Here is a 71690-nt window from a genome sequence, read left to right as displayed (position 1 = left end):
GTTGAATTGACAACTCAGCTGCTAATACTTGAGAATATTCTTGGGCTCCCCTTGTGTCGAATCAATAAATTTGGGTTGAATACTCTACCCTCGAAAACTGTTGCGATCCCCTATACTTGTGGGTTATCAAGACTATTTTCTGGCGCCGTTGCCGGGGAGCATAGCTCTATTCTTTGAGTCACTTGGGATATATATCTGCTTATCATTACGAAGAACTTGAGAGATCCAAAAACCAAGATCTATCCCTCAACTACGAGGGGAGGTAAGGAACTGCCATCTAGCTTTGCACTTGATTCACCTTCTGTTTTGAGTAAGCTTGCAACACCTACACCTGCTTCTGCTATTCGTTCTGATATGTCGCATGTTATTGATGATGCCACTTCTGCTATGCATGATACTTATGATGAAACTGCTTCTATGCTTGATACTACTGTGCCACTTGGTAAATTTCTTGATGAACAACTTGCTAGAGCTAGAGAAATTGAAAATATTGAATCTGATGATACTGATGAAAGTGATGATGAAGAATCACTTGTTATTCCTAAGGGTTATATTTTTGATTAAGAAGCTTATTTAGCTATTTTAGCTTGCAAAAATAGGAATGAACTCAAAAGGCTATTAGCTAAATGGAGTAAGCAATCTCTAAATGCTAGAATGAAACCTGACCCTGCTTTTGCTACTTCACCTATCTTTGTTACTGATAAGGATTATGAATTCTCTGTTGATCCTGATATAATTACTTTGGTTGAATTTGATCCTTTTCATGGTTATGAATCTGAAACTTTGTGGCACATCTTACTAAACTGAATGATATAGTGATACGTCCATTTTGCATCATGCTTTTATATCGATATTTATTACAGGGCTGTTATTTCACATTATGTCACAATACTTATGGCTATTCTCTCTTATTTTAAAAGGTTTACATAAGGAGGGAGAATGCCGGCAGCTGGAAATCTGGGCTGGAAAAGGAGCAAATATTAGAGACCTATTCTGCACAACTCCAAAAGTCCTGAAACTCCTCGGAACATCTTATAATAAATAATGAAAAATCCTCGCCAAAGATGAAGACCAGGGGGCCCACACCCTACTCACGAGGGTGGGGGGTGCCCCCCTACCTCGTGGGCCCCTGGTGGCTCTCCGATGACCATCTTCTCCTATATGAAGTCTTTCGTCGAGAAAAAAATAGGAAGCAACCTTTCGGGACGAAACTCCGCCGCCACGAGGCAGAACCTTGGCGGATCCAATCTAGAGCTCCGGCAGAGCTGTTCTGCTGGGGAAACTTCCCTCCCGGAGGGGGAATTCATCGCCATCGTCATCACCAACGCTCCTCTCATCGGGAGAGGACAATCTCCATCAACATCTTCATCAGCACCATCTCATCTCAAAACCCTAGTTCATCTCTTGTATCCAATTCTTGTCTCCAAGTCCGGGATTGGTGCTAGTAGGTTGCTAGTAGTGTTAATTACTCCATGTAGTTGATGCTAGTTGGTTTAATTGATGGAAGATCATATGTTCAGATCCTTTATGCATATTAATACCCCTCTGATTATGAACATGTTTATGCTTTGTGAGTAGTTATGTTTGTTCCTGAGGACATGGGAGAAGTCTTGCTATTAGTAGTCATGTGAATTTGGTATTCGTTCGATATTTTGATGAGATGTATGTTGTCTCTCCTCTAGTGGTGTTATGTGAACGTCGACTACATAACACTTCACCATTATTTGGGCCTAGAGGAAGGCATTGGGAAGTAATAAGTAGATGATGGGTTGCTTCGTAAGGGGCTGATTTGGATCCATATGTTTCATGCTATGGTTAGGTTTACCTTAATACTTTTATTGTAGTTGCGGATGCTTGCAATAGAGGTTAATCATAAGTGGGATGCTTGTTCAAGTAAGAACAACACCCAAGCACCGGTCCACCCACATATCAAATTATCAAGGTACCGAACACGAATCATATGAACGTGATGAAAACTAGCTTGATGATATTCCCATGTGTCCTCGGGAGTGCTTTTCCTTATATAAGAGTTTGTCCAGGCTTGTCCTTTGCTACAAAAAGGATTGGGCCACCTTGCTGCACTTTATTTACTTTTGTTACTTGTTGCTCGTTACAAATTATCTTATCACAAAACTATCTGTTACCACTTATTTCAGTACTTGCAGAGAATACCTTGCTGAAAACCGTTTATCATTTCCTTCTGCTCCTCGTTGGGTTCGACACTCTTACTTATTGAAAGGACTATGATAGATCCCCTATACCTGTGGGTCATCAAGACTCTTTTCTGGCGCCGTTGCTGGGGAGTGAAGAGCCTTTGGTAGGTGGAATTTGGTATGGAAGAATTTATATAGTGTGCTGAAATTTACTGTCACTTGTTACTATGGAAAGTAATCCTCTGAGGGGCTTGTTCGGGGTATCTTCACCCCGACCAGTAGAGTAAAGAGTTGCTCCTCAACCTACTGAACCTATTGAAAATGAATATGAAAATGAAATTCCTTATGAGTATCCTTCGAGTATGATAGAAAAACTGCTAGCTAATCCTTTTACAGGAGATGGAACAAAGCATCCTGATGAACACCTAATATATGTGGATGAAGTTTGTGGATTATTTAAGCTTGCAGGTATACCCGATGATGTTGCTAAGAAGAAGGTCTTCCCTTTATCTTTGAAGGGAGACGCATTGATATGGTATAGGCTATGTGATGATACGAGATCATGGAACTATAGAAGATTGAAATTGGAATTTCATCAAAAGTATTACCCTATGCATCTTGTTCATCGTGATCGCAATTATATATATAATTTTTGGCCTCGCGAAGGAGAAAGCATCGCTCAAGATTGGGGGAGGCTTAAATCAATGTTATATTCATGCCCCAATCATGAGCTCTCAAGAGAAATGATTATTCAAAAAATTTATGCTCGGCTTTCTGAAAATAATTGCACCATGCTCGATACTTCTTGTGCTGGCTCTTTTATGATGAAGACTATTGGATTTAGATGGGATTTATTGGATAGAATTAAACGCAACTCTGAAGATTGGGACCTTGACAATGGTAATGAGTCAGGTATGACACCTAGTTTTGATTGTGTTGAATCTTTTATGGATACCGATATTTTCCGTAAGATTAGCACTAAATATAGACTTGATTCTGAGATAGTAGCTTCTTTCTGTGAATCTTTTGCTACTTATGTTGATCTCCCTAAGGAGAAGTGGTTTAAATATCATCCTCCCATAGAAGTAAAAGTAGCTGCACCTATTAAAGTTGAAGAAAAGACTATCACTTATAGTGATCCTATTGTTCCTACTTCTTATGTTGAGAAACCACATTTCCCTGTTAGAATAAAGGATCATGCTGAAGCTTCAACTGTGGTTCGTAAAAGCAATATTATAACATATACACCTCTTGAGCAAGTTAAGGTTGAACCTAATATTGCTATTGTTAAAGAGCTCTTGTCTGATAATATTGATGGGCATGTTATTCAGTTCTGTGGTGAAACTACTAGAATTGCTAAACCTTGTGCTAAAGATAAACATAGGCATGTGGTAGGCGTGCCTGTTATTTCTGTTAAAATAGCAGATCATTGTTATCATGGCTTATGTGATATGGGTGCTAATGCTAGTGTTATACCTTATGACTTGTATAAAGAAATCAAGCATGAAATTGCACCTGCTGAGTTAGAAGATATTGATGTCACAATTAAATTTGCTAATACAGATACTATTTCAGCAATGGGAATTGTTAGAGATGTTGAAGTCTTGTGCGGGAAAACTAAATATCCTGCTGATTTTCTTGTTCTTAGTTCCCCACAAGATAGCTTTTGTCCCATTATATTTGGTAGACCCTTCTTGAATACAGTTAATGCTAGGATAGACTGCGAAAAGAATTTTGTTACTATTGGCTTGGATGATATGAGTCATGATTTTAATTTCTCTAAATTTAGTAAACAACAACGTGAAGAAGAATTGCCTAGTAAGGATGAAATTATTGGTCTTGCTTCTATTGCCGTAACTCCTAGTGATCCTTTAGAACAATATTTGCTAGACCATGAGAATGATATGTTTATGAATGAAAGAAGGGAAATAGATGAAGTACTCTTTAAACAGGAACCTATGCTGAAACACAATTTGCCTGTTGAAATCCTAGGGGATCCTCCTCCACCTAAGGGTGATCCCATGTTTGAGCTTAAACCGTTGCCTGATAATCTTAAATATGCTTATCTTGATGAAAAGAAAATATATCATGTTATTATTAGTGCTAACCTTTCATAGCATGAAGAAGAAAGATTATTGAAAACTCTGAAGAAGCACTATGCTGCTATTGGATATACTCTTGATGATCTTAAGGGCATTAGTCCCACTCTATGTCAATATAAAATAAATTTGTAAGCAGATGCCAAACCAGTTCATGATCCTCAACGACGTCTGAATCCTAAAATTAAAGAAATGGTAAGAAAAGAAATACTAAAGCTTCTAGAGGCAGGTATAATTTATCCCGTTGTTGTTAGTTAGTGGGTAAGTCATGTTCATTGTGTCCCTAAGAAGGGAGGTATTACTGTTGTTCCTAATGATAAAGATGAATTGATTCCACAAAGAATTATTACAGGTTATAGGATGGTAATTGATTTCCGCCAATTAAATAAGACTACTAAGAAAGATCATTACCCCTTACCTTTATTGATCAAATGCTAGAAAGATTATGCAAATATACACATTACTGCTTTCTAGATGGTTATTCTGGTTTCTCTCAAATACCTGTGTCGGCTAAAGATCAATCAAAGACTACTTTTACATGCCCTTTTGGTACTTTTGCTTATAGACGTATGCCTTTTGGTTTATGTAATGCACCTGCTACCTTTCAAAGATGCATGATGGCTATATTCTCTGACTTTTGTGAAAAGATTTGTGAGGTTTTCATGGACGACTTTTTTGTCTATAGATCTTCTTTTGATGATTGCTTGAGCAATCTTGATCGATTTTTGCAGAGATGTGAAGAAACTAATCTTGTCTTGAATTGGGAAAAGTGCCACTTTATGGTTAATGAAGGTATTGTCTTGGGGCATAAAGTTTCTGAAAGAGGTATTGAAGTTGATAAAGCCAAGGTTGATGCTATTGAAAAGATGCCATGTCCCAAGGACATCAAAGGTATAAGAAGTTTCCTTGGTCACGCCGGATTTTATAGGAGGTTCATTAAGGACTTCTCAAAAATTTCTCGGCCTCTGACTAATTTATTGCAAAAAGATATACCATTTGTCTTTGATGATGATTGTGTAGAAGCATTTGAAATACTTAAGAAAGCATTAGTCTCTGCACCTATTGTTCAGCCACCTGATTGGAATTTACCCTTTGAAATTATGTGTGATGCTAGCGATTATGATGTAGGTGTTGTTCTAGGGCAAAGAGTTGATAAGAAATTAAATGTTATCCATTATGCTAGTAAGACTCTAGACAATGCTCAGAGAAATTATGCTACTACTGAAAAAGAACTTTTAGCATTCGTATTTGCTTGTGATAAGTTCGGACCTTATATTGTTGATTCTAAAGTAACTATCCACACTGATCATGCTGCTATTAAATATCTTATGGAGAAGAAAGATGCTAAACCTAGACTTATTAGATGGGTTCTCTTGCTACAAGAATTTGATTTGCATATTGTTGATAGAAAAGGAGCTGAGAACCCCGTTGCAGACAACTTATCTAGGTTAGAGAATGTTCTTGATGACCCACTACCTATTGATGATAGCTTTCCTGATGAACAATTAAATGTTGTAAGTACTTCTCCTAGTACTCCTTGGCATGCTAATTATGCTAATTACATAGTTGCTAAATTTATACCACCTAGCTTCACATACCAACAAAAGAAAAAGTTCTTCTATGATATGAGACATTACTTTTGGGATGCCCACATCTTTATAAAGAAGGAGTAGATGGTGTTATTAGACTTTGTGTACCTGAGCATGAACAGGAACAGATCCAACGCAAGTGCCACTCCGAAACTTATGGAGGACACCACGCGGGAGATAGAACTGCACATAAGGTATTGCAATCCGGTTTTTATTGGCCTACTCTCTTCAAAGATGCTCGTAAGTTTGTCCTATCTTGTAATGAATGTCAAAGAATTGGTAATATTAGTAGACGTCAAGAAATGCCTATGAATTATTCACTTGTTATTGAACCATTTGATGTTTGGGGCTTTGATTATACGGGACCTTTTCCTGCCTCTAATGGATATACACATATTTTAGTTGCTGTTGATTATGTTACTAAGTGGGTAGAAGCTATTCCAACTAGTAGTGACGTTCATAACACTTCTATTAAAATGCTTAAAGAAGTTATTTTTCCGAGGTTTGGAGTCCCTAGATATTTAATGACTGATGGTGGTTCACATTTTATTCATGGAGCTTTCCATAAAATGCTTGCTAAATATGACGCCAATCATAGAATTGCATCTCTGTATCACCCACAGTCTAGTGGTCAAGTAGAATTGAGTAATAGAGAACTCAAATTAATTTTGCAAAAGACTGTCAATAGGTCTAGAAAGAATTTGTCCAAGAAACTTGATGATGCATTATGGGCCTATAGAAATGCATATAAAAATCCTATGGGTATGTTTCCGTATAAAATGGTCTATGGAAAAGCATGTCACTTACCTCTCGAACTAGAACGCAAGGCTTATTGGGCTATTAAAGAGCTCAACTATGATTTCAAACTTGCCGGTGAAAAGAGGTTATTTGATATTAGCTCACTTGATGAATGGAGAACCCAAGCTTATGAAAATGCCAAGTTGTTTAAAGAAAAGGTTAAAAGATGGCATGACAAAAGGATACAAAAGCGTGAGTTTAATGTAGATGATTATGTATTGATATACAACTCTCGTTTAAGATTTTTTGCAGGAAAACTTATCTCTAAATGGGAAGGCCCCTATGTTATCGAGGAGGTCTATCGTTCCGGTGCCATAAAAATCAACAACTTCGAAGGCACAAATCCTAAGGTGGTAAACGGTCAAAGAATCAAACATTATATCTCAGGTAATCCCATAAATGTTGAAACCAATATTATTGAAACCGTAACCCCGGAGGAATACATAAGGGACACTTTCCAGAACGTTTCAGACTCCGAAAAGGAATAGGTATGTGGTAAGGTAAGTAAACCGACTCCAAAACAATTTTTAAGGCAATATTTCTCCATTTTGGAATATTTAGAAAAATAGAAAATTAAGTAGCAGTCCGGGAAGGACACAAGCGCCCCACGAGGGTGGAGGGTGCGCCCTACCCCCTGGGCGCGCCCCCTACCTTGTGAGCGCCTCGTGTGCCTTCCGGACTCTGTTTTCTTGCACGATATGTATTTTGGTCGGTAAAAATTCATTATATAATCTCTCGGGGGTTTTGACTCCCGTATCACGCAGAAATCTCCTGTTTTTGTTTCGAGCTATTTTTTTGATAGATCTAGATTATCATGACGTCCCCAAGTGCTTCCAAGGACAAGTTCTTCGAGAAGGTCATCAACCCTTACCTCGCAGAGGTGCTGCGACACCCTCAAACCATTGAGATGCGTGATGGGTTGCTGCACATCCGCGATGCTGAGGGACCAAAGGGAACTGGAAGCGTGGAGATAAGGCTCGAAGCAATGGAGCAGCAAATTTTCAAGTGCCAGGGGATGGTGGAGCGTGGAATCAACGCTAACCACACGATGCTCGCGGAGTTCACTAACAACTACAAGCCGGATGCCAAGAACACTGAGGAGGCCATCTTCAAGCTATATGAGAAGATCGAGCACCTCCAAGCCCAAATCTATGACCTGCAAAACCAAAACTGTGAGTATGAATATAGATTCAAAAGAATGAGTTTGGCTGCAGATTCGAGGATTTCGGAGACTCGATCATCCTTTTATGATGGCGAACCTATGCCTTGGAAGATGGATGACAAGCCTGCATCATCAACAACACCTCCACCTTCTTCACCAACCAAGGAGATATAATAACATGGGTATGGGCACTCCCCTTGGCAACTGCCAAGCTTGGGGGAGGTGCCCCGGTATCGTATCACCATCACTTTTATCTTTACCATTTTCCATAGTTCGATCCTATTAGTAGTATTTTGATCTAGTAGAATAAAGTTTATGGCATGATCTAGTTGTGAGTTTTGCTTTATTATCCTTCTATGTAATCGAGTCCTTGAGCTATATAATAAATATTAGTGTTGAGTCAAGGGCTTGCTTATTTTTGCCGTGATCCCAAATAAAAGAAAAGAAAAGAGAAAAAGAATAAGAAGAAACAAAAGTTCATATTGATCTTATTGATAGTAATGAATTCACATAGAAAGAGTGTGATGATTAAAAGTTGTTGGGAGTTGGCAGACATAGCTTTGGTCATCTCTTGTATCCAATTCTTGTCTCCAAGTCTCCATCAACATCTCCATCGGGAGAGGGCAATCTCCATCAACATCTTCATCGGGAGAGGGCAATCTCCATCAACATCTTCATCGGGAGAGGGCAATCTCCATCAACATCTTCATCAGCACCATCTCATCTCAAAACCATAGTTCATCTCTTGTATCCAATTCTTGTCTCCAAGTCCGGGATTGGTGCTAGTAGGTTGCTAGTAGTGTTAATTACTCCTTGTAGTTGATGCTAGTTGGTTTAATTGGTGGAAGATCATATGTTCAGATCCTTTATGCATATTAATACCCCTCTGATTATGAACATGTTTATGCTTTGTGAGTAGTTACGTTTGTTCCGGAGGACATGGGAGAAGTCTTGCTATTAGTAGTCATGTGAATTTGGTATTCGTTCGATATTTTGATGAGATGTATGTTGTCTCTCCTCTAGTGGTGTTATGTGAACGTCGACTACATAACACTTCACCATTATTTGGGCCTAGAGGAAGGCATTGGGAAGTAATAAGTAGATGATGGGTTGCTAGAGTGACAGAAGCTTAAACCCTAGTTTATGTGTTGCTTCGTAAAGGGCTGATTTGGATCCATATGTTTCATGCTATGGTTAGGTTTACCTTGATACTTTTGTTGTAGTTGCGGATGCTTGCAATAGAGGTTAATCATAAGTGGGATGCTTGTTCAAGTAAGAACAACAACCAAGCACCGGTCCACCCACATATCAAATTATCAAAGTATCGAACGCGAATCATATGAACGTGATTAAAACTAGCTTGACGATATTCCCATGTGTCCTCGGGAGCGCTTTTCCTTATATAAGTGTTTTTCTAGGCTTGTCCTTTGCTACAAAAAGTATTAGGCCACCTTGCTGCACTTTATTTACTTTTGTTACTTTTTGCTCATTACAAATTATCTTATCACAAAACTATCTGTTACCACTTATTTTAGTACTTGCATAGAATACCTTGCTAAAAACCGTTTATCATTTCCTTCTGCTCCTCGTTGGGTTCGACACTCTTACTTATCGGAAGGACTACGATAGGTCCCCTATACTTGTGGGTCATCATATAGCCACCCTGTTTACTAAAGATGAGAGAACTCGTTACTTTTATATCCTTAAAATATTTCCGTTCTCATTAAAAGGTGATGCTAAGATATGGTTTAATTCTCTTGATCCTGGTTGTGTGCGTAGTCCCCAGGATATAATTTATTACTTCTCTGCTAAATATTTCCCTGCTCATAAGAAACAAGCTGCTTTAAGGGATATATATAATTTTGTGCAAATTGAAGAAGAGAGTCTCCCACAAGCTTGGGGAAGGCTTCTCCAATTACTTAATGCTTTGCCTGATCATCCTCTTAAGAAAAATGAAACTTGATATCTTTTATAATGGACTAACTGATACCTCTAGAGGTTACCTGGATAGTTGTGCTGGTTCTGTTTTCAGGGAAAGAACACCGGATGAAGCTGAAATCCTATTGAATAATATATTGACAAATGAAAATAATTGGACACCTCCGGAGCCAATTCCTGAGCCTATTCCTAAACCAACTCCGAAGAAGAGGGGTATTCTATTTCTCAGTCCTGAATATATGCAAGAGGCAAACAAATCTATGAAAGAAAAAGGTATTAAAGCTGGAGATGTTAAGAATTTACCTCCTATTGAAGAAATACATGGTCTTAATTTACCGCCTGTTGAAGAAACATATGATCCAAATCCTTCTCCTATTGAAGAAACTCATGGTCTTGATAACTCGACACAGGTAGTAAAGGTAAATTCTCTCTATAGATATGATAAAGCTAAAATCCCATTTACTAAATTTTCTAGCCTATACTTAGATGAGTTTGATAAATTTATGGCTAAGCAAGAAGATTTTAATGCTTATTTTGGTAGACAATTGAAATACAATTCTAATATACTTGAACACTTGGGTGATTACATGGCTAATGTCAAAGGTGAACTTAAACTTATTAGTAAACATGCTTCTATGGTTACCACTCAAGTAGAACAAGTACTTAAAGCTCAAAATGATTTTCTCAATGAATTGAATAGTAAGGATAATGATAATGTTGTAAGAGTTATGACTAGAGGTGGTAAAATGACTTAGGAACCTTTGTATCCTAAAGGCCATCCTAAGAGAATTGAGCAAGATTCTCAGAGAAATAATATAGATGTACCTAGTTCTTCTGAAAGGAAGAAAAAGAAAAATGATAGGACTTTGCATGCTTCTAGTGATCCTATTGTTGAAACACCTGAGAATCCAAATGATATTTCTATTTCTAATGCTGAAACTCAATCTGGTAATGAACCTGAAACTAGTGATAATGTTAATGATAATGTTCATAATGATGCTGAACCTAGTAATGATAATGACATAGAAATTGATTCTGTTGTTGATCTTGATAACCCACAACCAAAGAACCAACATTATGATAAAAAAGACTTTGTTGCTAGGAAACATGGTAAAGAAAGAGAGCCTTGGGTTCAGAAACCCATGCCTTTTCCTCCCAAACCATCTAAGAAAAAGGATGATGAGGATTTTGAGCGCTTTGCTGAAATGATTAGACCTATCTTTTTGCATATGCGATTGACTGATATGCTTAAAACCAATCCTTATGCTAAGTACATGAAAGATATTATTATAAATAAAAGAAAGATACCGGAAGCTGAAATTTCCACCATGCTTGCTAATTATACTTTTAAGGGTGGAATACCAAAGAAACTTGGAGATCCCGGTGTACCAACTATACCATGCTCCATTAAAAGAAACTATGTTAAAACTGCTTTATGTGACCTTGGAGCCGGTGTTAGTGTTATGCCTCTATCTTTATATCGTAGACTTGATATGAATAAGTTGACACCTACTGAAATATCTTTGCAAATGGCTGATAAATCAATTGCTATACCTGTCGGTATTTGTGAGGATGTGCCTATTGTAGTTGCAAACGTTACTATTTTAACGGACTTTGTTATTCTTGATATTCCCGAGGACGATAGTATGTCTATTATTCTTGGAAGACCCTTTTTGAATACTGTAGGGGCTGTTATTGATTGCACTAAAGGCAATGTCACTTTTCATGTTAATGGTAACGAGCATACAGTACACTTTCCGAGGAAACAACCTCAAGTTCATAGTATCAACTCTATTGGAAAAATTCCATCGATTATATTTGGAGCTTTTGAATTTCCTCTTCCTACTGTCAAGAAGAAATATGATATTCCTATTATTGGGGATGTGCATATCCCCGTTGAGGTAACATAGTGTTATTCGAAATTTCTCCGGTTCCATGTTACTCGGAATGAGTTCGTTAACAAGAATTGATCAACCTTGTTAGTGGATTCCTTTTGATGACCATGAGATGGAAGAAACTAGAAAGCACAACCTTCTGTACCCCACTTTTACTTTCTATTATTTATATTAAATAAAATAAAAACAAATATTTTTCTGTCTATTATCTGATTATCCGTGCAATATAAAAATACCTCGAAAATAAAAGTTCTCCAAATGCCCTGAAATTTAAATATGATTGTTTCTAGAATATTTGAGAATATTTGGCACTAAGAACACAGCAGGGGGGTCAACCACCTGCCCACAAGGGTGGAGGGCACGCCCTACCCCCCTGGGCGCGTCCCCCTGCCTCGTGGGTACACGGTGGCCCTCCTCCACTTATCCTTTCACCCATACACTCCTTCTTCCTCCTCCAAACACGAATATCTAGCTCAAGCACGAGTTCTAGCTCACTTTGCTGTCATTTTCGATCTCCTTGCTCAAAGCACCTCTCACAAAACTGCTTGGGGAGATTGTTCCTTGGTATGTGACTCCTCCATTGGTCCAATTAGTTTTTGTTATAGTACTTTATTCATTGCAAATTTTTGCTGCTTACGTGACCCTGTTCTTGAGCTTGCATGTCAAATTTATATGGTCAAAAGTAGTTTTGATGCATGATATAGGCTCTAGGCACTTGTAGGAGTAGTTGCTATCAATATTATTGAGTTTGGTTTACTTTTACTTTGAAGTTACTAAAAAATTTCAGAATTTTTTCAGAGAAGAAATATGCTTAGGAAAATGTTCCAAGGTGGTTCTTCAAGGAAGCAAGGACCCAGGCTCGCAATGCGTGATGCTGATGACGAGCCACCTGGAGACGCTCCAGTGCGTCCTTGTAAATGGCCTTCTGAGAACTTTATAGATCGAGCGGGAATTAAGGAAGAATTCAACGCATATTTGCGTACGCTGATATTGTGAGCTTCGAGGAAGAGAAGTGCAGCCAGTATCACAACCTCACCAGTACCTTTGTGAGGAGGTTTGAATTTTCAACTTCAGGGAATTCTCCAACTGTCCTGTTTGATCTTTATGATAATTCTTACACTATGGACTTAGAGGATTTTACCACTGCTTGCAAACTTCCACAATGGGGTAGTATAAGGGATCCTCTCAAATTTGAATTTAGAGATTTTCTTGCTAGTATAACTGTGGGAGAATCTAGAGATATAACACAAGCCACCATATGGAGCATTCACTTTCCTGCTATACATTATTTTGCTCTCTTCATAGGTAGATGCATTAATGGTAAAGATGATGCATGTGACATGTGTGTCCCTGACCTCAGTATTCTTTGGAGTGCTGTGTTAGGAGACAAACCTTATAATTTGGGAGCCATTGTTGCACGTAGGTTGCATCTTAATAGATTTAATGGAGATTTCTTTGGTGGAATTTATGCAACCCGCATAGCTAATTTTCTTGGTATAGCCATACGCCAAGATGATATTGAATTACCTCCTGCTTACCTAGACTTTAATGCTATTGTTCACCACCAGTTTGTCGAGAGGAATGAATCACCTCTTCAGTATCGACTAATCTTTGACACACGTTGTGCTGTCCATATTACTCTCCCTGCTCCTGCCTTCTTTGATCATCAGGCAAAAGGAAGATATACTATTACCAAAGAGGAGGCAGATGAGTACGAGAGGAGAGCGGAGGCCGCTCGTCGCCACGCTGCAGCTCAACAGGCGATAGCCGCTGCATCTTAGTACGACCCCAACTATTATTATGGATATCCGCCTGGCCAGCTGTGGCCATAGACAAACTTAGGCAAAATCCTAAGCTTGGGGGAGTACATATTTCCCACCGACATTACATTTATGTTCACACACTCATTGCTAGATGTTGGTGCTCATACTTTTTCATTGTATCATCCATGCTAGTTTATTTCCCTTTTTATGCTTTCTTCTTGTGTGTTTAATTAACCTTAAGAAAAAACCAAAAAAATTAGTTGTAACTTTTAGTTAGTTTAATTTCCATGCTTGTAGTAGTAATTAAAAAGAAAACCCAAAAAGATTTCATGTTCTTCTTTTGCTTATTGGGAGCTTTCCCGTGTAAATAGTTTTATTTCTTTTCTTTTCTTTGAGGGTCGATAGGAGAAGACCATAATTAAATTGTTGAAGTGGCTCTTATATGCATTATTGTTGATCTGAGAAAATAGCCCATATTGCCTTGTCTTCTCCTGTTTATTGAATGCCTGCAGATTCCAGCTTAGTCCAATGCACGTGCACTATTATTATTATTCACATCATTCGATCGTGCAAGTGAAAGGCAATTATGATGATATATGATGGACTGGCTGAGATGAGAAAAGCTGGTATGAACTCGACCTCTTTTGTTTTTGTAAATATGATTAGTTCATCGTTCCTGATTCAGCCTATTATGAATAAACATGTTTGCAATGACAACTAGAGATCATAGTTTCTTGTGCCATGCTTGATTAGCTATGAGTTATAATGGTTTACCTTGCGTGCCAACATGCTATTGAGATAGTTATGATGTGGTATGATAGGGTGGTATCCTCCTCTGAATGATTTAAGTGACTTGACTTGGTGCATGTTCACGCATGTAGTTGAAACAAAATCAACATAGCCTTCATGATATTTATGTTCATGGAGGATTATATCCTACTCATGCTTGCATTCGGTGTCAATTAATTTTAATGCATGTTCATGACTGTTGTTGCTCTCTAGCTGGTCGCTTCCCAGTCTTTTGCTAGCCTTCACCTGTACTAAGCGGGAATACTGCTTGTGCATCCAATCCCTTAAACCCCAAAGTTATTCCACATGAGTCCACCATACCTACCTATATACTGTATCTACCTGCCGTTCCAAGTAAATTTGTATGTGCCAAACTCTAAACCTTCAAATAAATATCCTGTTTTGTATACTCGAATAGCTCATGTATCAACTAGGGCTGTCCGTATCTTCCATGTTAGACGGGTTATTCTCAAGAGGAGTGGACTCCGCTCCTCACTCACGAGATAAATGGCTGGTCACCGGGATGCCCAGTCCCATGCTTTATGCAAAATAAATAAAAATAATTGCAAACAAAACTCCCCTGGGACTCTTGTTAGTTGGAGGTACTCGTTGTTTTGAGCAAGCCATGGATTGATGCTTGTTGGTGGAAGGGGGAGTATAAACTTTACCATTCTGTTTGGGAACCGCCTATAATGTGTGTAGCATGGAAGATATCGCCATCTCTTAGTTGTTATGTTGATAATGAAAGTATACCGCTCAAAATATTATTCACCTCTATTTCAAAACCGAGCTCTGGCACCTATACAAATCCCTGGTTCCCTCTGCGAAGGGCCTATGTATTTACTTTTATGTTGAGTCATCATCCTCTTATTAAAAAGCACCAGTTGGAGAGCACCGCTGTCATTTGCATTCATTATTGTTAGTTTACATTGAGTATGACTTGACTGGATCTCTTTTACCATGAATTACAATGTCTAGTCAGTCCTTGGTCTTTAAAGGTGCTCTGCATTTATGTTTTGCGGTCTCAGAAAGGGCTAGCGAGATACCATCTTGTTATATCATATTATGATTGTTTTGAGAAAGTGTTGTCATCCGAGATTTATTATTATGGTTCGCTAGTTGATTATGCTATTGACATGAGTAAACTTGAGACCTATGCGTTATTGCGAATGTGGTTAGTTATAATCTTTGCTGAAAACTTGAATGCTGGCTTTACATATTTACAACAACAAGAGCAAACCGAGTTTGTAAAATTTTTTCTTTATCACTTTCAGTTTATCAACTGAATTGCTTGAGGACAAGCAAAGGTTTAAGATTGGGGGAGTTGATACGTCTTCGTCGTATCTACTTTTCCAAACACTTTTGCCCTTGTTTTGGACTCTAACTTGCATGATTTGAATGGAACTAACCCGTACTGGCGCTATTTTCAGCAGAATTACTATGGTGTTATTTATGTGCAGAAAGAAACGTTCTCAGAATGACCTGAAACTTCACAGAGCAATTTTTCAGAAAATATGAAAAATACCTGCAAAAGATGAAGGCCAGGGGGCCCACCACCTGTCCACGAGGGTGGGGGGCGCGCCCCCCTACCTCGTGGGCCCCCTGTTGCCTCTCCGACTCCAACTCCAACTCCATATATTGTGTTTCGGGGAGAAAAAAATCAGGAGAAGAAATCATTGCGTTTTACGATACGAAGCCGCCGCCAAGCCCTAAAACCTCTCGGGAGAGCTGGTCTGGAGTCCGTTCGGGGCTCCGGAGAGGGGAATCCGTCGCCATCGTCATCATCAACCATCCTCCATCACCAATTTCATGATGCTCACCGCCGTACGTGAGTAATTGCATCGTAGGCTTGCTGGACGGTGATGGGTTGGATGAGATCTATCATGTAATCGAGTTAGTTTTGTTAGGGTTTGATCCCTAGTATCCACTATGTTCTGAGATTGATGTTGCTATGACTTTGCTATGCTTAATGCTTGTCACTAGGGCCCGAGTGTCATGATTTCAGATCTGAACCTATTATGTTTTCATCAATATATGAGTGTTCTTGATCCTATCTTGCAAGTCTATAGTCACCTATTATGTGTTATGATCCGTTAACCCCAAAGTGACAATAATCGGGATACTTACCGATGATGACCGTAGTTTGAGGAGTTCATGTATTCACTATGTGTTAATGCTTTGTTCCGGTACTCTATTAAAAGGAGGCCTTAATATCCCTTAGTTTCCGTAAGGACCCCGCTGCCACGGGAGGGTAGGACCAAAGATGTTATGCAAGTTCTTTTCCACAAGCACGTATGACTATATTCGGAATACATGCCTACATTACATTGACGAACTGGAACTAGTTCTGTGTCACCCTAGGTTATGACTGTTACATGATGAACCGCATCCGACATAATTCTCCATCACCGATTCATTGCCTATGAGCTTTCCATATATTGTTCTCCGCTTATTTACTTTTCCGTTGCTATTGCTATTATCACTACAAAATACCAAAAACATTACTTTTAATATTGTTACCTTTTGTTACCGTTATCACTACTATCATATTACTTTGCTACTAAACACTTTGCTGCAGATATTAAGTTTCCAGGTGTGGTTGAATTGACAACTCAACTGCTAATACTTGAGAATATTCTTTGGCTCCCCTTGTGTCGAATCAATAAATTGTGGTTGAATACTCTACCCTCGAAAAATGTTGCGATCCCATATACTTGTGGGTTATCATCGAGCACTTTGTTCCACCTGCTGTTGAGCGTATTTTGTGCGGCCTTAAGCCTTTGCTTCTGCTTCTTCAGACTCCTCGATGTGGCAATAAGCCTTCTGCGGAGGTTCTCTTACTCCAAGTGCGTTTCCGGGATGATGTGTGCATCTTCGTCCGGACTGTTTTCCTCCCCAGAGGGGGTTTGATGAGGTTTATCCTCGGCGTCGCCGTGTTCGGATGTCGGATCCGTACTATGTTCGCCGTTTGTAGCTTCATCGTGCTCTGTCGCAGGGGCAATGTGGTTGCCGTTTCCTCTAGAGTCGACTGGAGTGTTATTTTCTCTTGCGCTGTTAGCGCTGTTTTTGCTATGGCGGGACTTAGAGTGGCACCACTGACATCGGCGCTTGGGTTGCTTCTTGGAGGGGCTATCCTCCACTGTCTCTTCGCCATTGCCTTCTTTGGGTGTATGCACCATGTATACGTCATGTGATGAAGTGGTTGTTCGGCGCCCTGTGGGCACTGGTTCCTGTTCGTCTCCTGCGTCTTCGTCCATGCCGTCGATGTCTTTGGAGTTAAAGTCGAGCATGTCGGTTAAGTCGTCGACAGTGGCTACTAAGTGGGTGGTCGGTGGGTAGCGAATTTCTTCGTCGTCCGCATCCCATTCTAGCCGGACATAGTTCGGCCAAGGTTCTCCTGACAAGGAGAGAGACCTTAATGAATTTAGCACATCGCCGAAAGGCGAGTGCTGAAAGATATCCGCGGAGGTGAACTCCATGATCGGCGCCTAGTCGGATTCGATAGGCACGGATGCAGGCGGCTCGGAGTCCGTGGCCGGAGACGAATCCAATGGTTCGGCGACACGGCTCTCGTAAGGGGTGAAGTCAGTATCCGGCTCCATCACCACCGAGAGTGTGGCCTCCATGGCGGGGTCTATCCCTCCGTCCTTGGATGGCGCAATTTGCTCCGGATTGAAGGCCGGAGTAGTTGTAGATGCGATCTCCCGAACACTATCCGACGGCAGAGTTACGTCATGCTCGTCGTGATTGTGCGGTGCACCTGACATGGGCTCGAATCCGTCGAAGATCGAGTCTCCGCGGATGTCGGCAGTGTAGTTTAAGTTTCCGAACCTGACCTGATGGCCAAGGGCGTAGCTCTCGATCTGCTCCAGATGGCCAAGTGAATTGGCCCACAGTGTGAAGCCGCCGAATATGAAGATCTGTCCGGGGAGGAAAACCTCACCCTGAACCGCATCGTTACCGATGATCGAAGGGGCCATCAAGCCTTATGGTGACGACACGGTGGAACTCTCAATGAAAGCACCAATATCGGTGTCAAAACCGGTGGATCTCGGGTAGGGGGTCCTGAACTGTGCGTCTAAGGTGGATGGTAACAAGAGGCAGGGGACACGATGTTTACCCAGGTTCGGGCCCTCTTGATGGAGGTAATACCCTACGTCCTGCTTGATGGTTCTTGATGATATGAGTATTACAAGAGTTGATCTACCACGAGATCGTAGAGGCTAAACCCTAGAAGCTAGCCTATGGTATGATTGTATGTTGTCCTATGGACTAAACCCTCCGGTTTATATAGACACCGGAAGGGGCTAGGGTTACACAGAGTCGGTTACAAGGGAGGAGATCTACATATCCGTATTGCCAAGCTTGCCTTCCACGAGAAGGAGAGTCCTATCCGGACACGAGACGAAGTCTTTAATCTTGTATCTTCATAGTCCAACAGTCCGGCCAAATGATATAGTCCGGTTGTCCGGAGACCCCCTAATCCAGGACTCCCTCACTCACCGTCCCACAAGGAGTACCAATGGATCATACACAACCCACGGGAGGGGCCGCGTTGCACGCACGAGGCCTTCCGATCTTGATCGGAGAGTTGGAATCGTTGAAGCCATGATGATACTAGGAACGCACACCACCTCTCCCCTTGCTACCAACATAACCATGAGAAGGCGCCACTATCGATGTCGTGTTGCTCGCCGCAGAGCTAAACGCGCAGCCTCTCCACCTAGGACCGCCACTTCCCAGGCCGACTCTTCGCCTCCACCAAGGCACAAGGCAGATAGGGTGGGGCAACACACATGTCGACCCATGCATGCAGAACCTTTGGCATGTGGTTTAGATCCTGACTTGATCCAACCCTTCACCGGCGAGACTGGACTAGAGCAAGAATCACCGACGTCCGCGGCGCTCTTGCCTATCCTCAGCCACCGGGGTAGCAGGCCTCCGCAGGCCAGATCCGACCAAGGGCACACCCCATGGCCCACCACCCCACCTCTAAAATCCCAACACAAGAACCCTCACCGTGGGTCACCTGAGTCCTACATAGTCGTACGCTCGTACCCATGTCGCTGCCCAGTTTGGGTCGATCCCATGGGAGCACCCCATGCGCCAAAGAGGCCAATACCACGAGGTCATCGGACCGACCGGACCTGACCACTCACATCGCAAGGGAGAGCCTCCGCTGTCGTGCCACTGCCGAAATGTCATAGACCGACGCTGAGGGAAGGGGGGCCGACGGCTGGCGACACGGGGGACGAAGAGTGTAGGACAACGGAATATTGCAAGGTCACTTCAACCTGTATGGTCGGATCCATTACAGGCTCTGGACCACAATGTATATGGCAGCAAGACAACAAGTTCGGATATAATTTCAAGACAAGTGGACAGTTAATGCATGAATGAACAATCACATACTCCTAGACGCCACACATACGTTAGGACAACACAGAGATAGTTTTGCAACAACAAAAAAAGATCAAGAGTGTGCACCAATTAAACACGGCACGGCCAACACGAGAAGTTATTTCTTTCCTTCTTGAGGACGCGCCCTGGCCTTCTTTGCGCGTTACGTTGTTCCGAATCAATATTTCCCTGGTGATCCGAATTTGCTGGATTCTTGTGACGGCGGCGGCGATGGACGATGTGGCGCCGGCTTCGAAGCGGAGGCGGCGCGGGCCAGGACCTCCGGTGACCAAGCAGGACGGTAACGATACAAGCCTCGACTTCATCAGCCGTCTCCCCGACGAGATCCTCGGCAGCATCCTCTCCCTCCTCCCCGACACCAAGGACGCCGGCCGGACAACCGTTCTGTCGTTGCGGTGGCGCCATCTCTGGCGCTCCGCGCCGCTCAACCTCGTCGCCAACCGCCGCCTCTCCGGACGGGAGCACGACCGCATCGCCATCGTCTCCGAGATCCTCGCCACGCACCATGGCCCGGCACGCCGCCTCTCCTTCCGCGCCATCCCCATGCGCTCCAATCGCTACGCCATGTTCGACGGCTGGTTCCGGTCCCCCGCCCTCGATGGGCTCGAGGAGCTCGACTTCTTCGGAGGGTTCAATCCACCGGTCCCGCTGCCTCCGTCCGCGCTCCGTTTCGCGACCACGCTGCGCGTCGTCAGCATCCACGCTTGTGATTTCCCCGACATTGATGATGTATGTTTCCCTCGGCTGAACCAGCTCAATCTCTCCAGCATCACCATCTCAGAGACGGCCCTCCGCCGCCTGCTCGCCAGCTGCACAGCGCTTGAGAACCTTGAGCTTCGAAGGATCAGAAAGCTCAGCAGCATCCGGATCGTCTCGCCAACTCTCCGCAGTATTGCTGTCTCGATTTGCAGTCAACTTGTTATTGAGGATGCACCTTGCCTTGAAAGATTGATTTCACTTGCTCCATTTGATGGCCCAATAACAATCAAGGTCATCATGGCACCGAAACTGAAGGTGCTGGGCTACCTGACTAGCCAAATCTCCGAGCTTGTGATTGGCAACATAATCGTTAAGGTAGAAGAAATCTCATTTTTCTTGAAACTTGTGTGATGCATTTGATCATTTCCTATTTGCATCGTCACCTGTTATTTATTGATGTGTATCTTCTGTTTTGTTTTTTCCCCAGAAAATGACCCCCATCAGTTTCACCACGTCGGTGCGCACGGTGAAGGTCTTGGTTCTAGAGTCTATGGGTCCCAATCTGGATGCAATTGTCGGATTCCTTAGATGCTTTCCCTGCCTGGAGAAGCTATACATCCATGTAAGATCTTTGTTGCTAAATGTTAACCACTTTAGCAAGACAAATTGCTTTAATTTTGATCAATCATACACCTCTCTAGATACCTAGTTTTGGACATACATAGAAATGTTAATCACTTTAGCAAGACAAATTGCTTTAATTTGTTTGGTTACTTTACTCCAAATTTGATGATGACAAATGTAGTTGTGAAAACTGCATCTAGGAGAACATTGAAATTAACCTGAACGTGCATTTTAAATTTAAAAGTTGTTCAACAATCCTTAGTTAACACAACATGCAACATATATAGATGTGGCTAGATGGTAGCTAACTGGAAATTACACTTTTAGGTCCTGCGAAAAATTACATTGTTTATGCGACCTAAGTGGTCAGTATAATTAAATTTCTTCTTTTTCAGTCACGTCTTAAGATGAATACGAAAAACCTGCGGCAATATGACCCACTCGTTGATCCTGTCGAGTGCCTTGACCTCCACCTGAGAGAAATTGTATTATACAACTACCAAGGCAAGAAACCAGATGTTGACTTTGCCAAGTTCTTCGTATTGAATGCAAGGGTGCTCAAGGTAATGAAATTCGGTGTCCTTGGTGCTAGCTGCAATGAGAAATGGATGGCCAGCCAGCATAGGCGGCTACAGCTGGATAATAGAGCCTCTTGTGATGCGCAATTTGATTTCAAAAGAAATTTTGTTATTCCCAGTTTTTCCTATGGCAAGCACCTACATTATATGTGGATGCCTGATCCCTTTGATAGCTCATTGTGTAAATGTTGTCAATCCGCTTGATGCATTTTCAAGAGATACTTTGTTTATGTTGTCAAATCTTCGTTCCAAACAAATGTTCAATGTCGTTTTATACAAAATGATTATATTTAAGTTCTTGTTTACACAACCTTTCTGTTTGCGAAATCCTTGCTGTGACCGTAGCATATGTTTGTTAGCTGAAACTGAAAGAGGATCCAGCTCCTTGTTGCCAGTTGCCGTGTTTGTTCAGCATACATAATATGCCCGTTACCAAAAACAAATAAGAGGTGGAGGTGTAGATTACTAGATTAACACATGTTACCCGCAAGAAAAGGCAGATTAGCACGTGTCACATGAATTTCTCCAGAGCTCATGGGATTATTTTGAAATCAAGAGGGAGCTTAATTTATCAGCGAGTATTCGTTTCAAGGCAACATGTACATGAACAGTCCTATTTATGGTTCACCAGCCGGATTGCTAAAATGTGGCCGATCGTGTTGTTTAGTTTTAATGTATAAATGCCGTACGAGGTGTATACGTTTATGCTATGTAGTCTTGCTTGACCTTCAGGGGAAAATCTAAGTAGCAAAAGAATACAACACATTGCCAGGCCTTTTAGTTCGGTCTCCAAAAATGGTGCTTTACCGTAGTTACAGTCTCTTGCAAAAACAGAGCCTTAAAAATGGACTAGTATACAGAAAGAAAGGCCTTTGACCTGTACTCCACGCTGGTTAATACTTGAAAAATGTTCTTATATTATGGGATGGAGGAAGTAGTTAATGTAAGACCATTTTGCAAGCTTTGTACACTGCATGAGATTGTGACATACGTTTTCACACTGAAATAATATGTTTTTGTTATCTCTATATTGGTAATTGGTATACTAAGATTCAGAAGTCTGCAGAACCAGGGGGATAGCAGGTTCCTGTGCCATTTTGGCATGCAGTTGGCACAGGAAACACAAGCTCCTGCCTCGACCAGTATAAGGAAAGGGGCAGGGGCAGGTTCAAGGGGCATTACTGGTGTCACTTTGTATGTCAAAGTGGAATGATCTATGAACCTCTCCGACCCCGCCGCCGCTCCGTCCGCCGGCGTCCCCCCGGCATCCGAGCTCCCCGCCACCTCTCCGGCCCCATGTGACGCTCCCTTCCCTTCCCCTTCCTCGCCCGCTCCGGCCCCGGCCCTCGCCCCCTGTGTGCACTCGGCTGATTTGGCCGACGAAGAGCCGCTCCCCTCTTCCCGGTCCGCCGTCCCCCGTCGCCCCGGCGTGCCCAGCCGGGCCGGTGACTTAGCCCCCCGGGTGAGTGGTTCGGTCGCCGGCTCGCGGCCGCCGCGGTCGCCGACACCGCCCTCGAGCTCGTCTCAGGCGGGTAGGTTGCAAGGCGCGGCCTTGCGTGCGGGAGGGGCACGCCGCCGCGGGCCTGGGGGGTCGTCGGGCGCTCAGATCGGGGTCGCGCCGGCTCGTCGTGGCGTCGCTCGGAGCTCTGTGATGGCCCGGCGTCGCCGGCCCCGCCGGCTGCTCGCCGCGTCGCGTCCCCCACCGCCCCGTTCGTCCGCGCGTCGCCTTTTCGGCCGTTCATCGCCTCTTTCGGATCTTCAGTGTTGTGCTTCCGTGCCTCCTCCACGCTCGTCATCTGCGTGTGCTCCCTGCGGCTGGGTCGTCGGCGACGGCGACGACGGCTAGCCCTGCGAATCGAGGGGAAACCCTATGAATCGCGGCTGCCCCTCGCCTGTGGAGCCGCTCCCCGCCTGCCTCGAGCCGCCTGGGCCGCGCGTCGGCTGTGGTGGGCCTGCTGGGCTGTGGCCCAACCCATCTGCGGCTTCCAGATCCTGGGCCCCTGCCCCGGTTGCTGGGCCGCCCTACAGATCATGTGCCATCTTTGTGCCCTAGGCCCAGATCTATCATGGCATCTATCTGGATCCCCTCCACCTCGGCTCATTCCTCCGCCGCCACCCTCGATCCCGCTCGCCTCTCCCTCACCCCTCATCCCGCCGTCGCCTCCGAAGGCCCCCTTGCCACGTCCGCTGCCCCCCTTCCCCCCCCCCCCCCCCCCCCGCCCTCCTCTCCCGTCTCGTCGCGCCCGCCCATGACGCGCGAGTAGGACGACGAGGCATCCCGCCCCAAACGCCGTGAGGTTGACCGGCGCGAGGCAACCTGCCCCTCCCCTGATGCCCTGCGCCGGGAGGAGGAGCTCCGGCGGGAGCTGCGCGCGCTCCGGGACGGCCGCCGTGATGAGCGCCGCTCTCTGGCCCGATGCGATTCCCGGGGCCAGTCCCGCTCCCCTCGGCAGGAGGCCTCGGGTGACTGGCGAGCGAGGAGGCGCTTGCCATCCCCTGCCCGGCGGCGCGGCCGCAACCCCTCCCCGGCGCGGGCCCCGCGTCCCCCGTCCCCCCGCTCCCAAGCGCCGCCTCCAGCTCCCGCTACGAAAAGATACGTGCCGCCCCACGCCACCGGGTCCTCGGCGCCTTCCGCGACTACCACTCCGGGCGGCGGCCCCTCTCGCGGCCGCCAAGGCCCTGCCAAGAAGAAGAAGCGTCGCGGTCAGGGCCGAGGCAACCCGGCCTCCCTGCCACCTTCGTTCCCGGGCTCCTCCGCCGTCCCGGACTCCGTTTCCAACTGAGGGAGTCCTGGATTAGGGGGTGTTCGGATAGCCGGACTATACCTTCAGCCGGACTCCTGGACTATGAAGATACAAGATTGAAGACTTCGTCCCGTGTCCGGGAGGGACTTTCCTTGGCGTGGAAGGCAAGCTTGGCGATACGGATATGTAGATCTCCTACCATTGTAACCGACTCTATGTAACCCTAACCCTATCCGGTGTCTATATAAACCGGAGGGTTTTAGTCCGTACGACAACATAGACAACAATAATCATACCATAGGCTAGCTTCTAGGGTTTAGCCTCCTCGATCTCGTGGTAGACCTACTCTTGTACTACCCATATTATCAATATTAATCAAGCAGGACGTAGGGTTTTACCTCCATTGAGAGGGCCCGAACCAGGGTAAAACTTCGTGTCCCTTGCCTCCTGTTACCATTCGGCCTAGACGCACAGTTCGGGACCCCCTACCCGAGATCCGCCTGTTTTGACACCGACATTGGTGCTTTCATTGAGAGTTCCTCTGTGTAGTCGCCGTCAGGCTCGATGGCTCCTACAATCATCAATAGCGATGCAGTCCAGGGTGAGACCTTCCTCCCCGGACAGATCTTCGTTTTCGGCGGCTTCACACTACGGGCCGATTCACTTGGCCGTCTGGAGCAGATTGTAAGCTACGCCCCTAGCCGTCAGGTCAGATTTGGAAGTTTAAACTACACGGCTAACGTCCGCGGGGACTTGATCTTCGACGGATTCGAGCCATTGCCGAGTGCGCCGCACTGTCCCGACGAGCATGATCTAGCTCTGCCGCCGAACAGTGCCCTGAAGGCCGCACCCGCATCAGCTTCGACCCTTAATTCGGAGCCAACTGCGCCGATCGAGGATCGGCGGTTGGGCGCCACGTCGGGGGCTGCGATCCCAATGGCGATTGAGCCGAACACCAGCCCTGTACTCTGCGAGACTCGTGACTCGAAGGAGCCGGACTCCTCTCCGGACTCCGAACCCTCCGCGCCCCTGTCGATCGAATCTAATTGGGCGCCGATCATGGAGTTTATTGCCGTAGACATCTTTCAGCACTCGCCTTTCGGCGATATCCTGAAGACACTGAAGTCTCTCTCTTTGTCAGGAGAGCCCTGGCCGGACTGCGGTCATCAAGGTTGGGGTACGGATGATGAAGAAATTCAAATCCCACCCACCACCCACTTTGTAGCCACTCTCGATGATTTAACCGACATGCTCGACTTCGACTCCGAAGACATCGACGGTATGGACGCCGATGAAGGAGATGATGAAGAACCAGTGCCTACTAGGCCCTGGAAAGCCACCTCGTCATATGAAATATACATGGTGGACACCCCAAAAGAGGGAGATGGTGATGGAACAGCGGAGGATGACCCCTCCAAGAAACAGCCTAAGCGCCGGCGTCAGCGGCGCCGCTCAAAATCCCGCCAAAACAAATACGGTGATTCCAGCACGGGAGACAATAATACTCCGGAAAGTGCCGAAGAAAACCCCCTCCAGCAAGATTTAGCACAGGAGGATGGAGAAACCAGCCCTCATGAGAGAGCGGCAGACAGAGAGGTCGAGGACGATAATTATATGCCTCCCTCCAAAGACGAGGCAAGCCTTGACGACGACGAATTCGTCGTGCCAGAGGATCCCGTCGAGCAAGAGCGTTTTCAACGTAGGCTTATGGCCACGGCAAGAAGCCTCAAGAAAAAACAGCAACAGCTTAGAGCTGATCAAGATTTGCTAGTCGACAGATGGACTAAAGTCCTTGCGGCCGAAGAGCATAAACTCGAATGCCCCTCCAAGAGCTACCCAAAGCGCAGGTTGCTACCCCGATTAGAGGAGGAAGCACTTGATGCGGCCGACCGGCCACCTCGTGGCCGTGACAGAGAGGCCTCTCGGCCCTCCACTCAAGCCGCACCCCGTACCAAGGCACGGGAATATGCGCCGGACTTACGAGACATGTTGGAGGACAAGGCAAGGCAAACAAGATCGATCTACGGATCGCGTGGGCGCCCCATGGCTCGAGACGTTAACCGTCATGCCGGCCACAAATTCGGCAGGGCCGAACACAGTAGACAAAGCTCATTGGAGCTACGTCATGATATAGCCCAGTACAGAGGCGCCGCACACCCACTATGCTTTACAGACGAAATAATGGATCATCAAATCCCCGAGGGTTTCAAACCCGTAAACATCAAATCATATGATGGCACAATAGATCCTGCGGTATGTATCGAGGATTATCTCCTTCATTTCCACATGGCTCACGGCGATGATTTCCACGCCATCAAATACCTCCAACTCAAGCTTAAAGGACCAGCTCGGCATTGGCTTAACAGCTTGCCAACAGGATCAATCAGTTGTTGGGAGGACCTGGAGGCCGCATTCCTCGATAATTTCCAGGGCACTTATGTGCGACCCCCAGACGCCGATGACCTAAGTCACGTAATTCAGCAGCCAGAGGAATCGGCCAGGCAATTCTGGACATGGTTCCTAACAAAGAAAAATCAAATAGTTGACTGTCCGGACGCTGAGGCCCTAGCAACCTTTAAGCACAATATCCATGACGAGTGGCTGGCCCGGCACCTTGGACAGGAAGAGCCAAAATCTATGGCAGCACTCATGACACTCATGACCTGCTTTTGCGCGGGAGAAGACAGCTGGCTTGCTCGTAGCAACAATATGACCAAGAACCCTGGTAATTCGGACACCAGGGACAGTAGTGGCAGGTCGTGTCGCAACAAGCAGAAGCGCCGCATTAACGGTGACAATACTGAGGATACGGCAGTTAATGCCGGATTCAGAGGCTCTAAATCCGGTCAGCGGAAAAAGCCATTCAAAAGGAATCCTAGGGGCCCGTCCAGTTTGGACCGAATACTCGACCGCTTGTGCCAGATACATGGCACCCCCGAAAAGCCAGCCAATCACAACAACAGGGATTGTTGGGTGTTCAAGCAGGCAGGCAAGTTAAACACCGAAAATGAAGACAAGGGGCTGCATAGCGATGACGACGAGGAGCCCCGGCCGCCGAACAACAGTGTACAAAAGGGTTTTCCCCCACAAGTGCGGACGGTGAACATGATATACGCAACCCACGTCCCCAAAAGGGAGCGGAAGCGCGCGTTAAGGGACGTATACGCGGTAGAGCCAGTCGCCCCAAAGTTTAACCCCTGGTCCTCCTGCCCGATCACCTTTGATCGAAGGGACCATCCCACTAGCATCCATCATGGCGGATTCGCCGCATTGGTTCTAGACCCAATCATTGACGGATTTCATCTCACTAGAGTCCTTACGGACGGCGGCAGCAGCTTGAACCTGCTTTACCAGGATACAGTGCGGAAAATGGGCATAGATCCCTTGAGGATTAAGCCCACCAAAACGACCTTCAAAGGCGTAATACCAAGTGTAGAGGCCAACTGTACAGGCTCAGTCACACTTGAAGTGGTCTTCGGATCTCCAGATAATTTCCGAAGCGAGGAGTTAATCTTTGACATAGTCCCGTTTCACAGTGGTTATCACGCACTACTCGAGCGAACCGCATTTGCTAAGTTCAATGCGGTACCGCACTACGCATACCTTAAGCTCAAGATGTCAGGCCCTCGAGGAGTAATTACGGTCAATGGAAACAACGAACGCCCCCTCCAAACGGAGGAGCACACGGCGGCCCTTGCAGCGGAAGTACAAAGCAGCCTCTCCAGGCAGTTCTCCAGTCCGGCCACTAAACGACCGGACACTGTCAAGCGCGCCCGGAGTAACCTACAACAAGACCGCCTGGCACGATTCGAGCAGGCGTAGCAATGCCGCACCAACCCCAACCCTCGCAAAAAGGCGACGCCAGTACTTTGCGTACATAACTACGCTCTAGAGATACCATGGGTACAGGGGGAGGGGCACCATCACGGCATGCCCAAAACATGGCTTAAACCGTACCAGGGGCTGCCGATTTTTCAATTTTCTCTTACTTTCAGGACTCCATCTTTCGGAAGGCCTGTTCGGTAGTTTAATTGCCGCACAAACGATGCAAGAACCAGGGAAGCAGACAAGCCACACCGCATTACGGAACTCCCAGGTGGTCTCTATCACGAGCAGTATACCTGTTCCACATACTATTCCGCAGCTTGCACCTAGAACGGACATGTTAACTAGTCCAACCTTCCACTTATCGCATTATTTGTATCGTTCTGCTTTGATCGCAGCCCCTATTTAATAAACAATGCATAGCTTTCGTCTATTTTTGCATTACCTTTTTTTCTTTCTTTTTCTTTATATATGTTCCTTAAACGACATGTTGCACCCGTACACGTTGGTACGGCCAAAATACGCCAGGGGCTTTAGTACCCCTCAATATGGTGTGAGAAGTCCAAACACTTTAACAAGTGCGACACCCCGAACTTATAGCATTATATGCATCGGCTCCGAATCATGTCTTGGGTCAATAGTTGGGTTTGCCCGGCTCCTATGTTTTGGTGCCTTACGTTCTACTATATCGGCTAAGGTAGCACTAGGAGAACCACTGCGATTGTGCCCCAGTTGAGCTGGGTCGAGCACCTCAGTGGAGAAAGCTAAAACTGACTGTCATGATGAAGCGAGAGCTGATCGTTGTTCGAGAGGTTTTTTCGAGTCCCTAAAGACTTATGCCGCTTAGGGCGAGGAGCCGGCTCTGTCCGGCCAAGGCGTGGATAGCGCCCCGAACTCGGTCTTCCGAATACCAGGGGCTTCGCTGAAATTTAAAATTATAGAATTTTATGGCTAAGTGAGAGTGTTCACGCATTATAGTCTGATTGCCTTGTTCGTTGGGCTGAGCGCCTCCCTCGAAGGACCCAAACAAGGGAAAAAGAGCGCTCAAGTTTATCCCCGAACACCCCAGCACTAGCGGCACGGGGGCAGAAGCCAACGACTCGCCATCTCTCAAAATTGATAAACAGCCGCACAGAAGGTAATATTTTAAATTCCAACAGCATTTCTTAGCGCATATAAACAAGTTTTCGGCGCACAGGACAAAATGAGCAAGTCTCACTCAAAAATTACATCCCTAGAACATTCATCCGCCACAAGGCAGGCACCCTTCAGAACATCCTTATAGTAATTCTCGGGCTTGCGATGCTCTTTCCCCGGCGGTGGCCCGTCCTTCACCAGCTTCTCAGCATCCAGCTTGCCCCAGTGCACCTTAGCACGGGCAAGGGCCCTACGGGCACCTTCAATGCAGACGGAGCGCTTGATGACTTCGAGCCTTGGACAGGCCTCCACCAACCGCCGCACCAGCCCGAAATAGCTCCTAGGCAGAGCCCCTCCAGGCCACAGCCAAACAATGAGGCCCTTCATGGCCTGTTCGGCCGCCTTGTGGAGCTCGACCAGTTGCTTCAGCTGGTCGCTCAGGGGCACGGGGTGTCCGGCCTCAGCATACTGAGACCAGAACACCTTCTCTGTCGAGCTGCCCTCCTCGGCTCGATAGAATGCGGCGGCATCGGACACACTCCGGGGAAGATCTGCGAACGCTCCTGGAGAGCTCCGGATTCGGGTAAGTAACAAGTAACTCACGTTTATGTGTTTGCTTTGCATAAAGAATGCCTTACCCGCCGCTATCTTCTTCACCTCATCCAACTCCTGGAGGGTCTTCTGGGATCCGGCCTTGGCAGACTTGGCATTTTCAATAGCCACCGCGAGCTCGGACGCTCGCGTCTTCGAGTCAAGCTCCAAACTCTCATGTTTTTCCATGAGAGCCTGGAGCTCCTGCCGAACCTTGCCAACCTCGGCCTCATACTTCTCCCGCTCGGTGCGCTCCGAGGCCGCCCTCTTCTCGGCCTCGACCAGCGCTCGCTTAAGGGTCGCCACTTCAGACATGGCCCCTAAAATAGCCACGATAATCCTGTCATTCTTTGCAATTGCACCTTTTTATATATATTTAAAAACAAGGTATTTCTCATCTTCATTGTCCTCGAGTTTCTTCTTGGCACGCCCGAGCTCTTGCTCGGACCGCTTGAGGTTCTGCTTTAGCGTGTCCACTTCCGCAGTCAGTGCGGCGGACGCAAGCAGGGAAGCCTGCATATGCATATTGACTCATTTTTGTTAGACTCTTGCGAATTCTATTTCATCCTCTATTCGGCTTTTCTTCCCGAACGCCAAACAGAGCATCAGGGGCTACTGTCTATGCGGTACTATTATTTACACATTCTTTACTTACCTTAAAGCCTGTCAAAAGGCTAGTACAAGCTTTAGTCAGTCCACTCTTGGCAGACTGAACCTTCTGGACCACCGCACTCATAATAGTGCAGTGCTCCTCATCGATGGAGGCACCTTGGAGCGCCTCCAACATATTGTCCGGCGCCTCCAGTTGGACGGGGGCCGCCGGCACGGTGGACTTGCTCCTCTTGGAAGGAGATCCCCCGCCGGACTCTGGGACCTTTGAAGGTTCCAGAGCGGTGTCCGGCCTAGAGCCGGACTTGGAGCCCTGGGGGGTTTCATCCCCTTTACTCCTGGAGTCTGGGAGGTCTCCTTGCGGCACCTCCAGGACCACCTCCTCCCGCCTTGGAACCTGTTGGGACAACACTTCGGTGCCGTCCGTAGGGCGGGGGGAGGAAGCCGTCAGAAGCGAGTTCACATCTGACGAGTCCAGTGAGCCGCTCGACGACGCGTCGAGCCGGTCCTTGGGTGGGCTGCATAAACATATTCGACGTAAGGGAAAGCTATGCAATAAACGAATACTATGAATTACTCTGATATCCGGATACTTATGAATTACCACCTCAAAGTTATTCTTTCTGATCGATCTATTCAAGAGTTCGTACTAGAATAACACCTTAAGACACAAATCAACCAAAACCCTAATGTCACCTAGATACTCCAATGTCACCTCAAGTATCCGTGGGTATGATTATACGATATGCATCACACAATCTCAGATTCATCTATTCAACCAACACAAAGAACTTCAAAGAGTGCCCCAAAGTTTCTACCGGAGAGTCAAGACGAAAACGTGTGCCAACCCCTATGCATAAGTTCACGAGGTCACGGAACTCGCAAGTTGATCACCAAAACGTACATCAAGTGGATCACGTGATATCCCATTGTCACCACAGATAAGCACATGCAAGACATACATCAAGCGTTCTCGAATCCTTAAAGACTCAATCCGATAAGATAACTTCAAAGGGAAAACTCAATTCATCACAAGAAAGTAGAGGGGAAGAAATATCATAAGACCTAACTATAATAGCAAAGCTCGCGATACATCAAGATCGTTCCGAATCAAGAACAAAAGAGAGAGAGAGAGAGAGAGAGAGAGAGAGAGATCAAACACATAGCTACTGGTACATACCCTCTGCCCCGAGGGTGAACTAGTCCTTCCTCGTCATGGAGAGCGCCGGGATGATGAAGATGGCCACCGGAGAGGGATTTCCCCCCTCCAGCAGGGTGCCGGAACGGGTCTAGATTGGTTTTCGATGACTACCGAGGCTTGCGGCGATGGAACTCCCGGTCTAGGTTATGTTCTGGAAGTTTGGGTATATATAAGAGGTGTTAGAGTCGGGAACAAGTCAGGGGGTCCCCGAGGCGGCCACGAGGTAGGGGGCGCGCCCAGGGGGGTAGGGTGTGTCCCCCACCCTCGTGGGTGCCTCGGGACTCTTCTGGCCCATCTCCGGTACTCTGTGGGTTTCTTCTGGTCCAAAAATAATCTCCGTGGAATTTCAGGTCAATTGGACTCCGTTTGGTTTTCCTTTTCCGCGATACTCAAAAACAAGGAAAAAAAACAAAAACTGGCACTGGGTTCTAGGTTAATAGGTTAGTCTCAAAAATCATATAAAATAGCGTATAAATGCATATAAAACATCCAAGGTTGATAATATAATATCATGGAACAATTAAAAATTATAAATACGTTGGAGACGTATCAATGACGGCGACATGACTTTGTCTTGCTCTGGTGCTTGTAGTCGTCGATAGGTGGCCCATAGATCTGAATGCATTTTTTGTTATTTATTGTGTTCCTTGTATCACCATGAAAAATGATGAATAGATCATAAGTTTTTCTTGCAAAAAAAATAAATTAATTTGGGACAAACACCGAAGGTACGCACATTCACTCAAGCGCAAATTTAAACATATTAAGAGTATGTTGCACAATTCAACATATTAAGCACTCTACTTCATGGGCCCACCGTATGTTCCTGTGCATCGCCGTATATGGTCAATACCATCATTTACTAGCGCTCAGAACTGGCCCTTCAATGCATTTATCACGGATCGCAAGACACGAGCCAATGGACCAGATTCCGAGAGCAGATGTGCTCGCGCGTCAAAACGCGGTTCTCTAGGATAGTAGACAACACAACCGTTGCCTAGGATGAGATGGGGTCGCCATAAGCTTTTAGGACAGTATTAAGTGGCTTGTGCACCGTTGCCGTGTTGCACCAAGTGATGAACCATACGCGCCACTAGTGGACGCCTAGAATAAGTACAACATTGATAAAAGAGCTCCTGGTGGTAAATTAAATAGAGTGCTTAATATGTTGAATTGTGCTCTTGCAACATACTCTTCGGTGTTTGTTCCAAATCAATTTAATATGTTGAATTGTGCTCTTGCAACATACTCTTCGGTGTTTGTCCCAAATTTAAACATACTCTTGCAACATATACGGCGATGCACAGGAACATACGGTGGGCCCACGAAGTAGCCGCATTGACGGGTCCGTCTGGTAGTTTTTCTGGGCCGCGGCACGGGACGTTTCGTTGTTTCCGAGCCGAGGCACAGATTTTGACGGCGAGCGGTAACTGACGATCTACGGCGGCGACGCAGGTTCCACGACGGCCATGGCGGATGATGGTATGGAGTTTCTGCTAGATCCTGTGGACAGGTATGACATTTCGGACCGTGTGGTTGCAGTTCGTTGTTATCAATTGCCATTTATCTAGGATTCAGTTCTTGTGCGTTGGAGGTGTTCGCAGGTTCCAGTCCGGGAGGTAACATCGGACAACATTGCGCGGCCGGATCCGGTCTTCACGCAGCTATCGAGGACGACGGTCATCTATCTTGAAGGAGATGGAAACGCATCCTCTGCCTGAGCAGAGTTGATTGGAGAACATCTGGGGATTTGGGTGTGCGGAAGAAGACCTCACCTACGCAGTCAACAGGAGTCTGGGATGAAGGGGAACCCTGAAGCACCAGGATGGACAACAGGTGGGCAATTTTGAGAACCTATGATCTCTGTATGTATGTCATTGTGATTGGTAGGTTAGAAAATTTGCTGTAATTAGAGTGCAGCCCCAACATTAAAATGTTATATAGAGAGCATTTTGCTGGCTGTGACTGTGAGTTGGACTGGAAAAGTGGCAGTCTGGTGTGTGTATGGTGTGCTGTTTTGGTGGAATTAGGCCATGTTACTGTTTGGGGTACTGAATTGAAACTCTTGGTGATTTGGATCCTTGAGGAAGGCACCTTGTGTGTGCTAGGCACCTTGGCTGGCTCACGGTGGATGAATGTAAAACTGAATTATATGTTAATTGGCAAGCTCCACCACTGCGGTGAAGGGCGCTGCTGCAGTCGATGGGCATGGCGTTCGCCTTGTTCATTCGTCATATGCAGAGATGAACAGAACTGCGATGAAGGTGCAGCATTGGAGTTGGGGAATGACAGCTCGCCAGGGTAGCGTGGAGGATTAACAAGGAAGGTGAACCCAGAAGTTCCGGGATGAAAAAAAAAGGTGTGTGATTTTGTAAATCTCTATTATCTGAATGATACACTCATTTTTGGGGACAGTTCATACTGAACATGAAATTTTTGAACTGGGTATTAATCCTAGGATGCTGAAAAAGTGTAAAAAGTTGGACTATTGAAATGGTTAGTTAATACTAAATCGTTGTGCACTGGAGGTGGTCTGTGTGTTAGTGACTCCCTGGTGCTTAAGTACAAGTTTCTGGGGTTGGAGATGGTTGATCGACCGGGGTAGATGTATATTTGTTCAGTGCTTTTTGGGGGTCTCAAGAAAGCTAATTTGGTTGTGAATTAACAGGGCTGGAGTAAGCTTGGCACCCCTTTGTAGGACTCCATGCCTAGGATCAGTGTTCTTGAGAACTTCATTTGAGCTTTTGCTGAGAATCCAACTGAAAATGTCATAAAACATGTGGTATTGATTAACTGAGTGAGGCCTACGACTTATAAAACTTATTTTCATGGGAAATGGATTTGGAATATGGTATGGCAATAGTAGACTAACGTTGAGACGAGAAAATGTATGCAAGAGATTGTGTGTGGCTGTGCCGTGAGTTTACGACTATACGATGAACTACCATTTAGCAGTGAGCCTGAGTACAGAATGCGAATAGTAATGAACTTGTCTTTTGCAGGGTAAACCAGGAGCGGAAACATCAGGTTGACGTCGCGAGTGTTCAGCGATGATCAGGTTCCAGAGGGCTGATGGCAATTATTGATTAATCACGCAGCACCTTGTGAACTATAATTACTCACTATTTGTGACTTGCGGGGAGAAGGTGCACTGGCCATCACACAAGCACATAAATATGTAAACCAGGGAAGGAGCTGACAGAGAACAGTATAAATATCAGAAAAGTGTACATCATCACTGGTAACTTCTTTGGGCCGGTGGAGAATATTCCATTAATGAACAGATCACTGTTTAATCTTTGTGGACGAATCAGTTAGAGTGGGCCAATGCCTACGTGTGTAAGACTATGGAAATGATTGTAGAATCGAAGGGAGTGATCCAAAGTTCCCACACTGTGTGCAAGTTGACAGCACACATACCATGTGCAAGCTAACTACGAGAGCAGAATTATGAAACTGGTCTAAACAAATGACAGTATCGCGCGTGACATGGGCATACAAAGAGATGATCCTGTCGGTAACATTGTACACTGAAAAAAGGGCTGGCCTGGGGCTTCAAGACCAACAGGTAGCCTATACCAACCAAGAGTTCATTACCGGAGGCTGGTGGTGGTTGAGGCTGCAACTAAAAGACCTAACGATGACAGTGTTACAGTTTCTATTTGTGCAAATGGTCTAGCAGGACTGTCAGCCCAGCTAAAAAACGAGGAATTAAACTTTCGAAGTCCAAGCACTAGCAGGGACAAAGCTCCATATGAAGCATTAAGCAGGCAAACAAGGTTCTGCAGCATTTGATGTGGGCAAGGGCACAACAAAACTACATGTCCAGACTGAGGTGATGTTCCGAAGCACCCTCGTACAGCAGGTAAGTGCAAGAATTGTGAGGGTGGCCTAGAAATAAATTTCCATGTCGTACATGCATACAACAGTTCAATTAGAGCATTTTCTTTTGTGTGTGTGTGATTTTGTTGAGCTCCACACTTGCTCCTCGTTAGTATAAACCAGAAGAATCATTTTTGGTTTCGTTGATGAGTAGATGTGTCATGCTTGATTGTAAAAACATGGTTTAAATGTACTTGTATGATTAGAAGTGGAGTTTAATGTTTCCGCATCAGACGTGTTGGCAGGGTTTTTTTTTACATCATAAAACCCTCTTTATTTGATAGTAAAGACAGCTGACATCGTATCTCGCAAAAAAAAAGACAGCTGACATCGTCGATCATAACAGGGATAGTCTCAGACGTGCTGGCAAGTTCACTTGCGGCGGGGAGGTTTTGAGCTGGCACTGTAGCACGCACGATTTAACAAGGTTTTTTTTGTTGAGAAAACACGATTTAACAGGGTATTTTTTCTGGCAGCAAAACACGATGTAACAGGTTTTTTTTTAGGAATATGATTTAACAGGTGCGCTGCTAGCGAGAATAATTTAGACATCTCTCTTTTATTTTATTTTTGAGCGAATATCTTAAACCTGCTCTGCTGTGTTCGCAAGGAGCACCGGCCATTCAGGGCCCACGAAGCTGGCTGGACCGTCAAGAGTTCTTCTGGACCGGAGGAACATAACGGTATCTACCCCGAAATAAATGCGCAGCTCGGGCTGAGATTTACACCCATACGTGCGAAAATACAGCCGAGAATACACATGACGACGGGGATCTCGAAGCGAACGGAGTGACTAGATAACGAGAGCATATGGGCTCGGGCTCGGAAACGAATTTTCCACTATCCTATGAGTTTCTGTTGGCACTCGGAAATAAGCTGCTCAGTTATATAGAAGTGAGATATTTTTTAACAAAGACACCTAAGGGCATTTTAGACCTGATTAATATCGAGAAAAACAAAAGCTAGGACAATGGATGGACAACTGAACATAAAACAACCACTAAAAAAATAAGTATACTTGTCTTCTTCTTTCTCCGATTATATGCCGCCCGCCGAAGATTAAAAATTGCACTTAATCAATGATAAAGTAAAGCGACACCTGCAAACACCCTTGCCATACCAGACTTTAAAGATTACAATAACCACTCGCTCCTTGAGACAAGATCTATAAATTGCTGAAGCAGCATCGGCTGGAGCATCACCCCACGCAGAACGGGCTTGCAATCCACCAAAATCAGTTCAACGGGTTGGAGAAACCAGACCAAGTCACATAACAACATGAAAGAAGACGTCGAAGTCGCCACACCAATAGCTCTCCTTGAAAGACATACAAACTGCTAAGATCTGAAAGGAACCAATAGATCTGGGGACACAAACTCTCACAAACCCTTCGTCGACGCCGAATCGGACGTCGTCGAGGTAGGAAGAGGCTGAAGAGACTTTATTCCAACACGTCATCACCGCCACCACCTCCTCGATGTTGCCGGAGAACAAAAACTTGAGAAAAATATAATACGAGGCGAGCAGAGTCCCCACTCCTCTTGTCGCCAACGTCGTCGCCAGACAGGAAAGAGGAGGGGCACCGAGGTGGCGGCTTGTATGGAAGCTGTGGTGGTGATGGCGGCGGCTAGGGTTTGGGAGGCAAAGTTACGATCGATCAAATGATGTGGACAGTATATAAGCAAGATTAGTTACAATTACCAATTCACCACATGAAATTTTTTACAACTAGCAACTAATTTTTCCTTCACAAAAAAAACACAAAATTTCGACGTTGAACCGGTGGAGTACGAGCAGAATACAAGTGTGACATGGACTGGACGTAAAACTTTCGATGCAGAAACGACGTTGGAACTAGATCGGCCTCGTCATGAAGTAGTGAAGAAAGAAAAGCACCCCGTCCTCACCACGACTGTCCTTTGCCCAAGCGAAGGAGCAAAGAGCGTGAGGTCCGACCGAGGCGCGAGCCGACTGTGGCCTGCACCACCGGAACCGGCTCCTCTACCGTGCCGCTGGGCACGGCAGAGTGCCGTGCCTTCTTACGCACCAGCGTGCACATTATCTTAACAAGCCCAGCCGTTCACCCGATGCATCACGCGGCTGCACAAGTCAACTAATTAACGATTTCCTTGATTCTAAAAAAAAAAATTCCGTCAACTAAAAAAACCAATTGATGATTTTCCGTTGCTAAAAAGCTAATTGACTATTTTTGAACCCCTAAAAAAATACTATTTCCCCTACAAAATACTAATTTACTATTATTGTCTCAAAAGACTAATTACCTATTAGTTAATATACATGAGCAACATGCGCAAAATGAAAACGAACTCATATTATAAAAATGGTTTTATTTGTATTTTTTGTCTTGATGATTTATTTAAATAATTCTTTTAGCCAATATGTTTGTATCGAAATAGGCCCTCATCCCACTTTATATATAAAGCAACATCCAAATAGAGTACATGGTCGAATGATACAAGATGGAGGGGCAGCTCCCATACAATGTCGAGCCACACACGCCACCATGAGGTCTCCAGGACAAGCGCGACGAGCCCAACACCACAGGTCCGGATCAGGGTGTCACCAATGCCGATGAGAAGAGCAAACGCCCGAGCCACCCGCCGATACACCTCTCCCCGCCCACACGACCGAGAGGGTACCCACCACCACCATCATGGAGCCCGGGGATGTAGAGAAGCACCGGCGCCCACGCGAGGAAGAAAGAGAGGCCCCACAACAGCAAGCAACGACCAGGCTTCGCCTGACTGCACCCCCTGGCGACGACAAGGGAGGAACATAGTGTTGTGCACGGCCGACGAACTTGTGACTGTGAGCGTGCGATCGGTGGACATGTTGTAGTTACACAAGTAGCATGAAAAAAAAGAATCCACCAAAATAAAAATATACCAATAAAACTGATAAAAAATAAATTAAGAAACCATTTTTTATGAAAATTAGTTGTAGAAATTTAGTACATGTATGGGCAAACATGTTAGCTAATATGAGTTCATTTTCATTTTTTAAATGTTGCTCGTGTATATTAATTAATTAATAGGTCCTCCCAAAAATATTAATTAATAGGTAATTAGTCTTTTGAGATAATAATAATAAATTAGTATTTTATAGGGGCAATAGTTTATTTAGGGGTTAGGAAATAGGTAGGAAAATAGTTATTTTTTCATTCTACCTGTGAAGCCGCGTGATGCATCAGTTTTTTTTTTCAGAAAAGCATGATGCATCAGCTGAACGTCTGGGCTAGTTAGGATAGACTTTCGGGCAGGAGGTAAGCCTTTCTTCTTTTTTTTTGCGTTCGGAGGTAAGCCTTTCTGGCCCATATCAATGTGCACGCTGGTGGTGCGTAAGAACTAAGAAGGCACGGCACTCTGCCGTGCCCAGCGGCACGGTAGAGGAGCCGGTTCCTGCACCACCGGTGTGTCGTCTGGTTCAACGCAAAGCCGCACCGCACCACACCCCGCGCCGCGGACGCACAGGAAAAAGGCAGCTCCCTTCCGCCGCTGGCACGCGCCCCAACCTCCACCCAGCCGCCCCTTCCCCGCCTGGCCGCCTACTGCGCATGTCGCCCGCGACTCCCACCGCCGCCGCGCCCATCCGCCAGCACCTCCCCTCCTCCTCCTCCTCGTCCGGCAACCCGCGCCCCAGCGCCTGCCTGCGCCTGCCCGCTCGCCCCCGCGCCGCCCCCTCGGCCTCCATGTCCGCCGAGGCGCGCCCGGCGCCGTCGCCCGTGCCCCCGCCGGCGCACCCCACCTACGACCTCAGCGCCGTCATCGCCCTCGCCCTCTCCGAGGACGCCGGCGACCGAGGTAACGTGCCCGCATCGCTCCACTCCTGTGCTAGCCTCCTGTTCGTCCCTTCCGAGTTCCAATTTGCCAATTGTGCTCAGCACGAGTGCTCATGTCCCGCATCGTTGAGCGAAAGCGTCTGCTCGAATTTTTCTTCATGTGTGCTGCCTCTTTGGGCTCGAATTGCCCGTTAGTGCTCCGTGATCGACAGCTTAAGCTAGCCCTGTAGTTCCAGGTGCTGACTCACTATCAGTTGAAATTGTGCAGTGACAGGGCTCTGATGTGCCCTTGCCGTTTTAAGAGTTAGTCCGAAACTGCAGTCGATCCGCTGACCCTAAGATTGGTTGATTGCGACAGGAGGCCACATTTTAGTTATCCAATTTGCTGCTGCAACCAGGATTCAGAGGTCAGGTGTCTAGCTAGCTAACTTGTTAGTTGTTACTGTTGGCTTGTTGTTGTACATGAGAAAAAAGGTCATTGATGATGGAAGAATGAGGACATTGAATGGATCAGATCAATTTGTATCCACTTATATGTGATGTTCACTCTCCAGCAAGCAGTACCAGACACTACGTTTCCTTGCTTTCATCCCAAGTCTGTGTTTTCAGCCAGTCGTGTCAGGTGCTTTCTTGGTAATCAACCTACTCGTGACCATTGGTTCTCGCTCAAACGGTGACCTATTAGCTAAAGAAGTGGAGATAACTGGATAAGCTCCAGTTGGGTCATTTCTTGACAAGTTGCTATGCAAGTTGGGTTTTGTTCTATTCTGATTCTGAAACTTTTTCCCGCTTTTGAATGGTCATACATGTGTCATCTTTCACTGTGATAATGTTCTAACTGTCTGTCAACACCTTTAGGGGATGTGTCATGTTTGGCTACGATACCAACCGATGTGAAAGCTGAAGCCACTTTTATTGGTAAGGAGGATGGTGTCATTGCAGGCATAAGCCTGGCTGAGATGATTTTTAACCAAGTTGATCCGTCGTTGAAGGTATGTCTATCACATCGGTTTCTCCATTTTCTGTTTTTGCAGATATGGTTATTGAGGTATCATATGTGATATTGACTATGGGTCTGTACCTGTTGTTCCTTCTTGGACATTTTCCAGGTTGAATGGTTTGAGGCTGATGGAAATTATGTGCATAAGGGATTGCAGTTTGGCAAAGTATATGGTAAAATGCCTTGAATTTGCCATATTCAGCAGCACTTAACAGTATGATGTTGTGTCAACTCCGTCTTAATATTCTCTCCCCCATTTTTATTCTTTATATTAAGGGTGTGCTCAGAGTATCATTGTTGCTGAGAGGGTTGTGCTAAATTTCATGCAAAGAATGAGTGGAATCGCTACAATGACGAAGGTGATAGGTGCTATTTTATTGTAGCTTATATATGGTATCCCTTCTCTGTCATAATTTGCTTCTATGTTGCTCATATGAGAATGTCGTTGTTCCTACTTCCATTCAGGCCATGGCTGATGCTGCTCGTCCTGCATGCATATTGGAAACAAGAAAAACTGCTCCAGGTTTACGCCTGGTTGACAAGTGGGCAGTAAGCATACCTTTTTCATGTGGCCATTCATCACTTTTAGTTCTTTGCCCTTCGTTGTGATGCAGTTTTGCTCATGCTCGATATACATGATATACATGTATGTAGGTACTAATTGGTGGTGGGAAGAATCACAGGCTTGGATTATTTGATATGGTTATGATAAAAGATAATCATATTTCTGTTGCCGGGGGCATTACAAATGCAATGACATCTGTTGATCAGTTCTTGGAGAAGGAAAATCTTGCAGTTCCTGTTGAGGTATTATGGTTGTGGTTGCATATGCCATCTAAATAAATTTTCCCTGTGACTTACCATGCATGTATTCACATTTGTATATCCTATGAATCAGGTTGAGACAAGGACACTCGAGGAAGTTAGAGATTTATTGAAGTATACTGATGAGAACAAGACTTCATTAACTCGTATAATGTTGGATAATATGGTCGTCCCTCTTCCGAATGGGGATCTAGATGTATCAATGCTCAAAGATGCAGTTCAGTTGATAAATGGAAGATTTGAGACCGAGGTATGAAGTTCAACTTTTGAGAGCAAAATTCCATCATGTTCCCCTGCAGTGGCGGAGCTTCAAATAAATTGTTGGGCGGGACAAAAAGAACACAAAAATATTCAAATTCTGGATCATTGGCATTAATCAGTATATCTTCTCTTCTTATTTGTTACAAGATCAAGTGAGAATATATAAACAAAAGAAGTTATGCCAAAATTTACTACTCCCTTCGATCCAAATTAATTGAAGTTTTACATCGTATAGAGGCCGCGTCAATTAATTCTGATCGGAGAGAGTATATGATATAATTTGCCAGGCATTACAATTTTGACTGGCCTTGCACATAGCTACCTATACTACCATCTGTAATCTGTAAACAAGTGAGTGAATTATTTATGCTAGCATATTGGCAATAAGTGAAATTTAGGGGAAGATAATTTGGGAATGATTCAAAGAAATTATATGTGCAGCTTGTAGTGATTCAGGGAAATTGGAGAGATTGAGTCTTGAGATAGGATAGGATCAAATTAAAGAAGTAGCTCATTTTGGGGTGTTGCCTTAGTTGCCTTAGTGACCACATGGACTCATGGGTTGGCCGACTCCGAATCGCCCTGCTGCTGTGTGCGGTGGGCCAGTGGACGACAGCTGATGTGTTGTCGCAGTCCCCATGGCCGGTGGGTGGCGGCCTGCGGTTGCTGCGTGATGGCGGGCGGTGGCTGCTGAGTCGTCGAGTGCTGCGTTTCCACGTGGTGTGAGGCGTGAGCTCCTGGGCCATGGGTTGCATCCTTTCCAGCGGTGTGGGTTGGGAGGTCTGAGCCTAGGTATCAATTTATTTTTTCCAAAGCTGGGTGGGCCACGGCCCAGGTCGGCCCTAACGTAGCTCCGCCAGTGTTCCTCTGTCCCTTTTTTTAGTAAAGGGTATCTTTTCAACGTGACTATCTTGGTATTGCTTTGTTGTCGCCTGCTAGTATGCCCTAATTCTGATAGACTCCTAGCTGTAGCAGATGAGTTACAAATAGGCTGTATATGACGCGAGTTGTGCTGGATGTTGAGCGTTTTCTTTTCCTTTTTCTCAACTGCAGGCATCTGGAAATGTGACGATGGATACGGTGAAGAAAATCGGAGAAACTGGAGTTACATACATTTCAAGGCATGAATACACCTTTCTTAATCTCTTAACGGACAGCTCCTTAATTCTCATTTTCGTGGTTCTGACTGTTTGTCGGTCCGTTGCAGTGGAGCGTTGACGCATTCCGTGAAGGCGCTCGACATATCTCTCAAGATAGACACCGAGCTGGCTCTTCAAGTTGGAAGGCGCACAAATCGTGCCTGACAACGCAAGCAGAGTCCCACCTGTGTAATAACTTGACCTCCCGTTCTCCTGTACTTGTACAACGCAGCTCTTTGCAGCGGACAAGATGTTCCTCTGCCTGGCGTGGCTGGCTTGTCGGTTCACATTCGACAGCAGGCTCGTCACCGCGCTGTGATTTTTCTAACTAATATAGCAAAGGATGTTCGGACCAACATCACAGTTACTACAGTGTACAATGCAACAACAATAATAATAAGCCTGAATGCCCAGCTTGGAAGCTGATACAACAAAAGGAGCTCTCAGTCGTTGCCAGACATTTAAACCGTTGACTAGGCAGGTGGAAATTGTTGCTAAATGGCGTTGAAGAAGTTGTATGTGACACTACAAAACACTTGTTTATCAGGAATGGGGAACAGAGCAAAAATGTCTCCCTGTTACCTTTACTAAACCACCCTCTGGGTAGCGAAATAACACCAGGGTCAAGTTTGTACTTTTTCATCTGTTAAGGTGGTGTTTTTAGGTTTTGCATGGAGGTGAATTGGTCGAGTTCTCCAAAAATATAAGTCTGCGGATGTGTTTTTACGGGTTTGCTAGTAAACTCTTAGTCCACAACGGAGTGCAGTCGATCTGACTAAATGCACCACTTTTTTCAAGCCTTGAAAACAAACAGTATGATTTTTCGACTACATGAACATACCTTTTATGACACGCCGAATGTCTTGGATGTCTACATGTAAACAAAATTGTAAAACAGTCGGAGAATTAGCATGAGTTTTTTGTTTCCTTGCAGAGTTGTGCGTGTGAGACGATGGTCAGTGTTTGGTTGAGAAGCCGCATCCGTGTGACGTGGCGTATTCTAAAGAGGGCGCAGTGCGTGGGGCCTACTACTCGGCTGTTTGGCCCATTCGCCTCTGCTGCAACGTCACTGACGGCGAGTTCATCGGATGGGCTGGAACCAAACCAAGGCGGCGTCGACAGACAGACGGCGTGTTTATTAGCTGCCCCGCCGTGTGCGGTGTGCCGTCGTCGGTCGCCAGGATCGCCGTCTTCACAGGGCAATATATATGTGGCAGGTCCGCTCCACCCCCTCCCGGTCCTCCTGCCTACGCTGCCACGGCAAAAAGAGAAAGAAAAAAAGGATTCGCAGATAATAATAAGCTGCAAAGGAGGAGGAGAATACGAATATTCCATTCGTCTGTTTTTGTTTTGCCTTTAACTAACTGAAGTGAAAGAAAATTCCAGCCGGAGCAAGGCTCCCTCGCTCCTGCATCGCCGAGAGCTCCTCCATCTTCCCCGTACCACGCACGCTATCCGCCAGGATGCTGCTAATATTCTCTCGTCACGTCCGCGATGCCCTGCGCCAGGGGTGCCAAAGTTGGAGCAAGTACTTGGGCGAAGCCCGGCTTCTGATTCCCCTCCTATCCTCGGAGGAACGCACCACCCAACCCACGAGGCCCCGAGGCTACTCCACGCAACACGGCACGCATCTACGGGGGCGCGGCTCGGCCGGCAAACTGCTACCCGCCCCACGCGCGCATGCATTGCACTGACTAGTGACTAGATGCTCTTGTTGCGTAGAGGGATCTCCGACGGGAAGCGATTGCTGCTCCTCTTCTCTTTTTAATTAATTATTAATGATTGATTCAGGTGGACAGGGGAGGCCCATTGTTTTAAAACATAAGACTGTTTTTTTTTCCTCCTTCTTAGAGTTGACCGCGCCGAATTTATTTGTAGGTGCAGTTTGGGCTTTCCGTGTGCATGCAAAGTGTGAGCCTACCAGAGTTTTGGTTCAGAAGCCGGATCAGTATGACGTGTTGGGAAACGAAGAGATTTCTATCCCAAAAGGGTACCTGGTGGGCGCAGCGCTTTGCGCTTTGCAGCCTACTGTTTTGTCCACTCGCTACGTCACTCACGGCGAGCTCAATCAAATCCACTCAAATGAACGTACCACCGGTCAGACCGTCCTCCGCTGCTACCCGGATGATAAAAAACATTAATAAGCCGAGAAGAAGAAAAAAGCTCCTGGATAGCCCAGAGCTCTCTCGCCCGGCAGCACCTTCTCCACACAAGATGCCAAGATTCTGTCGCCACGTCGCCATTGCCAATGCCCAACCACTCGCCTCCCTCCCGGTCGGTCATCCTCTTCCTCGGACCCGCCCCACCACCACCACCACCGCCGCCCAGTTCGGAATGGTTAACCGGACCTGCATGCCTGACCAACCGAGCCGAGCCGCAATTCAACACGCCGTCACCACCCCCACCCCCCGCATCCACAGGAGCGAGTCCCACTGGTCACGCCACGTCTCGCCAAAATCGCACGCCAGCACAGCAAAAACTAAATAAAATAAAATTAAAACAGCACTAGTATAAAACTCCCACGGCTGCTGGATCCATCGTCCATGGGTCTCGCCGCCGCTGCCTGTCCCCTGCCAATGGCAAGCATTTGGTGAGCATGGATGCGCACAGAATGGTACAGAATGCGGAATGCAATAATGGAACAACATGTTCAGAATCACAACAAATGCTGCTACTACTGACTAATAACTGGAGTTGCCGAGTTTGGCAGGCACTGGATGGATCTAGAGGAACGCTGGCCCCGCGTCGTCTTCGTCTTCCTCGCCGGTGCCCGCCATTGACGCCGGTTAACCGCTAGTACATCTACATGAAAACATTGGTTTGGTTGACTCCTTCCTAATGCTGCTACGACTACATGATGGGCATGGACTGGGGATCTGGCTACCTGATGACACAACCACAGATCGGACTGCTATGGGGATTCAAGGAGGGAAGGAAGAGTAATAACTGGCTCTAGGATGCTATTTGAACTGCTGATGCTGATGCTGCTGGCTACTCTTCATTCACATCTGTCTGTCTGTTGACACCTGCACAGGGGGGAGGAGGAAGGGACGGTGAACTATGTACAGGGCACGGTGCGGGCGGCCGGCCACGTCAGAGTACCATGGCGTCCTCGGTGGCCGCCTCGTCGGTTTCGGCGGGGGAAGGCAGGGCGGCGTCCACGACGCAGCCGTCGCGGTGGCGGTCGCGGCAGAGGGACTCCACGGCGACAAGGCGGCGGCGGAGGTCGGCCATGTCGCGCTCCACCAGGAAGAGCCGCGCGCGGAGGGTCAGGTTCTCCTCCTCCAGCCGGGCCGCGCGGGCGTCATCGTCCTCGTCGTCATCGCCGGCGGGCGCGGCGGGGAGCTGCACCATCTCGAAGCGGCTGAGGTCGTGGTCGAGGCGGCGCTCCACCTCCACGTGCTCCTCCACGTCGCTCTCGCCGGAGCCCGAGTCGGCGCCGTCGCCGTCGCCGGCGTCGGGGCCGGCGGCCTGGGGGCGGAGGCGGATGAGGCCCTTCATGGAGCCGTACCCGTCGACGCCCCACGCCTCCTTGGCCATCTCCACCAGCACCTCCCGCGCCGGCGACAGCCGCGGCGTCGGCAGCACGGCGGGCGTCACGGGGCACGGCGACACCAGCGACGCCACGCCACCCGCCCGCTTGGCCCGGATCAGGTACGACGTCGTGTTGCGCGGCGCCGCCGACCCGCCCCACCTCCCCTGCGCCTGGGCCGCGGCCTTGCGCTGCTTCCACCCGGGCTGCTGCCGCGCCGCCCGCTTCCACGCGGGCCTCGCCGGCTTGAACCCCGCCGGCGGCGCCTCCGCCACCGCCACCGCCACCGGCGGGAGCTGCTGCTGCTGCTGCTGCGCCAGCGCCGCCGCCCACACCTGGTACGGCGCCGGCACGGGAGGCCGCATCATCATCTCGCCGTTCATCGCCGGATTAGGACCAAAGCAAACCAAAAACCGACCAGATCCGAAACCCTAACACCCACTACCCACCGCGATTAGCCCCCCAAAATGGGATCCAAACGCCTCGTCCCTCCCAAATCCGATTCCGTTCGCCGCGCGTTTAAGGATGAGATTAAGTTTAGCGAGTTCGTTTGATCCAAATTTGGGGAGGGGAGGGGTGGGGGGAGGTTGGAGATGAGGAGAAAGGACAGGACAGAGAGACGGCGTAGGCAGGGCCGGGGGGAGGGGTCCGGGGGCATATAAAGGGGGGGCGGGCGCGGGTCGGACGGCCGGATCCGCGGCCCTGAGGCGCGGGCGGCCTGGATCGCGCGCGCGGTTGCGTGTCGTGTCTTGGACGGACGGCAGGGGCTGTGCCGCCGCGAGACGCATCCATCCATCCATCCTCGCGGCTTTGGTTGGGGCACACTTCAAAGCAAAACCGCAAGATATGTGCGGTTTGGTTCCTCGTCGCTTAGAAAAAGGGCGCCTACGGTTATGTTTTTTTTTTTGCTTTGCTTTGTGTTTGGTTGTCATCTTTTCTTCTTATTCTTTTAGTTCTGTGTTGTTTATGTTTTTGCATTTGTCTTGTACTCCTTCCGTCCGGAAATACTTGACATTAAAATGGATGAAAATGGATGCATCTACAACTAAAATACATCTAGATACATCCATTTCAATGACAAGTATTTCCGGACGGAGGGAGTAGTATTTTGCGACATTCTTTTGGGGTGTTGTTTGTAAGACTGTATTTATGGGTGATCAGTGATGCTTATGTTTCTTCGTTGGTCCCAACCTTTCTCTGATGGTCGAGTCAGATCGCAAAAGCACATGGCGTTTATATATCGTGATACGTGAATCCGGTGATTGAGACAAGAGGTTTGTTCTCTAAGAGAAGAAACATTAGCTTAGTTAAAATTAGTAGGGATGTGAACGTAGCTAGTCTTGCCCTTACATGCATGGGTCATTTTGTAACGGTAAACTTCTTGTTGGCTTCTAGTCCCTGCCGAAGACCATTCATCTAACTCGTCAAAAGGGTTACTGGCAAGCGTTTCATAGGTTTCTGTATCAATATCATCTGCCTTGTAATCGTAAGCTTGAGTAACAAGACAATCCATGCTGCAAAAAGGTCCCTACATAGTAAATGATATAACTACATAATACAACGATGAGTGTCAAACTAGGAATGTTTGAAGCAAGTTGCTAATGTGTGCTAGCTGCTAGGGTTATCATGTCTTGAGATGGCGTCACGCCTTGTCAACTAGTGAGTGCAAGAGGGGAATGCCTTGGACATTGGCCTATCTTTGATCCGTGGAAGCTTGCAAAATTCATTGCATGGAACACGTGATATGTGGTCCGACAAGTCCCAGCCTTCCTCACCTAATCCAGTTTTGTCCTTTCATTCGAACTAGGATATACTCGCTCTTCCATTACTTTCACGCAACAAAAATACAAAGCCTTGAAGAAAAGTAAAATGAATCTAGTTTACCTATAGCAAAGAGGAAATATGGAGACTTGGAAAGATTAGGATCACGCTAAGATTCGATCTCGGTTGGTAGTAGCAATGAGGATCATGGAGATGCAAAAAATATTAAGGTCATGAATGGGAGCATGTCGCCTTTTGTTGCGCAAGGGGGGTTGTGAGAAGAATGAGCAATGCATTTCATTTATTTGACTCATCAGGAAAAAAATTAATTGGCAAGTGTTTACTATGTTTTATAGCACAACCATTGTTGATCATCATCAAGTGTATGACAAAGAATAATTTTTTAACTCAAGAAATTCCTTAATTCGTAGCACTTTAATATTCGTTGTAGTAAGATGTGTACTAAGACCATTCAACTTGCAAGGGTTTCTGAATTAATATATAATATTTCTTGTCGCATGTACCCAAAGTAACTGAGGCTATTATTAGCAATAATGCTAGTTGCCTAAAGAATGTAACGAGGAATATCACTTGCGCACATGTACATAAAGTTGTGCCAATCCACTAATCCCTAGAGTTATTATTGCATTAGTTGGCATTGTGTCATACCTGGTAAACTAATATATGTCTGGGAGCTTTGGCTTTGGCCTAGCTAGAATCTGTGGGAGCTCCTAGAAGGCATTTACAAAACTTATGTGCAATGGAGACATATGAGGGCTATAAACAAACAAATAATTGTCGGCATTTACCACTTTCAAGGGAGTTGCGAGGAGAGTCATGTCTCTTATACCTTCTCCAGCATGTGTGTGCTCCCACAAGACGCGCCTTGCCTTTACCTTTCATTAAGTACTTGGGCACTTCAAAGTAAACTCGAAAATAGGTTCAAGCAAACTACAAAAAAAAGTGTTCTACTTTTGTTGTATGTAGTTTACAGTATGTGAATCGAGATGCATCTGGATGAGAGTTTGGCTTTCTTTTTGGCAAAAGCTGGATCTCGTTGTTGTTTTGTTTGTGATTGTACTTCTAGTCCTCTATTTTCGTTCAGCATTTGGGCGCTTCAAAGCAAACCTGCAAGATTGGTGTGGTTTTGGTTTTTTGCTTTATTTGCTTTGTGATTTTTTTCTTTGTTTATGGTTATTACTTGCAGCGTTTTGTTTTTAATGTTGTGTAAGTATTTGTCTATCTTGTGTGGTGACATTCTATTAGTGATAAGTAGTGATGGCTAACTGTTGAGTCATAGGAGTGGACCTTGCTCCCTTCTTCAAAACTAGAATGTCGTTGCTAAATAGCATTTGTACTATTCACCAAAAAATGTCACTAGTGTTGACTAAGTTCTGTAGCACATATCATAGTCGTTTCCGAATATTTGCCATCTTGAATATTTTTTATTTCATTTTCTAGATATGTCTTTCTATATGAAAATTGGTTAGTTACGATGTACGATGATCCATCTTAAACATCCATCTCTGAATGGTTAAAGTGCCCAACTCATAATTGGTAAATTTGCGGGTTCAATTTCTGCTAGATGCACACGAACGGGGATATTCCATAAGTCTATTGGAACTGGCTCTCTATCTACGGATCTCATCCATCATCCAAACATAACGAATTGGTATGGTAGGTTGTCTGTTGCATACATTCTTGGCAAGCCTCACGTAGAATAGTTGTATGCCAAAAATTGCAGTTTCATAGGAGAAATGCATAAAACTTCCCTTCTATTTTCTATATGTCCATATTTTCTATATCGCCATATTCAGTGTTCATGGGTTCATTAATCATTTGTACTTTAATGATAAGATTATTATGTAGATGGGAAATATTATCTGTACCACATGTCTTTGGAGTAGTTGAAGCTATTATACTAACTATCAAAAGAATGCAACGGCGAATGCAAAATAGGCACGTGCAAATTGTGTTGTAAATAAATGTCCCCTGGCAGCCAAGGTTAGACATGGTGTCACGCCTTGTCAACTAAATGCAAAGATGGGAAAGCCATGGGCTTTGGCTTAGCTTGGATGTGTCGAATCTCATAAAAGGCACATGTGGGAACTTGTGATACTTTGATGAGCCCCAACCTCCCTCGCTTGACCTACTTTCTTCTTTCTTTCGGGCAAGGTATCCCCCCTTGACATTACAACCACGAAACGGGGATACTTGTTTGCATGTAGTAGCAAGGAAAGAGGGAGATACAAAAACATTATGATCATGAAATAACCCTCGATACAATCTAGGACAAGTCGCAAATCATGGATTAATAAGTTTTATGACAGAAATATCCATTAAACTCATGAAATATTGTGATAAAAGTTTCCTTTTTAGTGTTCACAAATTAATTAATCATTTGTTATTGTAAGATGTGTAATAAGACGAGAAGAAACCTGCGTATTAAGAAATAATATCTCTTGTTGACAGGTCCCTCGAGTAAATGAAGATGTTATTAGTAACAATGCTAGCTACCAAAAGAACGTAATGAAGAATGTCAAATGCACACATGTAAATCAAGTTCGGAAAAACTACTAAGCGCCATGGTTTTCACTACATTAATTGGCATGTCATCGGGCCTTGTCAACTGCATTCATATAGGGGGAAGCCTTGGCGTTTTTCCTAGCTTGGATTTGTGGGAGCCCATAAAAGGCTCTACATGGAACTTGCGAGGGGAGGGGGGAGATGGTTACAAACAGGGAAATCCTTGACATCGATAATATACACTTTGATGATTCCCAACCTCTGATGGTCTAGTTTGATGTTTTTATTCCCTTTTTCATTATTATCTAAACTCAAATACAAAGTACCTAAGAAAGTAACAAGGTATCTAGTTTGACATTGTCTTCATGGTTACTCAGATGGATAAGTACATGGAGAAACCTTTAGTTAGAGCCGAAATGATCCTTGGCCCCCTCTTTAAAACCAGAGCTTTGTTGTTAAATAACATTTGCTTGACTCATCAACAAGAAAGTAGTATGCCAAGTTTTTGATATGTACTTCATAGTTAGTGAAAGGACATGCGGTGCCCCCATGTGTGGTTTTGGTAATTGATGAAATTCTCTATGGACTAATGGTTGCATTGAGTTATATTTGAAGGATTTGTCCATAGGCACTTCTTGAAGTCCATGTGTTGGTTTCAAGGAGTTTATGTGTTGACCAAGGTGCTATTAAGAGATTATCCAAAGATTGGTCATGTGAGAGTTGATCTTATTGCAAGCATGTCTTGAAGAAGAAGATTGTGTGATCATTAATGCTTACCTTCAAGGCATCATTGATACGTCCATTTTGCATCATGCTTTTATATCGATATTTATTGCATTGTGGGCTGTTATTACACATTATGTCACAATACTTACGCCTATTCTCTCTTATTTTACAAGGTTTACATAAAGAGGGAGAATGCCGGCAGCTGGGATTCTGGGCTGGAAAAGGAGCAAATATTAGAGACATATTCTGCACAGCTCCAAAAGTCCTGAAACTTCACGGAAGATGTTTTCAGAATATATGAAAAATACTCAGTGGAAGAAGTTCACCAGGGGGGGCACACCCTGCCCACGAGGGTGGGGGCCGCGCCCTACCCCCCTGGGTGCCCCCCTACCTCGTGGGCCCCCTGGTGGCCCTCCGATGACCATCTTCTGCTATATGAAGTCTTTCGATGGGAAAAAAATCAGAAGCCATCTTCTCGGACGAAACTCCACTGCCACGAGGCGGAACCTTGGCGGAACCAATCTAGGGCTCTGGCAGAGCTGTTCTGCCGGGGAAACTTCCCTCCGGGAGGGGGAAATCATCGCCATCGTCATCACCGACGCTCCTCTCATCGGGAGAGGGCAATGTCCATCAACATCTTCACCAGCACCATCTCCTCTCAAAACTCTAGTTCATCTCTTGTATCCAATTCTTATCTCCAAGTCCGGGATTGGTACCTGTGGGTTGCTAGTAGTGTTAATTACTCCTTGTAGTTGATGCTAGTTGGTTTATCTGGTGGAAGATCATATGTTCAGATCCTATATGCATATTAATACCCCTCTGATTATGAACATGAATATGCTTTTTGAGTAGTTACGTTTGTTCCTGAGGACATGGGAGAAGTCTTGCTATTAGTAGTCATGTGAATTTGGTATTTGTTCGATATTTTGATGAGATGTATGTTGTCATCCCTCTAGTGGTGTCATGTGAACGTCGACTACATGACACTTCACCATTATTTGGGCCTAGAGGAAGGCATTGGGGAGTAATAAGTAGATGATGGGTTGCTAGAGTGACAGAAGCTTAAGCCCTAGTTTATGCGTTGCTTCGTAAGGGGCTGATTTGGATCCATATGTTTCATGCTATGGTTAGGTTTACCTTAATACTTTTGTTGTAGTTGCGGATGCTTGCAATAGAGGTTAATCATAGGTGGGATGCTTGTCCAAGTAAGGACAACACCCAAGAACCGGTCCACCCACGTACCAAATTATCGAAGTACCAAACGTGAATCATATGAACGTGATGAAAACTAGCTTGACGATATTCCCATGTGTCCTCGGGAGCGCTTTTCTCTATATAAGAGTTTGTCCAGGCTTGTCCTTTGCTACAAAAAGGATTGGGCCACCTTGCTGCACTTTATTTACTTTTGTTACTTGTTGCTCGTTACAAATTATCTTATCACAAAACTATTTGTTACCATTTATTTCAGTACTTGCAGAGAATACCTTGCTGGAAACCGCTTATAATTTCCTTCTGCTCCTCGTTGGGTTCAACACTCTTACTTATCGAAAGGACTACGATAGATCCCCTATACTTGTGGGTCATCAATCATCCAAATGAAGAGAGTTGGAAAGGTTCAAGGTTGATCAAGACTAAGTCAAGAGTGAATCAAGTTGATCAAATCACAAATCGTAGAAGATGTACCAAGAGGGATCAAGTGATCCCACGGTATGGTAAGCATTGACCATTATGCTTTGTGTACTAACCCAAAGTCTTCGTGAGAGTTCTTTGCGGGGTTAGGTTGCGGTGTGCACATTCAAGTGATGCATCACGAAGAGATCAAGTGCTTGAAGATTGCCATCCATTGTGGTGACAATGGACTTTTGAAGATGTGTCGAGAAGTGGCTCACCCATAATGGAGTATGGGGGAGCAATCTACTAGTCTTCACCGAGCCAACGCAATCAAGAAAGGTGGTCCTACTTGAGGAAGTCAAGATCGTCTACATCTAGCTCAAGTGGACTATGTGCAAGGCAAAGGTTTGGCCTTGATAGGTTCTCTATTTTACCGGTATCATGGTGGTAGTTTGGAGACCGGGTTATAGGATCGTTTGTCGTACTATCAAGGGGGGCTCTCAAGTGAGTAGCTTGATCGTATCATTTGTAGAGAGCTCAAACCATTGCATGCTTGCATCATCTTTCTTGGTTCTTGTTTGTTTTTCTCCTTGTGAGATTTGGAGCTTATGGTCATCTTCTTGACAAGCTCGAGTTCATCGAAAACTGAGTTCACATGTTTTTTCTATTGCATTTTCGGTGTTGGAGGTTTTACCAGTCTTATTCGAGGAAGGGTTCTCACCATTTTCTTATGGGCCTTTTCTAATTTGCTTCTTATTGTTATTTCTATCAAGATTGTGTTAGCCCTTGTCGCTAGCTTTCCAACAAACTTGGTTTCGTTGAATTCGGAGTCCGTTTGCAGAAGTTGTGTCAGTTTTGGTGTCCTTAAGAAGGCTGCAGCGGTACTACCGCCCATGGGAGCGGTACTACCGTGGCTACTTCCTCTCCAGACCAAAAACTCGTCATAAGTCCAGCGGTGGTAGGCACGAATGTAATTTTTTAGTACCGCTCGCAAGCAGTAGTACCGCTACCCTTAGCGGTAGTACCGCGACCCCTAGCGGTAGTACCGTGAGGACGAGCGGTAGTACCACTCTGTGCGGGCTGTGAGCATAACGGTTGGATTTTCCCCACCTTTAAAAGGGGGTCTTCTTACCCAATGAACCTTATGCTTTAAGCTCATATTCTTCCCCCATTGTTGACCTTCTTCGAGCTTGCTATCTCTCAATCCCTCCATGGATTCTTGCTAGTTTTTTTTTGGGGGGGGGAGAGGAGATCTAGATCCACATTTCCACCAATCACTTTCTCCTCTACGTGAGGGGAACCCCTTGGATCTAGATCTTGGAGTTCTTGGTGTTCTCCTTCTTGTTCTTCCTCTCATTTTCTTCCCTAGCATTAGTTGCTTTGGTGGGATTTGGGAGAGAAGGACTTGGGCACTCCGTGTGCCCTTGCCATTGCATTTGGTGCATCGGTTTGAGTTATCCACGGTGATACGTGGAAGTTACAAGTTGAGAAGCTTATTACTCTTGGGTGCTTGGTACCCTTGAGCTTGTTCCTCTTGGGTTCTTGGGAGCCCTAGACGGTTGGTGGTGTTCGGAGCTCAATCATTGTGGTGTAAAGCTCAGGGCAAGCGTCGGGGTCTCCAATTAGGTTGTGGAGATCGCCCCGAGGAATTTGACGGGTACCGGTGACTGCCCCCAAGGGTTGACAAAGTGTATGGGTTCGGTGACCGCCCCCAAGGGTAGCCATTTTGTATGGGTTTGGTGACTACCCTCAAGGGTCCCTTAGTGGAATCACGGCATCTTGCATTGTGCGAGGGCATGATGAGATTACGGTGGCCCTAGTGGCTTCTTGGGGAGCATTGTGTCTCCACACCGCTCCAAACGGAGATTAGCATCCACAAGGGTGTGAACTTTGGGATACATCATCGTCTCCGCGTGCCTCGGTTATCTACCCGAGCCCTTTACTTATGCACTTTAATTTGTGATAGCCATATTGTTTCTTGTGATATATCTTGCTACCACTTTGTTGTTTATCTTGCTTAGCATAAGTTGTTGGTGCACATAGGTGAGCCTAGTTATTGTAGGTTTTGTGCTTCACAAACTAACCGCTAGGTTTATTCCACATTTTTTCAAGCCTAAACCGTAATTATTTTAAAGCGCCTATTCACCCCCTCTAGGCAACATCCTCATTCTTTCAGTTAGCTATATGGGTCCCTTGCACAATCTTTCTTGGCCCCCCTCCCACGTATATAAAGGGGGAAGGAGAGGTGGCTGGCCCAAGGGGGTGCGCCAAGGGGGGAGTCCTACTTGGACTCTCGGTCCAAGTAGGATTCGGCCCCTTCCTTTCCTTTCCGGAGAAGGGGGGGGGGAAGGGGAAAGAGGTGGATGAGAAGAAAGAAAGGGTGGCCGCCCCCCCAACCCTAGTCCAATTCGGTTTGGGCTTGGGGGGTGCCTCCACCTGGATGCCGCCTCCTCTCTCCACTAGGGCCCATGAAGGCCCATTAACTCCCCCCCCCCGGGGGGGGGGGGTTCCGGTAACCCCCCGGTACTCCGAAAAATGTCTGAACCTTTACGAAACCATTCTGATGTTCAAACATAACCTTCCAATATATCAATCTTTACGTCTCGACCATTTTGAGACTCCTTGTCATGTCCGTGATCTCATCTGGGACTCCGAACAAACTTCGGTTCATGAAATCACATAACTCATAATACAAATCGTCATTGAACGTTAAGCGTGCGGACCCTACGGGTTCGAGAACTATGTAGACATGACCGAGACACATCTCCGGTCAAGAACCAATAGCGGAACCTAGATGCTCATATTGGCTCCTACATATTCTACGGAGATCTTTATTGGTCAAACCGCATAACAACATACATTGTTCCCTTTGTCATCGATATGTTACTTGCCCGAGATTCGATCGTCGGTATCATCATACCTAGTTCAATCTCGTCATCGTCAAGTCTCTTTACTCGTTCCGTAATGCATCATCCGTAACTAACTCATTAGTCACATTGCTTTGCAAGGCTCATAGTGATGTGCATTATCGAGAGGGCCCAGAGATACCTCTCCGATACACGGAGTGAGAAATCCTAATCTCGATCTATGCCAATTCAACAAACACCATCGGAGACACCTGTAGAGCATCTTTATAATCACCCAGTTACATTGTGACGTTTGATAGCACACAAGGTGTTCCTCCGGTATTCGGGAGTTGCATAATCTCATAGTCAAAGGAACATGTATAAGTCATGAAGAGAGCAATAGCAATAAAACTAAACGATCATAATGCTAAGCTAATGGATGGGTCTTGTCCATCACATCATTCTATAATGATGTGATTATGTTCATCAAATGACAACACATGTCTATGGTTAGGAAACTTAACCATCTTTGATTAACGAGCTAGTCAAGTAGAGGCATACTAGGGACACTCAGTTTTGTCTATGTATTCACACATGCACTAAGCTTCCGGTTAATACAATTCTAGCATGAATAATAAACATTTATCATGATATAAGGAAATATAAATAACAACTTTATTATTGCCTCTAGGGAATATTTCCTTCAGTCTCCCACTTGCACTAGAGTCAATAATCTAGATTACGTAGTAATGATTCTAACACCCATGGAGTCTTGGTGTAGATCATGTTTTGCTCGTGAGAGAGGCTTAGTCAACGGGTCTGCAACATTCAAATCCATATGTATCTTGCAAATCTCTATGTTTCCCTCCTTGACTCGATCACAGATGGAATTGAAGCGTCTCTTGATGTGATTGGTTCTCTTGTGAAATTTGGATTCCTTTGCCAAGGCAATCGCACCAGTATTGTCGCAAAAGATTTTCATTGGACCTGATGCACTAGGTATTACACCTAGATCGGATATGAAGTCCTTCATCCAGACTCCTTCATTTGCTTCTTCCGAAGCAACTATGTACTCCGCTTCACACGTAGATCCCGCCACGACGCTCTGCTTGGAGTTGCACCAACTGACAGCTCCACCATTCAATATAAATACATATCCGGTTTGTGACTTAGAATCATCCGGATCAGTGTCAAAGCTTGCATCGACGTAACCATTTACGACGAGCTCTTTGTCACCTCCATAAACGAGAAACATATCCTTAATCCTTTTCAGGTATTTCAGGATGTTCTTGACCGATGTCCAGTGATCCACTCCTGGATTACTTTGGTACCTCCCTGCTAAACTAATAACAAGGCACACATCAGGTCTGGTACACATCATTGCATACATGATAGAACCTATGGTTGAGGCATAGGGAATGATTTTCATTTTCTCTCTATCTTCTGCAGTGGTCGGTGTCGGATTTCGGGTTCCGACAGACCCTTGAGGTTCGAACACTGGGGTGCGCGCGGAGATTTCTCCCCTACTGATTTACGTCCAATCTTCTCGCGTGATCTAAGCTGGAAACAATGAACAACACAAGGGACACGAGGTTTATACTGGTTCAGGCCACCATTGTGGTGTAATACCCTACTCCAGTGTGTGGTGTGGTGGATTGCCTCAGGGGCTGATGATGAACAGTACAAGGGAAGAACAACCCCGCGAGAGGTGTTCTTGAGCTGGTGCGATGAACTGCTTGGGCGAGTTCAGTCGCCTCTCTCTCTCTCTCTCTGCTAGGGCTCTACCAGATTTCTAGATGTCTCTCCCTCTCGATCGATCGATGTTTTTTCTACTCTGTGGTGGCTAGCTTTATTTATAGAGGCCCTGAGCCTCTCCCCAAATAATGAGCGGGAAGGGTGCCAATAATTGGCCATTTTGAAGGGGAACATATAGTACAAGTTATCCTGACCAAAGGTGGTCTTTGGCTGCCAAAAGCTCTGGTGATGACGCCGTCTTGGGCTCCACGGTGACCTCTGTCCTGCCGCTCTGCTGGTCTTGGTCTTGTTACACCGGAATGGTAACCTTTGCCCGGTGCCTTGGCCTGTGCTTGCCCCCTTTGCACCAAAGGGGAAACAGGACACTGCGCAGGCCGGTGCCCGCCTGGCGCCCGCCTGGTCTCGATCGTCATGGCTTGCGTCACGGGCTCCTCGCGAGGTATCCCCGCCTTGATCTCTCCGCCTCCTCGCGAGCCTGCCTGACGAGGCTGCCTCTTAGGAAGCTTTCTATCGTCCGCCCCGCGAGGCTTGGCCCCTCGCGAGGGTCTTGAGCTTGAACTGATGAAAACGGGCCGCGCTGGGCCCCCACTTGAGCCATGCCGCAGGCCGCAGGCAGGCATGTCTGGGGACCCCCGTTCCCAGAACGCCGACAGTAGCCCCCGGGCCCAAGGCGCGCCCGGTCTTGGCCTAGCAGGGAAGCGAAGGGACAAGCACGAAGTGCCGCGGGCCCAAAAAGCCTGCAGCCTCGGGCGCCGCATGGCGATTGACTGGACATGGGCGTCTGCGCTTCCCCACGATGCCTTGTTACGCGCCCGGCTAAGCGGACCCGTAGTTACACACAGTTGTTCCTCCTTTCCGCTGCTCGCCCGCCTCCTACCTTTCCTTCTTCTTTGAGCTCCAGCCTTCGCCGCCAATTCGGCTCGAGTTCTTCCTCCTCTTCACCGCCATGGCGCCGACGAAGAAAGGAAGGGGAAAGAAGCTCGCACCTTCGCCCCGCACACCTCCGGCGGCGACCCCCGCCGTCGCCCGGTCGATCATACTCAATCCAGAAGCTTTGGACAAGGTCCACTCCGCCCTTGAAACTATCTTCAACGAGTGCGGCAGGACCACGGCCTGGCCTGCATCCCATGCCTCCCTTGATAGGATCGTCACGGAGGTCTGATTCTTCGCTGATGCCCTATGGGCGGGTCTGGTTCCCCCCTTTTCCACCTTCTTCAACGCGGTGCTCTCCCATTATCAGATCCGCATGATGCACCTCGGGCCGGAGTCCATTACTCTTCTGGATGTCTTTGCTTTTGTTTGCGAGGCGATGATAGGCATTCCTCCTTCCGTGGCCCTGCTGCGCCACTTCTTTTCCTTGCGCCTAAGTGATCCCACTTAGTGCTCAGGGTGTGTGAGATTCCTAGCCGTGCCAGAGACGGCCGCTTCAGGGATTGACTTTGGCCTTCCTCCTTCTGAGGCCAGGTTCAGAGAGCGGTGGCTGTACGTGGACGTTGGAGTGCCCAACCCTCTGCTCTCGCACCTGACCTCGCCTGTTGTTCTTCACGCGGGTTGGGACCATGAGGTGCTCGCGAGCCCCCGGCTCGCCTTCGTCTGGCGCCGCTTCCAGAGTTTGAGGGCGCTCAACATGACAGTGCCCAAGGTGGTCAAGGAGTTCCTCCAATGTCGCATTGCTCCTCTTCAGCGCCACTCTCGCCAGATGTGGGACTTTGCGGGGCATAGAGACCGCATGCGGCTTCAGGAGGACTTGGCGCCTGAAGTGTTGCGGACGGTGCTCAGGGTCTTGACTGGTGATCCTTCCCCAGGCAGCCTTCGAAGTAATGGTGTCCTCTTGTATCTTTGCTCCGGCAGGGCCGATTTTGTGAGGCAGATGCCTGGCTTCGACGAGTGGGGACTGCGCCCGGCTGGCCTCATGGGGCCCCGCGAGAACCCAGCCACCGTTGTTGCTTCTCCTACCGCCCACAACGGTCCTTCCTCGGGCGACATGGTGGGGAGACGAGAACCGGTGAGAGTTGAGGCGCCCGATGTCGAGGTGTTGATGCCGTGAGAAGCCTCGAAGGCGGTGTCCCCCGAGGCCCGCCCTGGAGCAGCGGCAGGTGCGGAGTTGCAGCCTGTGGTTCCTGAGGCCGGGGCTCCCGAGCCCCTAGCCGTTCCTCGCGAGGCGACGCCTGACGGCGCCCCCAGGCTGACTCCTCCAGCGCTGATCATCTTGACGCTTCTTCCACACCAAGGGCCGACCCCTGCGCCGGGCGCTTAGGTCGGTTCCGCGTAGACTTCGAGGCCCTCTGCAAGAGGAAGGAGGCCTTGGGTGGCAACGACCGCCCTTGCCGCTTGTTGAAGCACAGGAAGTACTTTGCCATGGACGAGTAAGTCTTCTTCTTTCCTTGCTCATTTACTTTGCTATCCCTGCGACTGATTATGGCCCTTTCAGGCCCTGCCCTGCGAAACTCGCCGAGTCAGCCCGGGAGCCATCTCCCCAAGCTTCGCCTTCTCTGCTGGCCCTGGGCTCGCCGAGCCCGAGCGGCACCCCTGCTACCAGACCAGTTGGTGGAGGGTCCATTCCATAGGGCACCTCGAGCCTGCGCGCCCGCTGTCCTTTCTTCATGAGTCCTTCTGGGGCACATCTGGCTTGCCCCGCGTTCCTCCTCTGATCATAGATGGTGAATGGCTGAAGTCTGTCTTTGGCTCCTCCTACGTGGGTGGACCGATGCCAGGCGGGATTCCTGGAGAGGTCCGTTCGGCGATGGCTAGGGCGCCAGCCCCCAGCCCCGTGCCGGGAGGGGGCCTGCCGCCTCGGGGCCCTCCGCATGCTCCGGTGGAAGAGGGTGATGCGGAAGACGTGCCCAGGCGCGCTCAGGAGCGACGCGCCCTTCGTGAAGAGTTCCTCCAGAGGGCGGCGGATGCGGTGAGCCGGATCGGGGCAGAGCTTGCTGACGAGGATGCGCGCCTCGAGGCTGAAGGTTTGTGCCTTGCTGAGGAGAGGCGCAAACTAAAGTTAGCCATCGCCCTCGCGCGTCACCAACGTGATCTCGAAAACACGAAGGCTGAAGCGTCGCTGGCAGCTTCGCAGGAGGCCTGCTCCCAGGCCGTCAAGGAGGCTCGGGAAGCAGACCGACGGTGCAAGGATGCGGAGGAGCGCGTGTGGGAGCTCCTGGCCTGGGGCAACTCCCTGGAGCAACAAGTGGAACTGCGCCAGGCGGCCCTTGAGTCGATGGAGGGGGCCCCTGTTGATCAGGCGGAGCTTCTGAAGCGCGGGGAGGCGCTGATGCTGGAGGCCGCCGAGCGCAACCTTGATCTTGAGCGGTTGGAGACGAGGGAGCGCCTGGTGGCTCGGGCGGAGGATGATGTTGCCGCGCGCGAAGCCCGGGCCCAGGAAGAGGTCGATCGTCGCGTGGCGGAAGCTCGCTCGGCCTTCGAGCGCGAATACGAGACGAGGTTGGGGCTGATCAAGGCCGAGGCTGAGGGCAGGATCGCAGCCCTCAGGGCCAAACTAACCGAAGTGACGCGGCGTGCGGACTCCTCCGCAGCCTCCCTCAGCGCAGCGCAGGCGGAGCTGTCCTCTTCCCAGGCCGAGCAGCTTCTTCTCCAATAGAGGGTTGATGACGCCGAGGCCGTCGCGCAGCGGAATGAGGATGAGATCCGTCGGCGGCGGGTTCTGGAGCATGTGAATGCCCCCATGCTTCAAACGCTCAGAGAGAGGGCCAACACAGCTTTGGGCTATATCTGCGAGGCTGCCGCTAAGGAGCCGCACGAGGTCAACTATGCCGGCAACCTCCAATTTTTCACCGATGTGGTGACGCTTCTGGAGAACCGATCCGAGAGGTCCCGTTGGCTTGTCGAAGAGAGGAGCCGAGCCTTGCTCGGGCGTGCCTTCTCCCGCGTCTTCAATCATCTGCAGGACAGGGACCCCCACTTCGACTTCGATGCTACCATCGCTCCTGTCATGGTTTTGTCACGGCAGATGTCCTAGAGAAAGGACTTAGTCGTGGAGCCATCGCGACGGGTTAGCTTGAAGGGGTTAAAGCGGACACAGGGACGCAAGAGAGTTTATACTAGTTCGGCCCCTTCAATGAAGGTAAAAGCCTATGTCTAGTTGTGATGGAATTGATGGGGTTTCGATGACTAGGGAGCAAACAAGCTTCGCCTATGTCTCGAGTTGTTGTCTGTATCCTTGAACCGCCGCCAGGTCGTCCCCTTATATACTCGGGTGACTCCCGTCGGCTTACGGAGTCCCAATACCGTCTCATAGATGTGTCCGGTTTGGTCTCTACTTATTCCTAACTTACAATACAAGTCAACTACTAACGCCGGTTTACGGCTACAGGCCTTGAATCGACCATGGGCCTTGAGCCCTCCTCTATCTTCTTGGGCTTTAACATACTTAACTACTGACGAAGTTAACCTGGCCCAGATAGGCCGGTTTACGCCAGTAGTAATATCCCCAACATTAGGCCCCAGATTGATTTGAACGGGTTCATGTCAATCCTTTAACAAAAGCTTCATCTTCAACATCTTCTCATAAATTGGTAAACCGCCATGATGTCATCTTCTCTGATTGCTGTAAACCGGAGTGACGTCACCTGTCATAACGAAGCTATCCATTATGCTTCTTTGTTTAATAGATCGGCGGACATCGAGGCGACAGCTCCGTTTCGTGGCCCCTTGATTGTCGCGCCTGACACATGTTCTTTCTCCTTACAAATAGGACCGAAGGGTCATTTCTTTTCTCCTTCCGTGCCTTCTTCATCTTCCTCGCGTCGCCAGCCTCGGAGCTCCGCCGCCGCCGTCGACCTCTGCCTCAACCTTGGCCGCTGCATCAACCTGAGCGCACCAGAGCATCGCGGCAACCTTCCGCATCTTCCTCAGCTCCGGTAAATCTTCCATCCTTCCCCCCGCAGATCTGACCTAGGGTTTTGCAGTTCTTCAGTGTTCATTGTCTGCCTCTTGCTCATACAATAGATCTTTAGATGGCTCCGCAAATCTTTATTCTGTGCAATGGTAGCTGTTTACCCTTCGCCTTCACTTGCCCATCTCAAAACCATAGATCTGTATGTACGTCTTGTTCATTGATTCGGTACTGCTCCTTTTGGACCTCTGAATATTTATCCTTTTTCTGAACTTGCTTTAGATCCATCACTGTAGAGAAATCTTACGAAATCTGTTTCTATAAACTTACTCCTCTGCTTCAATGTTTAAACCCGGCGGTTTAACCTTGTAGAAAAAAATTGCCAGACCGGTTTATACCATTAGTCCCCTTGTTGAACCGCCAAATGTTGTTGCTTCATAAAACTCCGGTTCAGATAGATCTGTCTCCGGTTTAACATTGCACATACCAATATACCTCGATCAAATGTATTTTTGAACCGAGATCTTCTACCTTGTAGATTCCATCATGGCCAAGCAAGTATATGAATGCAATTGGGTTCCTTCTCGCGTCACAGAGGCTCAGCTGGACGATCTAGTCTTGATCGGCGCTTTAGGCAGCAAAGATACTATTCATTGGAGGGCTCCTGTCAAAGAATGCCCTCCCACTCCTCAAGAAGGAGAAGTTGTTGTTTTTGTGGATCACTTAGCTCGAGGCTTTAAACCACCAGGTTCTAAATTTTACCAAGATGTCTTGGCCGATTTCCAACTCCATCCACAAGATACTGGCCCCAATTCTGTTATGAATATGTGTCACTTCCAAGTGCTCTGTGAAGCATTCTTTCAAGAGGAGCCCACAGTGGAATTGTTCCGAGACCTTTTCCATCTAAACCGCCGGACTGAGTTTACTGACGGCTCCAATACGGAGTTGGGTGGCGTGGCGATCCAGAAAAGGAAAGAGGTCACATACCCTCATGCCAAACTGCACAGCCACCCCAAAGAGTGGAATCAGACATGGTTCTACTGCAAAGATACCTCCCCTGCTGGTGAGAATCCCTTGCCCTGCTTTCGTCCGGAACGGCTCAGCAATACACACCCTTTTTTGCAAAGATTGACTGCCCAGGAGAGAAGCAAATATGCTCCTCAACTGTCGAAGCTTAGAGCCTTTATGGCCAACGGTTTAACAGGGGTTGATCTCGCTCGCTGTTGGATATCATGGAGCATACTGCCCCTTAGTCAACGCTCTGGTTTGATGTGTGAATATACCGGCAGTGTTGATGACCCACTGCGACATTCCAGAATCCAGCTCACCGATGAAGAAATCGCCAAAGCTGTGAATAAGATGCTGAATGAACCGAAACATATCTGTGCTAGAAACGGCCTGCTTCCCTTCTGTGCCACCAACAAACCGCCAGCTGTAAGACCTTGATTTATCCTTTTGCTGAATCTATTATTGATATATCTGGCCATCGTTTAATATCAGTGTCTATGTAATCAGGGCAATGATCCGTTTTGGAGCAAGAAATTGCCACAGGAGAAACCGGAAAAGCCAGACAAACCGGAAAGAGCAACCTGGCAAAAGACTAAAGCTGTAAAGAAGACTGCCCACAGGAAAAGAACTACTGCATCTTCTAATCCGGCCGCTGATGATGATGTGGATAATCTGGACCTTGAGGTAGAGCTTGACTCACTTGGCTTATTTTTCATGCGTCTTATTGATGATGATATTTGTCAGGATGATGCCGAAGCCAGCCACGCTGATGCTGCAGAGGTAATTATTCTCTCTTCCGATTCAGAACCTTTGCCTTCGCTAAAAATCCGCCAGGCAAACCGGAGAGTTAAATTTTCTCATCCTCTTGCTTATTTGGATCCCAAATTTCTTATGAAGACCCAACAGCACGAAGCTCGTCGCACAACCCGGCACAACGGCCAGGTAGTTACCTCCGCCGGTTTACCGAACAGTCCGGTTCGGAAACGCCGTTCAGAGGTCTCTAATTTGCTTGTCAGTGATTGTCCTAAAGCGGGCTGCTTTTTCCAACCTCTTAATCCATCTGACTCCGATTACCAGGTTACTTCCCACTCATCCTCTGGCGAGTCATCGGCTACTCAGCTGCCACCGCTCAAAATGGTGCTTGGGTAAGCTATACTTATTAGATACTTACAACACATTGCCTTAGAACATATGCTGTATTTGATTTTGTTATTCTTTTCAGGGCCAAACCTAGGCCAAGCAAGAAGGCCCGCCTGGATAAAGCGGCCGAAGAGGATGCCGTTCTTGAGCCAGGCAAGACACCCGATCCTGAAGCGGCTATTCCTAAGGATATACCCAACGATCCACCGCAGCAAGACGACGATCTTATTGCTGAAGAGAGACCTACTGATGCCTCAGGTCCTGTCAATCAGTCCACAGGCTCCATCCAGATTGAGAGATCCACCGGTCCAGCAAAACTTACTGACAAGCCAACAGCCCCAGTGCAAACCGGCGATACTTAGGAGGATGAGGTTGTCATTACTGGCACTGGCCATACCGAGCCAAGCAATCCTGTTGCTTTGTCCAAACATTCTGCCAAGGAATAAGTTGCTGCCTTTGGTAAAGGCAAGTGGAATGCTGATCTGGCAACTTACACTGCTCTGAACGCCCAAGATATCCATTCCGGCTACCTGAACCGGCTGTATGCCAGCCGTGACTATGAAGCCAGTCTGATAAATATGATGAAGGATAAATACGAGGTAACTTCCATACGCTCTTTCTTGCTTGTATGCTTCAATACTTACTGTCTCTCCTTAGCCCCCAAGGGCCGGTTTGTAATCTTCTTTCAAACCGGGACTTACTAACATAAATCTTAATACTTTGAACTTTTGCCGATGTAGCCCCCAAGGGCCGGTTCAACTTAGCGTAGTTAAACCGGTACTTTAAGTAATTGAGATTGCCGCATCAGAATATATATACGAGAAAATAGCCATTAGCCCCCAAGTGCCAAGTTGAATACTTGTATTGATCTTGGGACTTTGCAAGCAATTGAAAGATGAAGATCGAATATGCATTAGCCCCCAAGTGCTAAGTGCATAACTTGTTATGTGGTTGGTACTTGAATTCGTATACCGATTTGTTTGAAGCATATATCTGTATGCATGCAGGCGGAGCTGAAGACGAAAGAAAACCAAGTCACCGATCTCCAAGAAAACCTGAAAACCCAACAGGCTGAAACCTCCAAAGCAAAAGAGGAATTGGCCAGCGCTTTAAGCGCCATGGAACAGCTTAAGGAGAGCTTCAAGAAGAAGCAGGCGGATTGGGCCACTGAAAAGTCCGCTTTGATCAAACGAGCAGAGGATGCCGAGGCTGCACTAAAACCAGTGGCGGATGAACTGACCAGCATAAAGCGGCACGTGCATGCCATGACTACTGCTATCTTTGGTAAGCCAGTTTGCCTTCTGAATTGGCTCTGCCTTCTTACAGAGTCGCCGGTTTATTAACCCTTTATGGTATTTCAGGGACACGCATTGGTCACTTGGGGTCAGATGTGCGGAAAAAACTGAAAGCCGCCTATACATTAGTTGAACAATTGTATACTGGTGCCCAGCAGATCATCTGTACCGCATCTCATAACAAACCGGCGCCCACTTTGATTAAAGATACTCTAATGAAGTTGTTGGTGCTTCCTGCCCGGGTTGAAGAGCTGAAGAAATCTGCTGTTCGAACCGGTGCAATCAATGCCTTAATCCGGGCAAAAGCCTGGGTGCCGGATTTTGATCCTATTGAAGCAGCTCAGGGCTATCCCAGCTTGAAGGAAGACGGGTCAGAATTTGGTGAAGCAGATCTGCGAGCAATAAACCGGGAGGTACGTCCGCTAGCTTGTCAATTGGCTGAAGAAGCAGATTTGTCTCATTATCAAGCCCAATATGACAGTCAGAACAAGCGAATAGCTGCACCAATCCATGAATCGGAAAATCTGATCCCTCCAATCCGTAAGCATACTTACGCTCCCGATATTGACCCGTCATTGCTAATCCATGATGAAGCTGTTTTTCAAGCATTAATGGGAATCGACTGGACAACTGTGGATTTCCAGCCACTGGGTAGAGAAACGGAGGCTGAAGCGGCGCAGGATGACCCACAACCATCAGGCCAGGCTGGTGACCAAGCTTGAACCGGAAGCCGGTTTTAAAACTGCCTCTCCTTTGCGAAAAACAATTATATTATTATGGGCACCATGTTGCCTTGTAATAGGCTAGCTGATACTTTTGATGTTGATATGCCTTCGTGTATAATTTGTTCTTCCTGTGGTGATGAACTTTCCAAAGCACTTTCTGAAATGAGAAATTCGTCAAGTGCCACCGCGGTTGTACCATCAGGCGGAATATGATGTCTGCATATATGAAATCAAAACATCCAAAACAAAATTTTAAGTATATGATCAAATTTTTGAGATACATAATACCTGCCATTGTTGAGCATGAAGTTGGCTTGGCCAATCTTGAAGCGGAGTTTTGTAAACCCACACTATTGAGGAGATAACAGCTCCTGTATATATATGACTCTGGTTTACCATGTAAACCATGCCGGGTTATAATAAACATCGTGTTACTCCGTAAGAGGATGTTAACAACAAGGATCAAACCGGGCAAATATTCTCCGGATTAACGTGAACTGTGTTCCGTCAATGGATTGGTTAAAAAACTTTGTCGGTTTAAAAAAAACGCAATAAGAAGCAAAAAACCCCCTTCAAAGAAAAGTGTAAATCAAGTGCAAAGACAAAACGTTGCAAAAAAAAGGTTCATTTGAGCTGATCAGATGGTGTTACCATGGCCGAACACGACCAAGATCCCGTTAGGTGTAACTATGGTTCTAGTCAGCCAGGTCCCCAAATGAAACCGTGGCATTTATGCCGATCAAGTGGCATGGTCATGGTTCGGGTTCGACCAAGCCCCCAAGTGATTCTGTGGCCTTAAGCCGATCAAGAGGCATGACTGGTTCAGACATGACCAAGTCCCCAAGTGATCTGGTGGCTCTCGCCTATCAAGAGGCATGGTATTGGTTCGGACACGACCAATCCTCCAAGTGATATAACACGATGCTTTTAGCAAAGCGAACTCAAGGGGTAAACCGGAAGCCGCTTTAGAACAACTCCGTGTAACCACACATGATGTAAAAGAACAGATACCCCGCTTTAGCTGAGGTTCCAGTTTATTATAGTTAATATATACATCGTTGTAATATGTACATAAGTAGAACCAATGGCTCAGGTATAATAAGGCCGAAGATGAGGTATGTTCCACGGCCTGTTGGTCTCCTCCTCTGATGTACGTGAGTCCTTATGTTCTCGAATATCGATCAGATAGTATGACCCGTTGTGCAGATTCTTGCTGACCATGAAAGGCCCCTCCAAGGTGGGGATAACTTATGCATATCAGTCTGATCTTGGATGAGCCGAAGCACCAAATCTCCTTCCTGAAAGGTTCTGGTTCTGACTCGACGACTGTGATAACGATGAAGATCCTGCTGGTAAATCGCCGATCGGGCGGCTGCGATGTCACGCTATTCATCCAACCGGTCCAAAGCATCTTGCCGTGCTGTCTCGTTGTCTGCTTCAATATAAGCCTTACACGAGGTGAATCATGACGGATATCACTGGGGAGAACCGCCTCCGCTCCATAAACCATGAAGAACGGAGTGTATCCTGTTGATCTATTGGGTGCTGTATTGATGCTCCATAACACAAATGGTAATTCTTCTACCCAACAACCCAGCGTTCTCTGCAAAGGAACCATGAGCCGGGGCTTGATGCCTCTCAAGATCTCTTGATTAGCTCTTTCTGCTTGACCATTGGACTGTGGATGTGCCACTGATGAAACGTCGAGCCGGATGTGCTCCCGTTCGCAGAACTCCTTCATAGCACCTTTGGACAAATTGGTACCATTATCTGTGATGATACTGTGCGGAAAGCCAAACCGGAAAATCACCTTTTTGATGAACTGAACCGCCGTGGCCGCATCACACTTGCTAACAGCTTCTGCCTCCACCCACTTTGTAAACTTGTCAACCGCCACCAGGAGGTGGGTCTTCTTATCTTCGGACCTTTTGAAAGGCCCAACCATATCCAGCCCCCAAGTCGCAAACGGCCAAGTAATTGGAATCATTCTCAATTCTTGAGCCGATACATGAGCACGTCTTGAAAACCTTTGGCAACCATCACATCGTCTGACCAGATCCTCCGCATCAGCATGAGCAGTTAACCAATAGAAGCCATGGCGAAACGCTTTAGCCACCAGAGACTTTGAACCGACATGGTGACCACAATCTCCTTCGTGGATCTCACGCAAAATTTCACGGCCTTCTTCAGGAGACACGCAGCGTTGAAAAGCTCCTGATACACTGCAATGATGCAACTCGCGGTTGATGATAGCCATGGACTTGGATCGCCGGATTATCTGCCGGGCCAGAATCTCATCCTCTGGCAACTCGCCCCGGTTCTTGTACGCCAGGTAAGGAAGCGTCCAATCCGGAATAACATGAAGAGCCGCCACCAATTGAGCCTCCGGATCAGGAATAGCCAAATCCTCTTCACCAGGGATCTTGACCGACGGGTTGTGCAACACATCCAGAAAAACATTGGGCGGGACCGGTTTGCGCTGAGAGCCTAGCCGGCTTAAAGCATCCGCCGCTTCATTTTTCCGCCGGTCCACGTGGTCCACCTGATAGCCTTTGAAATAACCTGCAACAGTATCCACCTCACGACGATATGCTGCCATGAGTGGGTCCTTGGAGTCCCAAGTGCCAGACACTTGCTGAGCCACAAGGTCTGAGTCACCGAAGCACTTAACTCGACTTAGATTCATCTCCTTAGCCATCCGGAGACCATGGAGCAAGGCTTCATACTCAGCTGCATTGTTAGTACAAGGGAACATTAAGCGGAGAACATAACAAAACTTATCACCTCGTGGGGAAGTTAATACGACTCCAGCCCCCGAGCCTTCCAGTTGCCTGGATCCGTCAAAATGGATGGTCCAATATGTGTGATCCCGATTTTCTTCAGGTCCTTGCATTTCCGTCCAATCATTGATGAAATCAACAAGTGCTTGAGACTTAACCGCTGTCCGAGGCACATACTTCAAACCGTACGGCCCCAGCTCTATGGCCCACTTTGCAATCCGGCCAGTTGCTTCCCGATTCTGGATGATATCTCCCAAAGGAGCAGAACTGACCACCGTAATTGGGTGCCCTTGGAAATATTGTTTAAGCTTTCGGCTTGCCATAAAAACTCCATACACCAGCTTCTGCCAATGCGGATACCTTTGCTTGGACTCGATTAGCACCTCGCTGATATAATAGACCGGTCGTTGAACCGGATGCTCCTTGCCTGCCTCCTCTCGCTCCACCACAATAGCCACGCTGACCGCTCGAGCATTAGCAGCAACATATAGCAGTAATGGCTCCATGTCAATGGGAGCGGAGAGCACAGGTGGATTGGCCAACTGCCGCTTTAAGTCCTCAAATGCTTCATTAGCAGCGGAGCTCCAAACAAACTGATCCGTTTTTTCAACATCTGATACAAAGGGATTGCCTTCTCACCAAGACGACTGATAAACCGGCTTAACGCGGCAATCCGGCCTGCCAGGCGTTGAACATCATTGATACACTTTGGTTTAGCCAGGGAGGTGATAGCCGTGATCTTCTCCGGATTAGCCTCAATTCCCCTGTTGGACACCAGAAAACCCAACAGCTTGCCCGCCGGTACACCAAAGACACACTTGTCCGGATTAAGCATCATCTTGTATGTTCTCAGGTTATCAAAGGTTTCCTTCAAATCATCAATCAGAGTCTCCTTCTCCCTGGACTTAACCACGATATCATCCATGTAAGCATGTACATTACGGCCAATCTGCTTGTGAAGACAATTTTGTACACACCATTGGTAAGTTGCTTGGGCACTCTTGAGCCCGAAGGGCATAGACACATAGCAGAAGGCTCCAAAGGGAGTTATAAATGCCGTCTTCTCCTGGTCCTTAACTGCCATTTTGATCTGATGATAGCTAGAATACGCATTCAAAAAACTTAAACGCTCACAACCCGCCGTAGCATCAATAATTTGATCAATACGGGGGAGGGCAAAAGGATCTGCTGGACAAGCCTTATTAAGATCTGTGTAATCCACACACATGCGCCAGGTGCCGTTTTTCTTGAGGACCAGCACCGGATTGGCAAGCCACTCAGGGTGAAAAACTTCAACAATAAAGCCAGCTGCTAAGAGCCTGGCTACCTCTTCTCCAATCGCCTTGCGTCTTTCTTCGTTAAACCGGTGGAGGAACTGTTTCACCGGTTTATATTTAGGATCCACATTAAGTGTGTGCTCAGCGAGTTGCCTCGGTACACCTGGCATGTTAGAGGGCTTCCATGCAAAAATGTCCCGGTTCTCACGGATGAACTCGATGAGCACGCTTTCCTATTTCGGATCCAAGTTGGCATTGATGCTGAACTGCTTGGACGAATCGCCAGGTACGAAGTCAACAAGCTTAGTTTCTGCTGCCGATTTGAACTTCAGGGCCGGATCATGCTCCGTAGTTGGCTTCTTCAACGGAGTCATGTCCGCCGGATCAACATTGTCTTTATAGTACTTCAACTCCTCGGTGGCACAAACCGACTCTTCATAAGCCGCATCTCCTTCTTCACATTCCAAAGCGATTTTGCGGCTTCCGTGAACCGTTATTGTCCCCCTGTGACCCGGCATCTTAAGCTGCAAATACACATAACAGGGCCGTGCCATAAACTTGGCGTAAGCCGGTCGCCCAAACAGGGCGTGATATGGACTCTGGATTTTCACCACTTCAAACGTCAATGTCTCCGACCTGGAATCATGGTCATCCCCAAAGGCCACTTCTAGAGCTATCTTACCAACGGGATACGCTGATATGCCTGGCACTACGCCGTGGAACACTGTATTAGATGGTTTGAGATTTTTATCTGTTAGTCCCATACGACGGAAGGTCTCATAATACAGGATGTTAATGCTGCTCCCTCCGTCCATGAGCACCTTGGTGAACTTATAACCTCCCACCTGAGGCGCCACCACTAGAGCCAACTGACCCGGATTATCGACCTGGGGAGGGTGATCCTCTCTGCTCCATATGATTGGTTGTTCCGACCAACGTAGGTAACGGGGTTTGGTCGGTTCAACTGAGTTGACCGCCCGCCTCTGAACCTTCCGGTCTCGCTTGTCCAAGCTAGTGGTGAAGACATGGTACTGCCCACTACTCAACTGCTTTGGGTTGCTCTGGTAACCTGACTGTTGCTGCTGTTGGTTGTAACCACCCTGGTTGTTCTGACTATGTTGACCATTATGTCCGCCCGGATTACCATTGAATCTTGAACCGGAACTTCCTCCACCGTAACCAGACCCGGATCCCGAGCCACCGCCAGATTCGTGATCATACCGGAAATTATTAGAATTCTTGAACTCCTGCATAATAAAGCAATCCTTCCAAAGGTGGTTTGCTGGCGCCTCCTTGTCCCATGTCTTGGACAGGGCTGGCTTAGCAGATAGTTTAGGCAGT

The 71690-nt window shown here is 46.9% G+C and overlaps 3 protein-coding genes and 1 pseudogene across 3 annotated transcripts; 2 read left to right on the top strand and 2 right to left on the bottom strand.

The window, feature by feature from the left end:
- The first annotated feature begins 19817 nt into the window (after positions 1 to 19817).
- LOC147972634 (FBD-associated F-box protein At4g10400-like) lies at positions 19818 to 21748 on the top strand. The gene is made up of 3 exons (XM_087524416.1): positions 19818 to 20681; positions 20794 to 20928; positions 21326 to 21748. The coding sequence occupies exons 1-3, from the start codon at positions 19818 to 19820 to the stop codon at positions 21710 to 21712; spliced, it is 1386 nt and encodes a 461-aa protein (XP_087380542.1). The 3' UTR covers positions 21713 to 21748.
- Positions 21749 to 36416: 14668 nt separating this feature from the next.
- On the bottom strand, positions 36417 to 37556 carry LOC147972633 (uncharacterized; annotated as a pseudogene).
- A 1327-nt stretch (positions 37557 to 38883) lies between these two features.
- On the top strand, positions 38884 to 43157 carry QPT (quinolinate phoshoribosyltransferase). Its single transcript, XM_048675531.2, has 9 exons — positions 38884 to 39318; positions 40155 to 40288; positions 40406 to 40469; positions 40573 to 40655; positions 40762 to 40845; positions 40951 to 41103; positions 41195 to 41371; positions 42436 to 42503; positions 42590 to 43157. Exons 1-9 carry the CDS (start codon positions 39072 to 39074, stop codon positions 42684 to 42686), a joined length of 1107 nt encoding a protein of 368 aa, XP_048531488.1. The 5' UTR covers positions 38884 to 39071; the 3' UTR covers positions 42687 to 43157.
- Positions 43158 to 45133: 1976 nt separating this feature from the next.
- Positions 45134 to 46672, bottom strand: LOC125510379 (uncharacterized). Its single transcript, XM_048675533.2, has one exon. The coding sequence runs from the start codon at positions 46434 to 46436 to the stop codon at positions 45615 to 45617; it is 822 nt and encodes a 273-aa protein (XP_048531490.1). The 5' UTR covers positions 46437 to 46672; the 3' UTR covers positions 45134 to 45614.
- Positions 46673 to 71690: the final 25018 nt, after the last annotated feature.

Source organism: Triticum urartu, chromosome 5A, assembly GCF_056163025.1.
Source record: "Triticum urartu cultivar PI428250 chromosome 5A, HENAU_Tu73, whole genome shotgun sequence".
In the NCBI taxonomy this organism is placed as follows: domain Eukaryota; kingdom Viridiplantae; phylum Streptophyta; class Magnoliopsida; order Poales; family Poaceae; genus Triticum; species Triticum urartu.
The sequence above is the reverse complement of the archived record's forward strand: the minus strand, read 5'-3'. Positions and strand labels throughout refer to the sequence as shown.

What these genes read in the sequence shown, in the direction of transcription:
- LOC147972634 (XM_087524416.1), top strand. Translation starts at nt 19,818, where the DNA reads ATGGACGATGTGGCGCCGGCTTCGAAGCGGAGGCGGCGCGGGCCAGGA. An exon ending in TTGGCAACATAATCGTTAAG is followed by an intron (nt 20,682 to 20,793) that starts GTAGAAGAAATC and finishes TTTTTTCCCCAG; the next exon opens with AAAATGACCCCCATCAGTTT. An exon ending in TGGAGAAGCTATACATCCAT is followed by an intron (nt 20,929 to 21,325) that starts GTAAGATCTTTG and finishes CTTCTTTTTCAG; the next exon opens with TCACGTCTTAAGATGAATAC.
- QPT (XM_048675531.2), top strand. Translation starts at nt 39,072, where the DNA reads ATGTCGCCCGCGACTCCCACCGCCGCCGCGCCCATCCGCCAGCACCTC. An exon ending in GCAGTTTGGCAAAGTATATG is followed by an intron (nt 40,470 to 40,572) that starts GTAAAATGCCTT and finishes CTTTATATTAAG; the next exon opens with GGTGTGCTCAGAGTATCATT. An exon ending in GGAGTTACATACATTTCAAG is followed by an intron (nt 42,504 to 42,589) that starts GCATGAATACAC and finishes GGTCCGTTGCAG; the next exon opens with TGGAGCGTTGACGCATTCCG.
- LOC125510379 (XM_048675533.2), bottom strand. Translation starts at nt 46,436, where the DNA reads ATGAACGGCGAGATGATGATGCGGCCTCCCGTGCCGGCGCCGTACCAG.